The sequence below is a fragment of the Mya arenaria genome, chromosome 8, assembly GCF_026914265.1.
Source record: "Mya arenaria isolate MELC-2E11 chromosome 8, ASM2691426v1".
In the NCBI taxonomy this organism is placed as follows: Eukaryota; Metazoa; Mollusca; class Bivalvia; order Myida; family Myidae; genus Mya; species Mya arenaria.
Genome location: NC_069129.1, coordinates 64,739,305 through 64,811,393, shown reverse-complemented (window position 1 = coordinate 64,811,393; position 72,089 = coordinate 64,739,305).

Genomic DNA, 72,089 nt, shown 5'->3' with positions numbered 1-72,089 from the left:
TTCCTTAATTTATGATACATAAAACCCTATTTTAGAAGTTTTTCCGTCATAATATATATGCAAAAAGCTACAGAAACATGCTCAGTAGCAAAAAGTTTAAACATAAACCCGGTTTAGTGGCAATGGGCAACGCCAAAGACATAGAACGCAAATTCACAAACAAGAAACATAGAACAATAAGTTTACTGCGAGAGCTGAAATTTTTGACATTCGTACATATTTTAGCAAATCTTATCAACTGTGCAATAAAAACATCATATAATGGTGAACTAGGAACAGCTCCATCTAAAGTAGTGTAATTATCATTTTGAAATTCAAATCATCACGTTTATCATAAAGATTGATATCCAATTTATCTTCCTTTACTTCGAGTTGCAGACCTAAATAGGATGCTTTTAAACTTGATGTTTTAGATTTATTAAGTTGCAATTATGTAGGGTTTATCGATCTAATACTATCTGTTAATAATGGACTATCCAAGTTTAGAATATCGTCAATATATCGAGTGTTATTGGATATATCAACAACGGCAAGATCTCCTGACTTAGATATTTTCAACATATATTAACTTTCATAGCAGTTAAACAAGAGATCTGCAAGTAAAGGTGCATAGCTAGTACCCATTGGAATGCCTACTGTTTGCTTATATAAACATTTTCCGAATTTTAGAAAAGAATTATTTAGTACTAAAGTTAATACTTCAATGACATCTGTGCATGTTGAATAGATATATTGGTCTGAGCGATCATTATCTGCCATATAAGTAGTTTTCTCCCTAGCATTTAAGCATGATTCATCAATAAAAGGATTAAACTTTTTTTTAAACCCACAATACAGACAGGGTTATAATACCTATTGTGAAATGTTCTAGTGCACACAGCAAACTAATGAACCTCATTGAACTTTTATTTCCGCACTGTCTAGATAGTTTACGACTCGTTTTTATCGTTTTTAGACCATCTGCGCATGCGCGCAGGTAGTCTTAAGACTGCAAACTCAAAACAACTACTTCTTTTCATGTCGTTTTAACCCATTTTTTTTGTCTCAATGCGCTCTATGTTTAGCAGAATGACGACGAAATCATAAAAATAGATTAGTTGTATTGCGTTCCGAGTACGAGTTCTTGGTGGTTCGGCTATTACCGCGCTGTATTTCTGTATCCCGGCCTTTTATTTTTAGCAGGATATAACTATTTTTAGATCGTTATACTTATCAGATTAATTGGTCAAAATAATGGAGGCTCTGGTAGGAAGGTAACATACCGATATTCACTCTGAGTTTAGCCCAAGGTGTTCTAGAAATTTTTACCGACCGCAAGTGTCCCATCGCCTGCAGGGTTTGTTAGTATAACCTGTAGTGACCCTGAAGCACGCTTATTTGTGATGCTGTATATTTGATATTACTTTAATGAGATAAGAAACAAAAATGATTGTCTGAAAGTCAAATTAGTTGTATCTCAATTTCGCGTTGCTAATGCTTCAAATACTATGATTTGCCTGCTATACAATTACAAAATACTATTCATTCTATGATTTTTAGGCGTATACTTTGCTAATAAGATGTTTTCATTTTTTTGCGTAATAGCTTCGTTCCGGTGAATCCTTGCCATTGTTTTGGACATAAGGCTTTCAATTTATTCTAACACACATGCCTGATACGACAGTGAGTCATGCATACGCTTGATGAAGCAAAGTAGTTCGGATTTAACTTGTAAAACATCTAAAGTGTGCGAAGCCTTCATAACAGTACTTGTATTATATCTACACAGATATTTACGTAACACATAAATAACATTTATTTATCAATACAACTTGAGAATGCAAAATCATATTCCCATTCTTAGAACAGACAATTTCCGATAATCTAAAAATAGTTTCAACTACATAAACTGACTGATTTTCTAAAAATAGTTTCTACATAAATTAACTGACCACATGTTTGTCCTCACCGCGGGAAAACGACCCATCTGATAAGCTCTGCATTTTGATAGGAATTATTTCTAAAGTTGCTCGTAAAAATAAAATAATTTTCCTCAAACATTTAAAACGTGTATGTACATAAAACTTGCCTTACGTATGATATCTAATCAAAGCACCGAAAAACCTTTAGAAGCGATTGAAAGGGGCATGCATTGTAATTTTAAATACATGGAGATCATGACGTCGACTGAAGTGATACGCTGTGCATTTTGAATGGAATTATTGCTGGAGTTGTTTGTTAAGAAATTATTTTCATTTAACAAACGTGTATGTTTATAAAAGGAAATGATATATATGATGTATTATATTTTTCTATTGTATGATATCTATGCAAGGCAGCGAAAACCCTTTAGAAACGATTGAAAGGGACGTGCATTGTAACATTAAATACATGCGGAAGGGGTATTACGGCGATTGAAGTGGCATTTACATAAACAAAATGACACAAGACGCCCTGAAATAGATAAAGATATGTTTGTTTCCTCGCCCAGTGTGGGCACAAGCGGTCTTGGCCCTCGGCACATTTTTCACTTTTATCTATGTGCCCTCCACCCATTGCCATAGTTCAAATGAAATTTGCAACTTTCACATATTTTCCCGCAGATGGTCTTTCAGCGCTTTGCGCTTTGATTCTCCAGGGGGTAACTGTTTTTGTTTGATCTTGTAGCAGTAGGAAATTAGACACCATTGCTTTCAAATCGGTAAACTGAACAATAATGTGGACGAGTTGTCGGTTTAGCATACACAGAAAATCAATTTACTTCTATCGAGCAACAACAATGCAGACAGCCCGTCGCTGAGTTGGCCGCACAGCCCGCCAAGAAGCTCAAACAGGCTTCACCGGAACTCTCAAGACCGCTCTTAGGGACGTGTTTGGCTTAAAACAGGAGGTGTCAAACTCGGATCACCTATACGAGCTTAAAAGATAACTATATTATATTCTATTATGCCCCAAAATAGGCGATGGTGTAGGAGATAGAGAGCGGAAAGTAGCCTGTCAGTGAACCTTTTTGTGCTGATCTTTTCTTAAAACGAAACTTCTAGATAAGGGTAAGTAGTTACAAACCAATGTTTGTGCTTTTAACAGTGCTAGGTCCGAGTTCATTAGTTCGAGTTACTAAACTTTCATTCTCAGATGACGACGTGTAACTGTGTTCATGAATTTTTCCTGAATATTTGAATTTTATATTTTATATTCCCTCTAATAATTAACTGCTAAAATGCAGTGACTAAAGTTCAATTAAAAGTGTACATATGACTCGTATTGAGGTTTTTATTAACGTAATCATTATGTTACGTGTAAACTGTGCGGTCAAAAATACCTGTCTTTTATTGAAGCGTCCGAAGACCATTGCGCACACTTAACTATTCTCTCAAACCAATAGACGACTATGTTTAATTTGATGAACAGCAGCACAAATTGATTGAGACATACAAAGGTGACGGTAACTCAAGACCTACGCGTTATCCCACTTCAACCTTTTCGTTTACAGGAAAGTATACTTGAGATTCAGGAAATACCTTTTAATTAATTTCTAATCAACCAGTGTTTGGTTCTTAGACATTACCATTACATACTTAGCCCTTTCCAAGAATGCAGTTTGGGCTCAAATGTACGAAATATACTTTGAAATCAAATGTTAATATTAAATAGTGTTTCATGTAACATATTACTTTCAAAAGAATAGACTCAACTTTATAAAAAATACTACCAATTCTATTGCAGAAATAAGTTGGCGAGCACACATGCAAACTATACTTACAAACATGATATCAGTAACTATACAGTGGAAACTTCAACGAGTAGAGAGAGAGTATCAACAAGTAACATACATATCAAACTAACGTTATAATTAATGATGGGTTATCGTATTGGAATGGTTAGTAAAATAAGAATTCATATATGGTTAAACTGGTATAGGATTTCTAAATCTCACACGTTCTATCATTGAAAATGAATTAAGAAGAACACCATTGATTTTATAAGAACATCGGACCCAGCATCAACATGAAGGTAATCAATGAAGCCCCAAAACAGATAAACTAATTAATGCAATAAATGGAACTCTGAGTTTTATTAAATGGAATCAAAGGACGGCAATAATTGGACATTAATATATCAAAGACGTAGCCCTGAATTATCTGTTTCTAATTGTTTATAATTCAAACGTTAAAACGCATATTGCTACTACTTTTTCTATTCATGTTTGCATAACAACATACAGCAATGCATTTATCGGCGACATTGCTGCCATGATATTGATAGCAGAAATAATACTACAAATGAAAAGCAGATAAAGGGTTTAGGAATAAAACACTTTCACATAATGACTTCCAGTACTCAACAACCAGACAGAATGCTGAACTTAACCGAACTGGCTTGATTATGAAACCTTTTGTGACAGACACAATAATGTGCGTATATGACATCATAAATATGTATTGATGTGTGATTATGATTAATTATCATAATAAAACATACAATGTCTAAAGAAACCTCTTATGAACGGTACTTTATTGTAGGTATATCTGTAACATCTAAGTAAAATGCACCAGTTGAGTGTGCAACAATTATATACATTTCTTATATATAATATGTCTTATTTCACCCCGCAAAAATTTAACAATGATTTACATATATACAGGCACAGATTAGATCTTAATTTAGCATAGAGAAGGTCAGTTATGTATTCAAGCATAATTCGTAATTCGTAAGCAATAAATTAAACATAGATGTCGCCGTTACGGGCGATCGCTGGAGATGATTCTTTACATGGGAACAATTGAGTTTGAAAATTAACTTCCTGGAATCCGCAAATCTATTTAAATTCTTAAATAGAAAGAGGCTATCACCAAAATGAATCTTTATTTGCTAAATTTCACTGGACGTTGATACAAAACTGAGCAAAATGCAAATACTTAATTGAACAGAGGATATAATATTATTGTTTGCATTATGCATTTACCAAAATACATAACTTCTTAGAGAAATATTTGTATACTCACAGAGGCATTTATTTTCTACATTTTTGATATTGATTGACTTTTGAACAAAACCCAAAACTCAGGCTTCATTGTTTTCACCCCTTTTCATATTATTCAGTTTTACCTCTTGATGTGTACGAAACACTATAAACACACAATTTAAAATCTTTAACTTGACTCGTGAGCTCTCCCTGATAGATTTCTTTGTATGACTGTTTCATTTCAAAGAAGAGTTTAAACTGTTCCTTCGCCTGGTTTCATTTGCTAGTAGATGATAACTGTACCTGGTATTGGAGTACTTAAAGTGAGTTTATTATATGAATTGCTTAACTTTTGTGTCGTCTTTTAATTCATGCTTGCTCCGTTTAGGCGTATATTTTTTAGTTTGAAAGTTACGCGGAACTTTGTGACAACTGTGTAGTTCGGCCTATAAGCTGGTTTTTCTCTCCAGGGACCTCTTTGTTCATAGACGTTAAATCCAGAAATGATTTAAGGTTTTAAATGAATATGTAGTTTATCTGTGATGTAAGTGGCGTTTTGTGTCTCTCACTAAATGTACTTTAATGCAGAGTATTCGTTTAAATGCTCGTCTTCCGGGATTGTATTTTTAGTCTCCATTGTATAAATAATCCAACAAAATGACATTAAACATCAATCAACTGAAAATAAAGTCTGAAATATAATGAAATGAGGTTTCGCATTGCGGCTTCTCTGATGCAATTTGATTAAATTTAAAATTCAATTTCATGTGATATTTGTCAAGATTGAGCTAGGATTTTTTCACATTTTGCCGTAAGAAGCCCCATAATTATAATTTCTTCTGAGCACGATTTATTTTTGCATGACCAATTGGTTGTGACACTTGACTTGATAAGCATTAGTTCCGTTATTCGGAAACATAACAAGTTTTACAACATTACTGTTCAATCGCAGTTTCCATATTATTCCAATACAGTGATAAACAAAGAAAAAAACAAAATAAGAACTTTAACATGATTAAAAACCTCGTTTTTTATTATGTGATCTCCGAAGAAAATAATAGAACTTTAAATAAGACTCGAACAAAAAATGAAAGGCGTTATGGAGTGTTGAGTCACGGTAGTTCGCAGAAAGAAGGTTCACATGTCTCTCAATTGCTAAGATCATATTTCTGTTCGACTAGTATATCCTGTCATAGCTCTGTACTGTTAACCGATACCTTCTGGACGAAAACAACCATAAAAATGCAACACCGCCAACGTACGAGAGCTCCAGAATGACTGATATGTATTTAAACAAGGTTTCCGAAAGACCAAACAAATAAATAAGTACACTTTGAACGAATAATATTTAGATCATCTGTAAATTGGTTTGCTTTCCAATATTTGAGGTGTTTAAGAACTGTTAGGATTTCATGCATCTAAATATAAATATCAAAAGGAGTTGCTTGCCTAAGACTCACAATCAGCCAACCAATTTTTCCTAAATATAGAATTAATTCAGAACGGCCTTTAGCAATTGGTGGACGGGGTATTGGGCGGTATTTTTGTGGAAATTATAGCGGATGAATTAGTTCTCACTCACGTAAATGAAAATCGTGTATTTTTGAAGGCATTGATTTGTTTCACTATTTTACTCCATCTTCTTGATGGTGGCTCGAGTAGACTAATCATTTTATATTGCAATAATTGATTATGGTCGGACATATGGGAGGTTTGGTAAAAAAACTAGGTTAACCTGTCCCCCAAAGTTACCTTATTCATCTCGCACTGTTCCAACGCGGTGACCCATCTTGTTTTGATACATATTTGATGTATATTTTGTTGTCTTTGTTGTGTGTACGTTGTGGGTCTTCAAATAAGTGTATGTTATGCCCCAGTTTTGTGCCTTTATACTGGGTCTTAGAACTAAGATGTGTCTAATGTTTTATCCATGTAGTTTTCGTAATATATTTAGTTTCATGTGACGTTATTCTTCAGAAACGTACTGAAGTCAATGGTATTGACTTAAAATAAAAGAAATTTATATTTAAAGTAATCTCAATGAGAAAGCGAATGGATTTGCAAGTGGGCGTAAGACTGTGACATTTATTTCCCAGCCTATTAATGGCATACCAGATCAAACCAACAACTTAATCATTAGGCTCTGAGTTAACTTGGAATGGAAGCGAGGGGGAGTAGGTATAACAATATAACAATATGACAAACGAGTCGCTATCACGCCATACGAGGCGTCTTCAACAACGTCTTTATTATACATCTTCATGCCAGGGCGGGTTATAAGCGCGTTTATACTCGTGAGTAATCTTCAAACAATTATTTTACATCGTAACACGACTACATTACACACAATGGACTAATAGTGTATTCTTGTTTCATTTGATATATATATATATATATATATATATATATATATATATATATATATATATATATATATATATATATATATATATATATATACATATATATGAAATGTTTTCATCAGAGAATGATTTACGTACAATTATTATAACATATGTATAAACATCAATTTATTTACAGCTAAGAATACTATACAAATATATATCAAATACAAAGAAGTTGTCAATAATACGTATATTGCAACATAAATAAGAGAATGTTTTTCTTATTCAGAAATGATACCATGGAAAATACAGTTACAGGACCACAGCTAAAACAGTATGTATGCTCTTGTCTAAAGTCAGAGACGAAAATCTAACAAACACTACATTCAACAACAAGAGACACATAACGTTTTAAGACAAAAACGCAAGTTTAAACAAATAAAAATTACTATTGTTATCAGTCAATGCTGGAGTTATCGAATTGGAACAGTCAGTAAAAAACAAGAATAAAGGTTACTTATCCTGAATTGTACTCGACGATTTATTAGTGTAGCATATAAATTGCATGGGGAGCGGAATCAATTCGTAAGCAAACACATAAATCCAAAAGCAATATAAAAGCGTAAATTGTGGCATTTGAGCGAATGTGGTTGTTATTTACATTAAACTTCAATGTTATGCTTCCTATAACTTATGTTGAGGAATCTTATAAACGTCTATGCCTAATATGTACATCTTTACAAGGTTAGAAAATTAGAAAAAGCGCGACTTACTCGGGTATGCATAACAATAGTTTACACCAAGCCATTTATCGTTTACTGATATGTATTGGCATGGCGCCTTTGAACAGTTAAAGAAAGCAATCGTGCGTAAAAAGTGGATTTAAGCATTGAGCAAACAAACACTTCCATGTAATAGTTCAACAAACAGTAATCAACAGCATGACAAAATCAGCATCTATCTTTGTTTGTGGAGTTTGTGGCGGAGAATGTTTTATTTGCCTCGTTTGCCTTTTATATCTTTTTGACTCCGAAGATTTTAAATTTTCCGGTTTAAATAATAAGTAAGTCAAGCTGATAATAAATCTCATTAAACATTTCAAAGTAGACTCAGATTATCTAACATGATATCTAATCTGGTATTAAATATTTAATTCCTCAATATATCAAAATTTAGCATATGTCATAATTTGAAACTTTCAATTAAAACTGTCTGAACAAGCTACATTCTAACACTAAACAAACTTTATAAGAACTCTACATAAACGAAATTGTCAACATCTTTTATAGCAAAATAGATTCCCGCCAATTACTTCGTGATTTATGAAATATGTAAAAAACCGTGAATATAAGGAATTGCATGGAAACCAAGACCAGGTGGAGTATAAGTTTATAACAAAATACAGGAGTATTAAGAAACTACGTTTCACAGGCGTAACTGTAAAGTTGTTACAAATAATAATACCAACAAAAAACATCATAATTCACGATCTTCGCGGCAGCGTTTGTCTAATCATTACGTCATTAAGAATTATAGATAAGGCAAATGAAATTATAATTTGTTTCATAGCAAATAAATGCTAATATCTTGTGGTTTAGTTTATTTAGTGGTTTTCACCATAATGCGATATGCGGTATTTCGCACTTATCTAACGGATGTAATTTATTGTAATGGATGATTTTTTTAAAATTTTCATTTTCTTGTTCTGGCCGTTATACAGCATACTGCACACATGTTTCCGGAGTAAAAAGACAATCGTACACTTGCACGAATATATTTAGAGTAAGAAGACAATCGTACACTTGCACGAATGTATTTAGAGTAAGACGACAATCGTACACTTGCACAAATATATTTTTAGAGTAAGAAGACAATCTTACACGTGCACGAATGTATTCAGAGTTAGAAGACAATCGTACTCGTTCAAAAATGTATTCAGAGTAAGAGGACAATCGTTCACGTGCATAAAAATATTCAGAGTTAGAAGACAATCGTACACCCGTAGACATGTATTCAGAATAAGAAGACAATCGTCCACGTTTTTGAAACATCGGAAGTACATGTTCTACTTTTACTCACGCCAAATAAATTAGGCGGAGTACATCATGATATTTTATATGTATCATATGTTATATTAAGAGCTTATTGTTATGAAAACATTTGTTTAAAATGAAGAGAATAATGGTAATTGTCTGCTTCTTGAGGTGTCGTTGGCGTTTACTTTGTGCCATTAAACGTGGCATATGTTTTAACTTTTTGCTACTGAGCTTGTTTCTGTAGTTTTTCACATAAGTTTTGAGTTTGTGGTTGCTGGTTTAATCCACTGACGAGTAATATCGAAACTGAAGCTGAAATGGAACCATTAGCTTCTTTTGTTATATCTAGCGCTCGGCATTGAAAAAAAAACACACTGGAATAATATAGCAAAAATGGTGTCTGTTACACGTAAGCGATATAAACGTTTAATTTTCAATTTTGTAATCACACAGAAAAATATGATTTTGATTATATATGTATATCCTTGGCAAAACAGATTCAGTAAAAAATCCACCTAAAACCTACCATATAAAACACGTCAGATGAAAGTCATGTTTAATCACTTGACATCAATGTTGACAAATCAAACAGGGATGAAATATATCAAGCAAACGAACTTTGAATCCTGAAGATTAAAAAGAAATGCCAGAAAATGTATTTGTCTAAGTATATTTTATGGGATAAACAAATTTAATGTGAACGTTGCGTCATTAAGGAACAGATGTCGTTGAATTTGTATTCCGGCCTTTGTGCCCTTACGTTTGATTTAAACATGAACACGGGCAAAGACTATTATTATTATTATTATTATTATTATTATTATTATTATTATTATTATTATTATTATTATTATAACGAGTTTTAGGCGAACCGGAAATGGAAAATGCGGTAACTCAATTTGCATGAGGGGCGTCCCACGGGAAGTGTCGTAAATATCACTCTTTTAAAAAAAGGGAGTTATTAAGAAATAAATTTAAAAAAACCTAATAAAACTCTGATAATAAGCATAAAAGAAACAGAAAGTCGTGATCATACAAAAAAAATATATTTTCTATGACACTTGTAAAATAAATTACGATCATACGCTGAAATAAACAAATATCCTCTATATCACTATTATTATGATCATTATAATTATGATGATGATGATGATGATGATGATGATGATGATGATGATGATCATTATTATTATTATTATTATTATTATTATTATTATTATTATTTAACATTTTCTGTATAATACAGAATATATTTGTTATAATATTTATAGGTATAGAATAAAAAGGTTATTCAAAACATTCCGTGTTTACAAACGACACCATTGATCCGATAATAACAGAAACTTTATCGTAACGCTTTATCTAGAGCGCCTGTCGATTTTCATTCGAAGCCTTTTCACGGATTTCGATCTTTATCATAGGATTAACATTGGACCTGTGAGTCGAATAATACGGGAAAAAATGGGATTTTTATACGCGCGCGCGTCCCAATACGGAAATATATTGTACGGTCACGTGGTTCAAAAGAGCGTCTACGATTGGACGTATAAATTAGGTATAGAATAATATTGAATATGTATGTTTGACAGTGCTGACAAAAGTATTTACTCAGCACTTAATCTTATCAGATATAAGAAAAAGTATGATCTGAAAAAAACGCTATAAAAATATGATAACTTACGTCAATGAAAATAAAACAACTTAAACTTAAGCGATCAACTTTTAACTTACGTGTTGTGAGATACGACATATGTTAAAATTTCGACTACTGTAATTGTTTCTGTATTTTTTCATATAAATATTGTAACGTGAACCCTAACGCAGACGACTGAATTTATGCTTTCGATTTGTTGTTGACTTTACTTCATGCGTAAAGGACAGCAGATGCTCTAGTTGACATTTAAATTGACTAGATACAGGACCAACGATCGTGACATGTGTAATAACTTTTATTTACTCATCAATCAACAATCCTTGCGAACAAATAAGATATTGTAACACTTATAATATTACTTTGATTGAAGAGTATATATACTTGCAAATCTTCTTCTAATAACGTTCCTTTTATTTATAATCTAGAATGACATATAATATAATATTTACATTGCTGCAGGGTGGCTCTCTTTCTTGTAAGATAAACTTGTAGGAAAATATTTAAAAAAGTTAAGTTTTTAAAGTTTCAAATATGGCCGAAAAGTTGTGAAAGCTGGCATCTGCTGCAGTGTCTTGTATTTATACTTTCCCGCGCCTTGATACTTGGTGATGAGGTCATGACAATCATTTGCCCCAAAACCAATCAGAAACTCGGAAAATCCAAAATGGCCAATCTCATCCAATCAGGAGCCGTGCGGAAAATCTGTAGTTTGTAGTCCTTCGCCACATCAAATGTAGTGCAACGTACGGAATCCGGACAAAATCACTATGAAATGTACTCCGTTCACGTAAGCGTGATCCACCGTGACGTTAACAATTAAACGTATGGTGTAACGTCACCTTGTATGACAGAAGTATAGCATTTTCCTCTAAAGCATGTTTTACGAATAGAGATTATTTCAAGTAAAAGAGGCCGCCCCAAAACAAACTGTTTAATTTCCGTGTTTCAATTACAACGTGAAATTACCAAATGGAATGACATAATTAAGAGAAGCTAACGTAGGTACATTAAACTATAACCATGAGCAATGGTATAGCCACTGACCGGTGTATACAACACAACTTTTATTGCAGGTAGGGGTGGGGGGAGTAATGTATTTTCGCGGTCAATGAAAGTTACAGTTGACAACAAACGCAGGCAGTATTCTTATATACTAGCTTGATTAATCGTGTTGAAAATTTTAATATTTTAGAACTGTTTGGCAAATATGCATAGCCAATTACATTACAATATTGTTATTGAAATACGTTGTTTCAAGTTAATTTGATATCAGCTTCTTGAGATGTTTGTCAAAATTGAGTTGGGCATTTTGCTAAAATAATTTCACCTGGAAATGCTCCGGTACCATGTTAATTTTTTTTCAAGTAAGAGGTTGCAAAAATTGAACAAACTAAATAATTGACTTACTCAAATTACAATGTGATAGAATAAACAACAGCTATTTAGTCACGTCTGACACTGAAATAAGGGGTATACATGCAAGGATAAATCACGCAAGTCATCATAACTACAATACAATTGCAAGGAATAAGTTGTTTCAATAAACAAAAAACACAAGCAAAGAATTAAGTAAGAATGAAATGGAGCAGACATGTGTAACTAGAAGATAACCCTGACGGTGCATCATGACACACAACCTAACGAGACTAAAACTTCAACTGGATCTTATGCTAATGGATACATTTTCCCGGTGTCATCATTAAATCGACATACAACCTACAACACCTCACCAAATAGTCACTATATAAAAGTTATTCATTTTTAACTTCCAATATTAGAAGTTTCATATAATAAACAATGTACTAACTTACATTTTGGGAATTGTTTTCAGTACTTAATCCTGAAACTATGAACATCTGTTAAAGTAAACATTGTGTCTGTAAAAGGAAATGCTAAAATATGATTTCTAGTCCATTTGAAAACTTTTCCGGTGCAAATATGCTAGCAATTATCAAATGTCTTTCAATTGTCATAACTATTCGAAGGAACTTTTTGTCCTCGAAATGCGATTTTGTTTTGAATCATGCGATCTTTAAAGCTGGATATTTTCTTAGTGTAAGAGTGGTATCGCCCGCGAATACAAGGTATTTAATTCTCTATAAAAGGGTGGGTTCCAATATATTTTGTTAGCTAAATAATAGTAATAACGTCATTGACCGTCCTCTTCCAAAATATTTAACGCATGTTTCATTGATAGGGAAAGAACACAAAATAATTTTACATTAAATTCACTAACGTTATATGAAAAATGAATATAAGGAAATGCTACTTGAGGTAGACTAATAAACATAAGGGAGACGTCAGAAGGGAGCAATATAATTTTTGCACAATTCTAACCATTCGAAGGAAAATGTTGGTGTTGTAACGACCTTAAAAAGTATGTGTTTTTATCAAAACGATTGATCTTCTTCCAATACAAGGTCTGCATTGACTTCGTCAAGAAAATACATTTGATACATGGATCTTGTTACCTAACCTTTTTCAGAATTAATTTGGTCTGTTTCACGGTACTTACCAAAATGTTAACGAGTTTTATGTTTTATTTAAACTATATAACATATTGTCTATAATTAGCTACTACAGCAATGCGGCCATTTTTTTTAAATCTCCCCTTCTACTTCCGTTATTAACCCATGTTAATTTATTGACTGCTGTATCTCTTCAAAGGCCAAACTGTATCGCAAAAGTGCTGTTTACTACTGGTATAAGAAAATGTATTATTTGAATGATATCTGGCAATAACTATCATTTTTCGATTGAAAATATCGATAAATCGGCAATTTTAAAACCGCCTGCTTTCACTTCCGCATTGGCGACGGCCATTTTGACAAAAATGGGTCACGTGATTAAAATCCCGTTAATGGCGAGAATTGAGAAATTCCAGGCGTTTGGCGCGTAGAGAGTTAATGCAGACGCTCTTGTGCACCTGTGGCTCTATTTTCAAACCATTTTTGTCCTTTCTCCTGCTTATAGCCGGCTTTTTAACTATCTGGTGTGGGAAAAATACGTTTTTTACACATACTTATATAAGGTTGCACTGAGTTTAAGATAAAAACATTTTAATCAATGTTTACTCTTCAAGTCTGAATCACTCAAATGATCGCTGTGTGCTGCGCATAGCAATGTGCGGTCTTTTTTAGACGGTGGGTTTCCCCGTCCGAAATTAACTTATCCGAAATTAGAAACCGGAAGTTGTAAATGTATACATGAATGGAACGATCGGTTGTTTGTAAACAAGTAAATGTGGTTAATTCTTATCGTTTTTTGCTAATTTACCTGCTGAAATATCTGCAGATACACATTTGACAGAAACACTTTCTGAGTGACAAAAGAGTTCCAAAGTCAGTGCTATTCCTTGTGTACAAAAATCCAGTGCTTCTGCCTGTTATGTTCCACAGGCCCAGGACCTAGGCCATCCAGACTTTCAATCTGAATATTGTTCAAGTTCAACATGGTTTATCCCGCCAACAGATTTTCAAAGTAAAGAAGCATCTACCAAAAATAACTGCACGACTGCTACTTGTCATTCTGATTGTTCCGGTCCGGTTTCATGGCATACAACCCACTCTGCCATTGAAAGAATCCACTGGAGAGTCGAACCAAACCCCCACTGCAATCCGCCTGGTGGTGAAACCGACTCTGAAATTAATATAATGTCCTAAAAGCAAAATTAATTTTTATTCTATTTTGTTTAATTTTGATTTTATTTTGGTTAATTTTGTTTAAATATTTAATTTTTATGATTTTTATTCAGTTTCAGTTTCTGTTTTTTTCAGTGGGACGAAGGTGACAGTAGACTGCGCCAGTTTGGTGAAGGAATTATAATCAGTTTTAATTACTTTTCTATATTTTCAGAAAATATGGATATTACTAACAAAGTAGTGTTGGAAAAAATGAACACATGTGGTGTTCTTGAAACAGCTAAGTATTTAAATGAAAGGAACAATATGAAATCATGTGAGAAGTTATTGAAATTGTGTTGCAATTAGTCAACAAAAAATCAAATAAATTGCCTGCTGTAAGCACCATTCAGAACTGGTCATTGGAACGCGGAATTCTTGCTAGAAAGCAGTTGACACTGTGAACACAACCTTGCATACCGACGAGGCAAGTAAATATGGTTCCAAATGGGGAGCGTTTGCTACACGCGACAGTGAAGGGAATTACACTCTTCTTGGCTTAAGAGACATGGCAACTAAGTCAAGTCATGCCACATTAGAGACATTTAAAAACATTATTGACAGTGTTTGTTCAAACAATGAATCTCCTGCACAAAAATACAATGAGTGATAGAGCCTCAACCGAGACCAAGTTTAATGAACCCTTGGCTGAATACCGAACAGAAATTTTACCAAATGTTATAGAAAAATATGAGGAAATGTCAGAAAATGAAAAAGCTGCTCTTTCTAGAATGAATATCTTTTTTGTGGACTCCACACTCTGGTGCATATGGCAGATGTATCTGCTAAATCACTGTATAGGTTGAAAAGGGCCATTTCAATAATGAAATTCCTATTCATAATGTTTCGTTTAGTAGGTCTAGTCTGGCTGGTACAATTCGTACAATCTTAACGGCTTGCAAATCATTTGCCAAAAAAGGATAAAAAAAATGGTTGTCACTCCAGTTTTGTCACATTTATAACACAGTTTTTGAAAGACAATCAAATGCGTGGACTGCCACTGCAACCACTTAAAGGAAACATTTTTATTTACTTATGCTGGCCATGTGTTCTTTTTGAAATCACAGATGATTGCATACTTAGAAAGTTGTCCAGCTATGAATGGTTTACTGCAGTCAGTTGAATTTAATTTGAGGCAGCCGTTCTTCATTACTGGATGCAAATCGCTTGGCCTCATATCAAAACATATTTCAACACCACTGTGGAATATCATAGAAAATCAAGAGGTATCGATATCAGACATGAATTACAGGTATGTCAGGCTAATAAATTACATTGCTGAATGTGTTGAAAACTTGGATGACCTTATTAGGGGAAACTTGCTCCTCTATGATGATGTACCAGTCAGAAGAGACAAAATTTACGAAAAATTAATTGAGCCATCAGAAATTGACTGTCATGTTATAGTGATTCTTTCTGTGATTCTCCCTGCTTTGATTCAGCTGATACAGCGTCAGTATGGCAGCCACCTTCCTGGTGGATCCAAGGAACATATAAATGAGCATGAAACATCCTGAGCGCGTCTTCTCCTATGCAGATCATATCTTATCATCAAAGCCAAACATAAAAACGCTTGCATTGGAGGCCCATATAACATTTTCGCTGAATAAGACTCATGCATGGTTGTCACAGAGAGAGGATCGAGGAAAGTCGTAAAGAAGTAGACACTGAAAGAAAAACAATTACACTTATGGAAGGAGAAATCAGTAGGAAGAGATCTGAAAAACAGCAGGAAGAATTTCGTAAAAAATAAGATTTAGAAAGAAAGAGAGTAGAAAAATTAGAAAAAAGAGACTAATGACATGCTATTCTATGGTTTGTGGCAAACCGAAGCTCAGGTTAATACTGAATTACAAGAACTAAAGAGCAAAAAGGACAAAGAAGAAGCACTAAAAACACAGTTAATATTTTGGAAAAATGTTTTTAAACAGAAATGTGCCAATCAAAATGTTTATGCATTTTCCAAAGTTGTACAAGGCCACAGGACCCCACTAACTGTTAAAGAACTTAAGTCAAATGTGTTGCTTTTAGTTAAAGGTGCATTTGATATTCCTACACCAGATGATGATAGCCATCTTTTAGTTGGAAAACAAATAGAACATAAATGGTTGAATGAGAGTGAAGCTACATGGTACAAAGGCACTGTAATTTCTTAGGTAGATACTGCCTTTCAAATTTACATTAGTCCTTTTTCATATTTTAGTGTCTACACAGAGTAATTTCTTATGCTGATACATAATTGTAATATATCTTTCTTTACGGGTACCTGGATTTCCTGCTTGGTTTAATGTGACACATGAGGATGACATAGCTGTGTATGCAGTCGAGCTTACCAAAGACTACAAGGCTGTCAATGTGGTTATTCGTATGTAAAGGTGGCTGGTAACAATACATAACAAGAGGCAACCCCAGTTTAAGGTATGTTTACAATTATATGGCTATATCATTCATTTGTTATAAAGGCTAATATTGGACATGCAAATGTGGCGAGATGGTCACTCAAAGTTTATCAGCGTCGAGGGGTGGCCATTCTATGAGGTTACACTGTATCACAAAAATCCTTAAGCGCAATTCTCTTGTGAAGGTAGTCAGATATTTGTTTTGTCTGCAGTTTTGACCTTGTCTCTTTAAGACCTTTCATTTGATATACTACACTTACATGTTTTTTTACCTATACTGTAAACAGAAAATATTGGTGGTGCACGGAATGACAGAAAAACATTATTTTTCCATGGGCAATAACTCTTATAAGGGATGTATGATTTTGTTCTGTTGGCATTTATGACTTTGTCTTTTCAAGACCTTTAATTTGATATGCTACATGAAGGTATATGTAGAAATTTACTAGTTTTGAATATTCGCTATTAATTCGGCAGAAAAATCCGGAATTCCTTAAAATTCAAGGGGCAATAACATTTGACAGGATAGTCCGATTTTCATTTTTTTTTCATTTTTGTGATTGTTATATTATTACCTAAAATTTTGGCCTGTAGTAGCTACTGTGACTAAATTGCGATGACATTTAACAATTAAAATATATAGCAGTTTTTTTATGATTGACCAGTAAGAATTTCAGGAACGTACAACAAAAGTATGTTTAAAGCCATCACTGAACTTAATCGTATAATATGAGATGACTAAGCCTACTACTAGCTTTAAGTGCCCTAGAAGAACCAAATGACAAAGCGAAGCGAATCGCTTTCTTAAGTATCCATGTGGGGCCAGCCAAACCCTCAAGAGCCACGATTGAGCTAGTACCATCATAAAGCACTTAAATAGAGCACACTGTTGCTATGGGGAATCCAGAAATAATGTTGATCCAGATGGTGAATTCATTGGATATATATGTAATGCATGGTGTCAGTGATAATCGATTGTTTTGGCCAATAATTAATGATGTGTTGTACTATAGTATGGATGATGTTTTATCACTTATGCCAACTCTAGTGAAAGTTACTCGACATTACCGATTTGACAATTATGTTTTGCAAAACTTTAAAAACCACATGAACATTTAGTATATGTGAAGATTTTAGTCCCTTTGCATGAAGATGTATTAGTTATTCATTATCAATGACCTAGATATTGTCAAATTTAAAATATAAACATTATTTATGTTAATACAGTCTGTTCGTTTCGTGCCTAGTTTTAAAGTTTATATATGGTTTCACATGCAATGCTATTATGTGAATATTGCATTTCATTTTATGGTTTACTTTTAAATTAATACATACTCTACATTTGGGTGATTTAACAATTGAAGCATGGTTATCGAAGAAATGCATCCCGCATGTTTCCATATATCCATGACCAGGAAACAATTTCAATTTGTTTTAAAAGAAACCGTGAATTTACAAGCTAGTTATTCTTTAGTTAAGTCACGGAGTTCACATGAGTAGTTCGCATAATTGTCGATCATTGTCGTGGCTAAAAAAGATGCTCTGTCTTAAATGTTAGCAGCACATATGACATCCAGAAGTTTATTTTAAATAACAATTCATTTTTGAGCAAGCAGTAGTGCAAAATATAAGCTAGTCGTAGAATATCCAACAGTTTAGGAATTGGCATTTTGCTTTGGCTTGATTCATTCTTTTTGCTGTTGATTTCCAATTAGAACTCGAAGTTTAACTGTTTATATGGTTTGTTTGATTTGATTATTCATTGTCGCCAGGTTGATGCTGGCTTCGACTAGTCTTATATTATCCATTTTGCATTTACTAGTCAATCTTGGTACAATGGTGAAGTTGTGAAACTATCACCTTGATAAAACGCGTGTTCCAAGGCGACGGCCCTTAATTGACAGACAATTATACTTTGATGCATGTCTGAACTATATTGTTTGTTTCTGTTGCGTTTCTCTCGTACATTGTCTGATAGGCCTTAGCCTTTAATCAAAGTATTTACAAAAGGTGTGGATATTGGGTTTGACTCCGTAGTTTTTACTATATAAAGTACCTTATCTGGCCAAATGTTTATTAACTAGACTACACAATTCATCTTCGTCCTTACGTTTACTATTTATTTTGAAAAACCTTTTTATTCAGGTATTATAAGCCCTTCAACCGGTCAAATTATAAAGCGGTATATGCATTTGACGTCAATGGAGACAAAATGAAACCAAAAGGATTAAATTGACGTCAATCTAACGAAGCTCAAAATCTAAACGTATGGAATGGGATTGCATGTTTAACATATGACAGTTAAGTTAGCTGTTAAGTTTTAGTAAGGCATTCTTCGCAGTGTTCATCTTGTAGTATTCCCATAACGATAGTTTCTTTTAAGAAGACAGTCAAGGAAATTTTCTTTTTTATTATTCAAATTACAGCTACCCATTCAGATGTTGATAATGATAATGACAAATAAAGTAATTTCGTCTCAACTAACTGAATTAATGGTTGGCATACAAAGGCAATACTAACATGAATTCTGCAAAGAAATTATTTAAGGAATGAATTGCGAGATTGATGTCATTATCATTATTATTATAAGTATTATATTATAATGGGCTGATTAAAGTGTGTGGGGTCCGAAAGACTAAACGCGTACTTTTTATAAGCCCAATTGCGTTCATATCCCCGAAAATGTCATCAATTACGCAATTCTTTACTTATATTTACACCAATACGTAGTTCTTTATTCCATTACAAATACTTCATTTCATTTTTAAAAAAATACTGTAATTCTCTCTGACATTTTGTATATAAAACGACCCGACCGTAACCGTGAACAGTTTATCAAATGTCGCCACAATAACACGGGAAAAAGTCAATCGCTTCAAATCACTCTTAAATGTAATTTTGAAACACTTATGACAACAAAACATTTAACATATCATAGGTTTTCACTCTCTTACATCTTGTTTTGGGGGGCCTGTTGACGCAAGACAAACAATAACAAGATAAATAATTTTCAATTTACATAACTCACCATCCGATGTTGCGTTCATCGGATGATAATCGAAATTGCCGAAAGGCAGCTCATGCAACGAATTGTAGTTTAAGTGTAAATATTATGAAGTATCCGTTAACTGTTAAACTCGCAAAAAAACAACAACAAAGAAAATCCTCCAGAATATTAGATTACTTTATATTTGAATTAACTACAAAGTTGAAGTTTATAATCTAATAAAGCAACTTATTGGCCGTAAGTCCAGACAATTAATCACACTTGACCTAATCGTTAGAAACATCGTACCTGATTGGCAATACTCATAGAGCTAACCAATATACAAGTATTTTATATAATTATGTCAAGTGCTTTATAGATATTTTGGCCAAAATGAATTACCTGTGTTTACGGTAACCCGACTGATCCTATTGTTCCTCACCGACCCTAATCTTTTTACGACAAAAAACTTAACAAAATATATCGTCATTATTTTCGTTGTTTGTCTGTCTCTGTCCTCGGAGAATAAACGTCCATTCCTGAGTATGTATTAGATAGACGCTTTGTCAACAGGAAACCAAATTGGCGGTGTTTCGGCGCATTTTTATGATCCAAACGTGGTTGAAGACACATTTTGCTGTCTTTATAATGAAAATATTTGGGATATAGTTCGCGGTGTTATTTATCCATGTCCAAAATAAAGCTTACTTTTTTACGATTAGGCTTTGCGTATATCATGCAGGCTTCTTACGATAAGGCTTTGCGAATTCATGCAGGCTAACTGCGAGGTTCCAATACACATTTCATTAATCGTTACATAAATTTATCCGCAGTTATCAGTGGTTATTTATTTCGCCTAATTTAAGTCCCATTAACTGAAATCTAACAACAAATTTATTGGAATGTGTCGGCTATAGATCAAATGGTTCAATTTGTGACGTCAGATCACGAGCAGTGATTAGATCAAAGGCGTGTGGCTATGGTTTGTATTTAAATCGGTCAGTCGGATACCGTATGATCAGTGGCGGATCCGTGGTCTAGTGGTAACACACTTAACTATCAATCCAGGGGTCGCAGGCTCGATTCCCTGTCCCATCACTAAAAAAATACTTATCGTCTTCCGGGAGGGACGTTTAAATCGGGGTCCCGTGTAACAGTGCTATACCCTGGTGCAAGTTAAAGAACCAGGGTAGCTCTAACCAGGGGTACATTCTGTCTGTGCACTTTGCTCCAAAAGCCTAAGAAAAGACTAACAATCTTAACGGAACACTCGCCGAATGGCAAGGCCCGAGTGCGAGTATAAATAAGCTTACAAACACACATACCGCATGATCCCATTATAATTGCCAGGATTTCGTCTAGGTCAATACCATACGATCGAAAAAATAATAATCAATAATCGTCGTCTTGGAATCTTATAAAATGACCGAAATGTTTGAATTTACTACAAATATGAATGAAACTTTGATTGTACGAAAATAAGATACGTAAATTAAATCCATATCCGCGTTTACTTGTTCTATTATTATCCTACCTCCGCATAAGAGAGCTCAAAGTTCGACTCTTGAAACTGGAGTAAAATGGTTCGTCATACAACTTTAAAAACAATATATCTCGCTCAAAACAGTCTATCAGTCACAAAGGTCACACAACTGAACTCAGTAGACACTAGTCCACCTGTTAATGATAGAGATTCATTTAGCGCGTTTTCTAGACGAAATGCTAAATAAGAGTAATTACGTCTTGCAATGATGTTTGTTGAACATATTTACTGCGAATTGAGTAATGACTCACCGACGTCATAAGTGAATCACATTATTTCATTAAATTATATAGAAAGTACTTATCAAAAAACATTCATCAATAGAAAATGCCAAACAAGTGTTACAAAGCATCTCGTATTGAGAACCAAATGTAATTAGTCATGTCATAGGAGGGACGAATACCCCCTAACTCCACCCCGCCTTGACACTGGACACTGGATGGAAAACTATTTAGTTGAAAGGTGGCGATAGTCAATTACAAATTGATGCATTGTTAATAACGTCGGACTTGACCTGCAATTTATAGTGTTTCGAAAACGTATTTTAATCCATTAAACTTTTCATAAGTCCTCGTTTGAAAAACATATTTTGACAAATTCAAAAAAGAAAATGGGCAACAAATCCGTCGTAAATTGGTAATTAATAAACAAAATCAACCTTGACCTGTATTTTATGGTGTTGAACATGTATTTCATTCCGTATTTGAATCCATCGATTCTGTCATAAGTCAAAGCCGTGACAACGATTTTTGCAAATTTAAAGCTGAAAAGGGAACATAACTACGTAAATAAGTGATGGTTTGTGACTAAAACTAAACACTACCAGTATAGTATCGCTGTAACATATGTACTTTGAGTTATTTAAATTTTTATTTTACAAAAACAAATGTTTGCAGTCTACAAAAATGGTTACCGAATTCGTATTAAAGCTCCCAATGACAATCCGATCAATCAAATAGTTTATATTACAAACAATGGTCTTAAAGCAAATATCGAGTAAAAATGATTGCATAACATCTCACATTAAGGAAATAAAATGATTAAAGGTTTGCCACGGATTAACGCTCCATATTCAAAAAGCATCTACTTATTTAACAAATTGGACAGAGCGAGCGAGTTGATCAGCAATGTCGAATGGAAACACGTTATACTTGACAATAAACTGTAAAGTGTAAAATCTTAATACTAGTTCATTAAGTCAGTATTCCAATTTTGCAGGTCCAATTATATTTTCCCCAAAATCTAGAACTGGCTTGAATTTACCGACATATATGTTAAAATAAATATAATTGAATTTTAATGTTGACGCTACAAAACTCTTGTGCTAAGTGGTCGTCAGTCTTCGACGATTTATGTCATCAAAATTGATCGCGCTCCTCAAGGGGCTATTAATTATCAGTGATGCGCTTAGCTTTCTTGACAAGGAAGCGGGGGCGGGCAATACAGTTCTGACACAAGCGTCTCCAGCGCGTCGTACGATATCGATTGTTTGTTTGTTTACCAGACACTTTGCACTTTCACGACAAAACGAGTATCCAGCAGCTTATTTAGATTCGCACATCAGTATACAATACCTTCAGAACTATATGTTTTGCTATAATGCATTAACGGATCATGTTGGCTCTTAATTCCCTTTTATTTATTTCCATCGTAGCCAAACTTGTTTTGCTCTAAAGACTTCTCAAAATAAAGAAAATATTATATGCAACTAACATCGGAACTAAAATCAATGAAAGGAAACTTACATCATTTAAACGAAATCAATGTTTTATAGATTATGAAATACGTGACGCCTAGGCATTCCTTTGTTGCAAGCTAATTGCGTTTAAAATTCAGTTGATTGGGATATTTGTCATGATTCAAAAGGGCATTTTCCTGAATGGACTTTTCATCTTGCATTGGCCTCATTGGTATATCTTTTCTATTAGTTTGCATTTATACTAGAAATTTCGATTTTATCAAGCACAATTTTTCAATGAGTATCAGAAATTATTCTTTCTGACAAAAAGGTTAGATTAACATAAAAGAAAGATAACATACTAATAACACAATTAAGAAGATAAAAGAGAATACGTCGACCACCCCTGTCCTTCCTCAGAAGTCGAGAACTTTTTGAGCACTATCTGTCTGGCTTAAGATGGGCTGGATAAAGTATCGCTGTTAGCCTTGGGTCGCCATAACATGATCTCCCTAAGGAATTAAAAAAATAAAGGCGGCTTAATTTTACTTGATTTATATTAACGGACCGATATGCGCTTTTGATGTGATGATGATAGAGAAGGCAAATGTAATTTTGTTTGGAGATCTTGGTCCAGTGTAGACGATTATGTTTTTGCTACGTTTTTTAATTCAATGTGTTGATAATTTTTTTGTTAAAGACCAAAATTTTGAATCTGGCCATTGTTTGATAGATTACACTTTTTCATTTAGCAATTGTAACTCTGTTACTGTTAATGACAGCGTGTTGACGACGAAATACGAATTTTCTAACATCAATGTGTATGAGACAATGACCATAAACACACTTCTCAAGAAAACCAAGGTAGGGTTGATGGCATCTATATTTTAAATTAATGGAATGTTAGACACAGTTTTACACTTAATGATATCGATGCAAGTATTATTGAGCTGAATGATATATTAAATGGAGTTGTCTCCCCTATTTTCAAACGTTCTGTGAGAATTTATAATAATGACACTTGTGTACAGTTTTAGTTATCACATACAGAATGTTGAGTGTACTGAGAGAAAGGAAATATTTATATATGTAGAAATTAAATATGTATAGGATTATGAGTCAGTTTAAAACATTACCTTGCTATAAAGTGCAAGGTCAGATCACAAGACAAGTTTAAGGAAACAAAGGCTTCGCTTTGATTAGCTGCAAACAAAAAAAGATTGAGCAAGATGGACGTAAAAATGCCAAAACACATTGGAAAGAGGAAAAGCAGTCTGCGAGTGTTCAGCCTGCTAATATGACAAGTTATTGAAAAAAGCTATTTAAATGTTGCATACTTACAAATTACATTTTTACTTCATGATTGTTAACTTCTTAATCAATGGAAACATCTGTATTGTGTTTTGTTGACTGTACTCAATCTTTTGAGTATGTTGTTAGAGATAATCTTTGTTGCAAACTTATAAAGTAGGGACTCCGTGGACAAAAATGTGACATAATCAATTCTATGTATTCGTCGGTTAAATTGTCATGAAAAGCCGGATAGCAGTTTCAACGATAACTCTGTTTGGAGGCACATACTAACTTCTAAAACACACACACACACTAGTGAGTGACGCATAACGTTACAATAAAACAATGACATACATCGTGTTCTTTTAAATAACTTAGACAAGTGAGAAGGCCACGAACCAATCGGCTGCTACAATGTCTTTCAAGGCTGCTGCTTTAAAGGGACATGATAAAACATATACCTACCTGGCTCTACATGATATACTGGGAATGCCGAATCTTGCATTTTAAGAAACCCGTTTACGTTCCGACTTATATTAACGCTTATCAAGATCAATTTACTTCAATGTTGAACTAGAATTCTAGGTATACCACTCCAGTCGGATTGCAGTATATTTCATCTTCTGAACATTTTAAAGTTAATAAGCTTATTATGATTATGACCCGTGTTTACCGTTCTTCTCCAAAATTTTAGCTTTCTTTGTTTTTCAATTCTACCAGAAGCGAATTAGACACCATTGCTTTCGAATCACAATATCATTTGTGCTGCATTTTGATCCGACGCCGAACAACAATGTGGACGAGTTATCAGTGAGCATGCTTTCCACGATCTGCCGTCGCTGAAATGGCAAAGCTGCCCAGCAAGAAGCCAAAACGGATGGGCTTTACCGGGACAATAATGACCGCTCTTAGTGGCTTGTTTGGCTGAACACAAGAGGTATCAAACTGCGATAACCTATACCAGCTTAAAGTATAACTAGTATAAGCTCCACAATAGACAATGTTGTAGAGGAAAGAGCACAGCTAAAAGGGCAGTAGGCAAACGTTTTTGTGTTGTTAATAAACTATTCTAAATACAAAAGTTGTGAGCACTTATGGGTTAATAAGCTTATAATGGTATTTTCTATATATATATAAAAAGCATGAATAATAATAGAAAGTAAAGCACAAACTTTCTTATAAACCCACGATACAAACAGGGTTAGATACGTAATTACATATCGTGACCAATGTGATGGAACACGGTTGGTGGTAAAGCAACGTGAACAACTATTTGAATTCTAACAGTGCTACGTCCGAAATGATTAATGGTCGGAATTTTAGGCTTTCATTCTTAGAATGACGTAGACCTGTGTCCATTGATTTTTGCTGAATATTTGACTTTTATCTTAACGTTCCCTCGGGTAGTAAAACGTTATAATGCAGTGACTGAATTTCAACAAAGGTTTATACATTTCTGATTTTTTGAAGGTGACTATTATGGTTGAAACTAGATACCAGTCTTTTATTGAAGCCTTCGAAGACCACTGCGCACCACTTTTCTCTCAAACCAACAGTCGACAGTATTTAAGTTGATGAAAACAACACAAAATGATTTAAAAATACAAGGTGACAGTAACTCAAGACACACGCGTTAGTCCACTTAAACCTTGCCATTCACAGAAAAGTATAGTAGTGTTTCACGGTAAATATTTACATTGGTTTCCAATTTACTGGTTCTTTGACATTTACATAACATACTTACCTTATCAGGGAATCCAGTAATGACTCAAATAAATAAAATATACACTCAAATCAAATGTTTATATTGATATTACTTCATGTAAAATGCATTATTGAATAAATCAATTATAATCAAATGTATTAAACTTTATCATAAACTATTATCAATTCTAAAGCAGAAAGAAGTTTGCAAGCACATACAATTACAACAATACAGATAAAGATAGTGGCGTTTTGTGTCTCACACTGCTATATTTGGACCGACCGGATAAGGACAACATGAGCATGTTAAAACAAAATCGTGCTAGGATTATATGATCTCCAAAGATATTTCTGCTAAAAATACTCGGCCAGGAGACGAAAGTTGTTTTAGACAGTTGAAACATGATTCCAGGCAGTAGGCAGAGAGAATGTTCACATATCCCTCAAATGCTTATATCATATTTCATGTTCGACTAGTATATTTGGCAATAGCTCCGCTCTCCAAACAGACACATTCTGAGTGAATAAAGATCGAACTGTTAACAAGATGTGAAAACAGCAGCCTTATTTCGATTGAAACTGTTCAAAAGTTGACAACCATAAAAATGCATCGTTGCTATCGCGCAAGAGCTCCATAATGATTTATATGTCTTTGTCAAGAAGCATTATAACATATACAAGGTTTCTGAAAGACCAATTAAATAAAAAGGTAGACGTTGAACAAATATATTTAGTGCAGGTCATCTTTAGATTGATTTGCTCTCATATTATACACATTTTAGCAGATACATAAGTTGCTCAATAAGCAGTATATTTCATGTATCGTTACCACATTATCTGATACAGGCATATGTATTTGTTTGTGCTCATGCACCTGAATATAAATATAAAGACGAGTAGCTTGCCTAAGGCTGCCAAATAACGCTTAACATAGAATCAATTAAAACGGCCTTAAGTAATTGGCGGCCGGGGCATAGAGCGCTAAATTTGTAAAAAATATAGCGAATGAATTGGTACCCACTCACGTAAATGAAAATCCTGTTGCTAATAAGACGCATTTAGAAGACATTGATTTGTTTTACTTTTTCTCCATTGTCTTGATGGTGACGCGAGAAAACTTATCTATTTTATTTTGCGATAAATGATTAAGGCCGGACACGTGGAAGGTTTTGTTTAAAACATATATTAACCTAATCCAAATTTAACTATTTCATCGCTCACTGTTTAAAAGCGGTGACCCAAGCTTTTATTGATACATGTTTGATGTATATTTGGTTTGTTATTGCAAACTTTGATAAGATTTACCTTTTGCGTTTTATCTTTATTAAGAATTGTTGGGATAAGAGTGAGGTTTGTGCACATAAACTGGTTTAAACCCCCAGTAAATTTACATTTTACTGACCGTTCCAAGGCGGTTCCTAACAATTCTTGATAAACATCCCAATCATTTATTTATATATATATATATAGTATGTATTCACTGTGCTGTTTGTAGAGTTTTGTGCTGTTCTATGTTTCTTGTTTGTGAATTGTGTTCTATGTCTTTGGCGTTTGCCCATTGCCACTAAACCGGGTTTATGTTTAAACGTTTTGCTACTGAGCATGTTTCTGTAGCTTTTTGCATATATATTGTCTTTGTTGTGTGTACGTTGTGGGTCTTCAATTCAGTGTATGTTATGCCCCAGGCTTGTGCCTTTTTACAAATATAGTCTTTGTTAAAAAATGGCTATAGGACTTGTCCATGAAGTTTTCATTGTTTAATTTGTTTCATATAGCATTGTTGTTCAGAAACGTTCTCCCGAGTATCACTTTAGTATTTGTGATAAATGACTTTAAGACAACGTTTCAAAAGTTATCTTACATATGTAACATGCCGATATTTCCGGTAATCAGAAAGTTAAGCGTCGACGTGTAGGGTTCGGGTATAAATAATGTCCAGGTGGATTAAGGATTAAGTGAATAAAACACCAACTACAAGTTCCTTTCATCACATTTGTATTCCATGATACTGGTATAACAATCACAACGTGTTGTTCTATAATTTAACTGAACATACTGAAAATAGACAATGGAATAACAATTAATACATAGTTATAATTATACATTGCATGTTTATACTTTTACTATTAAACATGTTACTTCATTATAATTTTGTACACAAAGAATACTGAAGTTGTAATACGTCTAGTGGCCGTAACAAGGTATAATGCTAAAATAGTATGATATGACCTAACATAAACACAATGAAAACTTACTGGTATGTGGAACCAAATGTCCTATAAATATCTCGAAACGTCTCCTATCTCACCCCATAACCGTGTTGTCAATGTACTGTTAATCTGCAAATCAACATATTATAAACATGTGCAAAATGTGCAACGAAAGAAACATCACTGCTATCTTGAACTAGTATTTAACCAGAACCACGAAAATACATGAATTGCTCCAAAAATACAACCAAAGCATCCAATACAACTCATTGCACCAAATGCAGAATTAAACAATGAAGGGCTAATACATACCAAATATCATAATGCTAAAACTCTTAACTTTAAAAAGTACAATACAAGATGTCTCCAAAAAGTAATGTTTGAAGTGAGAACATCTCACGAAAATCTCCGTGCGTGAAAACGCTAATTTCACAACATAATATTCTATGAAGGAAATAGTAAAAACGGCAAATTAGCACCAGGTTACACATATAAAATTTAAATAAGTAGTACTAAACATGCATTCAAGTTTCTTGAGCTTGTATTGTCATATGCAGCCGCCAAGTTCAGAAATGAGGGTTTTGCCAATCGTATTATATGAAGGACCATACTAGAATTTGTTTTTTGAATATTGATAATATGTTGATTAAGATTCATCTACAACCTGAACACTTCGTAGCGTTTGAAAAAGTATATTTTTACTTTGTCCTATATTTGGACTGTGTAATAAAGTAAGCATTTGCAGTCCTTAAATAAACACAACACATTGCATTGTCAATCTTGTTAAAACACGTGGATAGTCTGAGATAAGCATGGCTTCAATTACGGCTTTGGATTCTTTATTCCGGATTGTTGCCAATGTTGGGATAAGAGTGGGGTTTTTGCACGTAAACTGGTTTAAACCACCAGTAAATTTACATATACTGACCGTTCCAAGGCGGTATCAAACAATCCTTGATAAACATACCTAGCTTTTTTATATAAAATATATGCACTGTGTTGTTTGTGGAGTTTTGTGCTGTTGTTCCATGTTTCTTGTTTGTGAGTTTTGGTTTTTGTGTTCAATGTCTTTGGCATATACCCTGTGCCATTTACCGGGGTTTACGTTTTAACTTTTGACTACTGAGCTTGTTTCTGTAATTTTTCACATAAATATATCTTTAAAATGTGTTAACAAATTGAGATGCATTGCCTTGCTGTGTAGGAAATGATTAAGGTTCAGGGACAATTTATTAGGTTTAACTATATTAATTTCGAAATAACATTTACTATTAAAGCAGTGCAACTAATCAATATAAACAAATGGTTTAAGATTATGTTGATGGAGTTCGGATTTGAGAACAGACTATATATACTATTCTTAAAATGAAAAAAAAAAAATATAAACAAAAAGATATTTTTCTGCCACATGACACACCCTGTTTTTACTGAGGTTTTTGACTCATACAATGAAATTGTGCTTAACGCTGTGTTTATATCTTGATTAGGGTTATTGTTACTATAACGTTTCTCATAGTCTCAACACAAAACAGTTTCAATGTGTATATATGCTGATAGATATGTCCTTTGAAAATAATTGAGTCAATATATTGAATATATATCAAGCTCAGAGCAGCACAGATTCGTTTAGACAAACGCTAGTACGTTAAAAACATGCATTAGTGTACGCATGGTATATATAATGCGAATATAACCAAGTGATTTCGCGACTCGTTTGTGGTCTGTATTTTATTTCTATATGAGAGAACATTTTTAATATACCTTCGTATTATGCAAAATTAGGTCATATGATCTGCAAGCGGTAACTAAAATGTTACACAGTTCTCGTATTAAAACTGTATTAAAGTTTTTATTGACTATTTAGTATTCGATATGATAAATGTATAAACTTTTTTTAACATTTATTGACAAAATACAGCAGGGACAAGCCCTGCAGCCGAAAAGTTACTCCTTTATAGACACACGAATCGAGACGAAACAGACACATAACGAGAAGTAATCCTAGTAACTATTCACTATCAGGGTTTATGCATTATCAATTATATCTTAAAAAATCCAAGATAATACTTCTTAGTTGGTATATAGCAGTTTTAATTGCAACAAAAACAAAATAGGCAATTTAAGTGACAAACAATGTAAATAAATTGGTATTCTTACCAACTGGACACTGGCCGTCTCTGTACAGCAAACTGTAACACCTGTCACTTCTTTCCCTGTGCGGAATGCTGAGAAAAGCAGATGACCTCGAGAAAGAACATTTTACTCTTGAAAAATAATAATGAACTCGGCAAACAGTATTATCAACAGTAATTGAACACATTGAAACGGACAATGAATACTGGTTCTATGCAATGGTAATGTGTTCTGTGTTGTAGCGTATACCCTTTTATTAATCAGTTTCCTAAGTTTTAAGACCTCAACACTCTTGACAACAGTATATACGTTCGAGTTCAAGGGTATTGACATTTCTTAAAAAGAGGTTTAAATTCTGAGGTAATATCAACGAGATCTCGAATGGATAAGCTAACTATGATTGGCATGTTGGTGTAAGTCTGTGCCAATTTACTTCCCGGTCTGTTAATGGCATAATACATCAAACCAACGGCTTAATAGAAGACTCTGAGTTTACTTGGGATGAAAGCGAAGGAGCGTAGGTAAAACAATTTGACAAACGAGTCTCTATTACGCAATTCGAGACTACTTCAACAACATCATGCCAGGACGGGTTTAAGCGCGTTGATATTGTTGAGTTATCTGAAAACAATTAGTTCACTATATTTATAATATTATTACACTCATATGAGTTTGATGAAATATATTGTTTTAATGCAAAGTACCAACCAAACAACCCTAAGGAAGTTAGCGCTTTACTGTGACAAGTCCTTCAATTACGTGATTCCTTCATATAGTATAAATATTTGCTATGTTTCTTTGTTATGTTGATTGTATCATAAACAGTAGTGTTTAAACTTAAATCTGTAGATCCTTAGGACATACGAGATGTACAAATATTCTTCTGATTCCAAGAAGTTGTCCATAAAACGTATATGGCAACATAAAAGAGAATGATTTACAAATTCAGAAATTATACCATGGAAATACAGCTACAGGATCAGTAGTTAAACCAGTATTTATACTCTTATCTAAAGTCACAGAGACGAAAACTTGACCAACACCCACTACGAGACACCTAACGTCACAAGACAACAAACGTAGATTATAAACATTACATATTAGTATAGTCTTTAGTACATGCTGGAGTCATCAAATTTGGACGGTCAGTAAAAACAGGAATAACGGTGGGTTTAACCGGCTTACGTTTACTTTTCCCGGCATGTATTCGACATTTTATTAGAGTATCATATATACTACATGATGGGGACCTGAATCGATTCGTTAGCAACAGTTTAAGCCAAAAAGCATATTGTAAATTGTGGCATTGAAGTTCTTAAGGGCATTGAACTGACATTCACATTTAACTTCAATGTTTTCCTTCGTCTATAACTTATTTTACGTATAACCATAAAGTAGTCTATGCCTAATATGTATACCTTTACAAAGTTAGACAATGAGAAAAACTGTGAATTACTCGGGTAAGTATGTCAAAAGGTAACACCAATGCATGTATCGTTATTGGTATGTATTGGCATGTCGCCTTTGAATAGATAAAGAAAGCAATCGTTCGTACAAAGCGGATTTAAGCATTAAGGAAACAAACACGTTCATGTGATAATTCCACACACATTTATCAACAACACGACAAAATCATCATCAATCTTTTCTCGTGTTGTATGTCTGATCGCAAGGTCATTATAATGTTAAAATAATGATAATAAAATTAAAACTTCGCTCATAACAAATATATGCTAGTATCTAGTGTTTAAGATTACTTTAGTTTTTTTTCACCATAATGAGATAAACTGTATTCCGCACGTATCTAACGAATATAACCTATTATAATGTAGTTGTTCTGACCTAAATACCGCAAACTACACAAAAGTATTAAAATTAAAAAGACAATCGTACACGTGCTCAAATGTATTCAGAGTAAGATGACAATCGTACACGTGCACTAATGTATTCAGAGTAAGAAGACAATCGTACACGTGCACAAATGTATTCAGAGTAAGAAGACAATCGTACACGTGCACAAATGTATTCAGAGTAAGAAGATAATCGAACACGTGCACTAATGTATTCAGAGTAAGAAGACAATCGCACATGTGCACTAATGTATTCAGAGTAAGAAGACAATCGTACACGTGCACTAATGTATTCAGAGTAAGATGACAATCGTACACGTGCTCAATGTATTCAGAGTAAGAAGACAATCGTACATGTGCACTAATGTATTCAGAGTAAGATGACAATCGTACACGTGTACTAATGTATTCAGAGTAAGAAGACAATCGTACACGTGCACTAATGTATTCAGAGTAAGATGACAATCGTACACGTGCACTAATGTATTCAGAGTAAGATGACAATCGTACACGTGCACTTATGTATTCAGAGTAAGAAGACAATCGTACACGTGCTCAAATGTATTCAGAGTAAGATGACAATCGTACACGTGCTCAAATGTATACAGAGTAAGATGACAATCGTACACGTGCACTAATGTATTCAGAGTAAGAAGACAATCGTAAACGTGCACTAATGTATTCAGAGTAAGATGACAATCGTACACGTGCACTAATGTATTCAGAGTAAGATGACAATCGTACACGTGCTCAAATGTATTCAGAGTAAGAAGACAATCGTACACGTGCACTAATGTATTCAGAGTAAGATGACAATCGTACACGTGCACTAATGTATTCAGAGTAAGATGACAATCGTACACGTGCACTTATGTATTCAGAGTAAGAAGACAATCGTACACGTGCTCAAATGTATTCAGAGTAAGATGACAATCGTACACGTGCACTAATGTATTCAGAGTAATATGACAATCGTACACGTGCTCAAATGTATACAGAGTAAGATGACAATCGTACACGTGCACTAATGTATTCAGAGTAAGAAGACAATCGTACACGTGCTCAAATGTAGCCAGAGTAAGATGACAATCGTACACGTGCACTAATGTATTCAGAGTAAGATGACAATCGTACACGTGCTCAAATGTATTCAGAGTAAGATGACAATCGTATACGTGCACTAATGTATTCAGAGTAAGATGACAATCGTACACGTGCTCAAATGTATTCAGAGTAAGAAGACAATCGTACACGTGCACTAATGTATTCAGAGTAAGATGACAATCGTACACGTGTACTAATGTATTCAGAGTAAGAAGACAATCGTACACGTGCACTAATGTATTCAGAGTAAGATGACAATCGTACACGTGCACTAATGTATTCAGAGTAAGATGACAATCGTACACGTGCACTTATGTATTCAGAGTAAGAAGACAATCGTACACGTGCTCAAATGTATTCAGAGTAAGATGACAATCGTACACGTGTACTAATGTATTCAGAGTAAGAAGACAATCGTACACGTGCACTAATGTATTCAGAGTAAGATGACAATCGTACACGTGCACTAATGTATTCAGAGTAAGAAGACAATCGTACACGTGCACTAATGTATTCAGAGTAAGATGACAATCGTACACGTGCACTAATGTATTTAGAGTAAGATGACAATCGTACACGTGCACTTATGTATTCAGAGTAAGAAGACAATCGTACACGTGCTCAAATGTATTCAGAGTAAGATGGCAATCGTACACGTGCTCAAATGTATACAGAGTAAGATGACAATCGTACACGTGCACTAATGTATTCAGAGTAAGAAGACAATCGTACACGTGCACTAATGTATTCAGAGTAAGATGACAATCGTACACGTGCTCAAATGTATTCAGAGTAAGAAGACAATCGTACACGTGCACTAATGTATTCAGAGTAAGATGACAATCGTACAGGTGCTCAAATGTATTCAGAGTAAGAAGACAATCGTACACGTGCACTAATGTATTCAGAGTAAGATGACAATCGTACACGTGCACTAATGTATTCAGAGTAAGATGACAATCGTACACGTGCACTTATGTATTCAGAGTAAGAAGACAATCGTACACGTGCACTAATGTATTCAGAGTAAGATGACAATCGTACACGTGCACTAATGTATTCAGAGTAATATGACAATCGTACACGTGCTCAAATGTATACAGAGTAAGATGACAATCGTACACGTGCACTAATGTATTCAGAGTAAGAAGACAATCGTACACGTGCTCAAATGTAGCCAGAGTAAGATGACAATCGTACACGTGCACTAATGTATTCAGAGTAAGATGACAATCGTACACGTGCTCAAATGTATTCAGAGTAAGATGACAATCGTATACGTGCACTAATGTATTACGAGTAAGATGAGAATCGTACACGCGCTCAAATGTATTCAGAGTAAGAAGACAATCGTACACGTGCACAAATGTATTCAGAGTAAGAAGACAATCGTACACGTGCACAAATGTATTCAGAGTAAGAAGACAATCGTACACGTGCACTAATGTATTCAGAGTAAGATGACAATCGTACACGTGTACTAATGTATTCAGAGTAAGAAGACAATCGTACACGTGCACTAATGTATTCAGAGTAAGATGACAATCGTACACGTGCACTAATGTATTCAGAGTAAGATGACAATCGTACACGTGCACTTATGTATTCAGAGTAAGAAGACAATCGTACACGTGCTCAAATGTATTCAGAGTAAGATGACAATCGTACACGTGTACTAATGTATTCAGAGTAAGAAGACAATCGTACACGTGCACTAATGTATTCAGAGTAAGATGACAATCGTACACGTGCACTAATGTATTCAGAGTAAGAAGACAATCGTACACGTGCACTAATGTATTCAGAGTAAGATGACAATCGTACACGTGCACTAATGTATTCAGAGTAAGATGACAATCGTACACGTGCACTTATGTATTCAGAGTAAGAAGACAATCGTACACGTGCTCAAATGTATTCAGAGTAAGATGGCAATCGTACACGTGCTCAAATGTATACAGAGTAAGATGACAATCGTACACGTGCACTAATGTATTCAGAGTAAGAAGACAATCGTACACGTGCACTAATGTATTCAGAGTAAGATGACAATCGTACACGTGCTCAAATGTATTCAGAGTAAGAAGACAATCGTACACGTGCACTAATGTATTCAGAGTAAGATGACAATCGTACAGGTGCTCAAATGTATTCAGAGTAAGAAGACAATCGTACACGTGCACTAATGTATTCAGAGTAAGATGACAATCGTACACGTGCACTAATGTATTCAGAGTAAGATGACAATCGTACACGTGCACTTATGTATTCAGAGTAAGAAGACAATCGTACACGTGCACTAATGTATTCAGAGTAAGATGACAATCGTACACGTGCACTAATGTATTCAGAGTAATATGACAATCGTACACGTGCTCAAATGTATACAGAGTAAGATGACAATCGTACACGTGCACTAATGTATTCAGAGTAAGAAGACAATCGTACACGTGCTCAAATGTAGCCAGAGTAAGATGACAATCGTACACGTGCACTAATGTATTCAGAGTAAGATGACAATCGTACACGTGCTCAAATGTATTCAGAGTAAGATGACAATCGTATACGTGCACTAATGTATTACGAGTAAGATGAGAATCGTACACGTGCTCAAATGTATTCAGAGTAAGAAGACAATCGTACACGTGCACAAATGTATTCAGAGTAAGAAGACAATCGTACACGTGCACAAATGTATTCAGAGTAAGAAGACAATCGCACATGTGCACTAATGTATTCAGAGTAAGAAGACAATCGCACATTTGCACTAATGTATTCAGAATAAGAAGACAATCGCACATGTGCACAAATGTATTCAGAGAAAGAAGACAATCGTACACGTGCACTAATGTATTCAGAGTAAGATGACAATCGTACACGTGCTCAAATGTATTCAGAGTAAGAAGACAATCGTACACGTGCACTAATGTATTCAGAGTAAGATGACAATCGTACACGTGCACTAATGTATTCAGAGTAAGAAGACAATCGTACACGTGCACTAATGTATTCAGAGTAAGATGACAATCGTACACGTGCACTAATGTATTCAGAGTAAGAAGACAATCGTACACGTGCTCAAATGTAGCCAGAGTAAGAAGACAATCGTACACGTGCACAAATGAAGCCAGAGTAAGAAGACAATCGTACACGTGCACAAATGTAGCCAGAGTAAGAAGACAATCGTACACGTGCAGACATGTATTCAGAGTAAGAAGACAATCGTACACGTGCACAAATGAAACCAGAATAAGAAGACAATCGTACACGTGCACAAATGTATTCAGAGTAAGATGACAATCGTACACGTGCACAAATGTAGCCAGAGTAAGAAGACAATCGTACATGTGCACAAATGTAATCAGAATAAGATGACAATCGTACACGTGCACTAATGTAATCAGAGTAAGAAGACAATCGTACACGTGCACAAATGTAGCCAGCGTAAGAAGACAATTGTACACGTGCACAAATGTAGCCAGAGTAAGAAGACAATCGTACACGTGCACAAATGTATTCAGAGTAAGAAGACAATCGTACACGTGCACAAATGTATTCAGAGTAAGAAGACAATCGTACATGTGCTCAAATGTAGCCAGAGTAAGATGACAATCGTACACGTGCACAAATGTAGCCGGAGTAAGAAGACAATCGTACACGTGCACAAACGTAGCCAGAGTAAGATGACAATCGTACACGTGCACTAATGTATTCAGAGTAAGAAGACAATCGTACACGTGCTCAAATGTAGCCAGAGTAAGAAGACAATCGTACACGTGCACAAATGTAGCCAGAGTAAGAAGACAATCGTACACGTGCACAAATGTAGCCAGAGTAAGAAGACAATCGTACACGTGCACAAATGTATTCAGAGTAAGAAGACAATCGTACACGTGCACAAATGTATTCAGAGTAAGAAGACAACCGTACACGTGCACAAATGTAGCCAGAGTAAGAAGACAATCGTACACGTGCACAAATGTATTCAGAGTAAGATGACAATCGTACACGTGCACAAATGTAATCAGAGTAAGAAGATAATCGTACACGTGCACAAATGTAGCCAGAGTAAGATGACAATCGTACACGTGCACTAATGTAATCAGAGTAAGAAGACAATCGTACACGTGCACAAATGTAGCCAGAGTAAGAAGACAATCGTACACGTGCACAAATGTATTCAGAGTAAAAAGACAATCGTACACATGCACAAATGTAGCCAGAGTAAGAAGACAATCGTACACATGCTCTAATGTAATCAGAGTAAGAAGACAGTCGTACACATGCACAAATGTAGCCAGATTAAGATGACAATCGTACACGTGCACAAATGTAGCCAGAGTAAGAAGACAATCGTACACGGGCACAAATATATTCAGAGTAAAAAGACAATCGTACACGTGCACTAATGTATTCAGAGTAAGAAGACAATCGAACACGTGCACAAATGTAACCAGAGTAAGAAGACAATCGTACACGTGCACAAATGTATTCAGAGTAAGAAGACAATCGTACACGTGCACTAATTTATTCAGAGTAAGAAGACAATCGTAAACGTGCACTAATGTTTTCAGAGTAAAAAGACAATCGTACACGTGCTCAAATGTAGCCAGAGTAAGAAGACAATCGTACATGTGCACAAATGTAGCCAGAGTAAGAACACAATCGTACATGTGCTCAAATGTAGCCAGAGTAAGATGACAGTCGTACACGTGCACTAATGTAATCAGAGTAAGAAGACAATCGTACACGTGCACAAATGTAGCCAGATTAAGAAGACAATCGTACACGTGCACTAATGTATTCAGAGTAAAAAGACAATCGTACACGTGCGTAAATGTATTCAGAGTAAGAAGACAATCGAACACATGCACAAATGTAACCAGAGTAAGAAGACAATCGTACATGTGCAGACATGTATTGAGAGTAAGAAGACAATCGTACACTTGCACAAATGTATTCAGAGTAAGAAGACATTCGTACACGTTTTTTAAAATATAGGACGTACATGTTCTTCTTTCACACACGCCAAATAAAGTACATCATTATATTTTATACGTAACATATGTTATAATTAGAACTAATTGTTATGAATCCATTTGTTTAAAATAAAGATAATAATAGTAAATATTTGCGTATGGTGTTGGTGGTTGCTTGATAAATCCACAGACGAGTAATATCGAAGAGGCTGAAATGATACCATTAGCTTCTTTAGTAATACCTCGCAGAGCAATAGCACTGGAGGAGTATGAATACCGGTAGGTAAGAATATGGTGGATGTTTCACAAAAGCGATATTAATGGTAAGATGTCAGTTTTGTGCTCACATAGAAAAAGAAATTCTAACTGAACCTATGTCTTTGGCAAAACAGATTAAATATATTTAAAGTATGAACATCTTTGATATCGCTTATGAATAACAAACAATATGAGATTCTAGTGCTTTTTTGCGATATCCACCAAACCCATCATTTTAAACCCGTCCGATGAAAGTTATAATTATTTACTTGACATCAATTGAGACAACACCAAAAAGTTTTAAATTTATATCAAGGAAACGAAATTTATGTCTAAAAATTGGTTGAAAAGGATATGTATTTGACGCATGTTAATTTCATGGGATAATATTGGGATAGATGTTTGCGCAAGGAGATGTGTCATGCGGATAGTAAATCGACAGGTACAGTAACCGTTACTATTGCCTTTTGTATCGATTGGTTTTGAGGCAAAGCATTAATAACTCTAAGGCAGAGACAAGCGCCGATGTACAGCAATCATAGCAAGCATAAACTGTTAAATGTAATGATATAAACTGCATGAACATGAAGTTGAAGAAAGATGAATATATCTTCCCCAATTCTTTAACGGAAATGTTGGTGTAAATTAAATGTGAAATGATGGCTGATCCACAGGTATCATTTAATTATATCTACAGAAAATGATATATCCGTCAACAAGATTTGCCGTTCGCTTTATTTGGATATATCTGCTAATACATAATTATGGCTGGTATCTTTACCAAAAGCGGCCATTTACAGTGGTTATGATCAATTAACTTTCTAATTAATATACATAAGTTGAATTAAAGTCCACATATCAGCCTTTCTTTTCCAATAATTGTTTTGCCTAAAGATGAAATATTCAATTAAGTGAAACAGTTAGGTTCGGCTTACAAATATGTTGTTTATTTAGGTTAAAATACTGTTGAAAGCCTCGCCTTGAAAATGAAAAATATTCATGATTTATAACGAAAACTTCCAAAAACTTTCATTGTCTATTATGGATTTGAAAACACTTTTAATCTTAACCATCTTTTTATTTTGAGGAACAAATTGGGATAACAGTTTCCTTTAGAAATTTACCTAAAGGGCTATTGTGTGATATTAATTTTTATTAATCAACGACTTAACTGGATAGATATTTTTGTCAGAGTTATGGGTAAAAACTTGCATATCCTGTTAACTTGAGAACGATTAAAAAACTGCTTGTTATGCATTATGTTGTTTAAACTGACGTCTTCGTTTTGGAAGGCTTCTGAGAAAAAAACACTTTACGCGGCACTTTATCTAGTCAGGTATAAAAAAGGTCGACACTAAAAGAACACACTTAAACTTAAGCAATCAATCAACCCAAGTCTAACGTGTTGTAAAATATGAATATTATTGAAAACTGTGTTTCAAGTTTATTCGATATCAACTTCTTGGGATATTTGTCACGATTGTGTTATTTTGCTAAAGGGTTTTCATCTGAAAAGAAGCTCAAGCAGGTTGATAAGTTCTTCTTTGCAAACAGGGTTTGCAAAACAAATGAACAAAATAAATGATTTACTTACTCAAATTACAATGTGACAGAATAAATCACAGCTATTAAGTCACGCCTGACACTGAAATAATGTACAGACATGCAAGGGTAATTCACGCAAGTCAATATAAAAACAGAACCATTGCATCTCGATTGTATAATCAAAAAGAAGAAAAAGTTGAAGGAAAATTTCTAATAGCACAAGACAAGAGTTATGTAGGAGGCATATCGGTTAACACGTCATTCAACAAATAATGAGATCCGTCGCGAGTCGACAAATTCACGGCATTATTCAACGACTTCGAATACTAATAATAAAGTTCCTTGATCACATGAAGTAAACATGTCAAACCAGGTGTTGAGCCTGACACATAACCTAACAAGACTAATACTGTTCCGGTGTCGTCGTAAAATGGACATACAACCTAAAACGCCTCACCAAATAGTCATCCTTATTACTAATTTTGAACTTCCAATATCAGAGGTTAAACATAATAATAATTACAACTTTGAGCTGGTGCGAGTAAATGCTTAAATCCTATTGGATAAGACAACCTATGTGACATACATTCATTTCCCAATGAAGCATTCGTGTAAGCAAATCAGCTTATTAAAATTTATATCCTGGCTTCTTTTTATTTACAACCTATGATGTCACGTCATAGTAGGAAATTGTTTACATGTGTATTTTCCTTCTTAAAATTTATTTAGCTTTTAAATTGACATTTGGGGTTAAATTATAGCAACAATTGAACAATACACTTTTTAAAAAATATTGATCTTGTATTATTATTTTTTATTATAAATGACAATAAATTGATTGCGGAAAAAATATTTTGAATAGTTTTGAGTTGTTTGTGTCGGAATTGAGTGAGGAAACTGATTAACATTTCATTTGATGAAGTTACAAATAAAAATAAAAGTGAAAACGAAAGTTAAGATCTAGGTCAACAGCTTAATGAAAGTTATGACATGCCGACAATAAATGAATATAAACAACAGGACAATAGGTTAAATGGTAAAAATATTGTCTTAGGCAAGGAATAAAACAAGTAGCCTTTACGTAAATATCTAACCTGAAAAGTGCTGTTAATCCGCTTCGAAATGAGAAAAAATGAGTAGTTGGCAGCCATTACTGGTCTCATTGTTACTTAATTCAGTTCCACGTGTCTCCAAGACGATGATGTATAAATACGCGTGGGAAGGCTGCATGCTTCTTGGAATTATCGGGTGATGAATTGCGGTTCTTGAATTATAGCAAAATAAGAAAGATATTTTATATTTTTAATAGTTGTAATTATAAGTTTAAACATTATTTTTCTGCATTTCATTGCTGTATGAATTGTAATTTAAAGTAGGTGTAATTTTTCCGACACTTCATACATCAATAAGAAGCAAAATTTATGTTCAATTCTTAAAGCAATGTTATAACTGAACTTATGTTTCGTAAACTTTCTTCAGCTTTATAGTTTCCATTCCTGAAAATATGAACATCTATAGAAAGTAAAATAGTGTGTCTATTTAAGGAATGATTTTGTACATTTATTTTAGCACGTGTGAAAACTGTTTCCGGTACAAATATGCTAGCAATTTTCAAAAGTCGTTTAATAGACATAACTTTTCTATTCATAGGAACATTTTGTCCTTAGTAGTATAGGGGCCCCTCCGTAGTCAAATTTGCATAATGACATCATCAGTTATAAATAGCCCTGCGTAGTCAATAGTAGGGGTCACGCCAGTCCACAATAAAGTAGGGGTCACGCCAGTCCAACTCTTTTGAGCGGATGATATTGAATAGCAGCAATGAATGAAGAATCTTTACGGGGACTGATTTAATGTATCAATAAAGTAGGGGTCGCGCAAGTCCAGCTTTTTTACTAATGTTAATCATGTGAGTTGTAACACGACAGTGATCTTGATAACATCCTCATATTTGGCGGGAACCAATGAAAATGCAATGGTCAGTTAGTCTTTTCATTAAAAAGTTTGCTATATTATTTTGCTGCTCTTCATCATGAAAGGGTGCATATCAGCTCACGTTACTCAAAAACATTTGGTTAAGAATACCGACGCCTCTGTCTTTTTGAATAAGGACATCATGATGTTTTGTATTCGACAATGTTTCAATGATCCAGATAGAGTAAAACTAACATCAAATAAATTTGGTTTCGACCTAGCGTTTTGTATAATTAAGATTTAATCTATTTACATTAATAAAGGTGAAGTAGGTGTCTCGCCAGTCCAGCTTTTTTAATAAACAGCGGATGACATGTTAATCATGTCAGTTTGATTGAATAGCAGCAACGGCTGAAGAATCACAAAGCTTGTACTTTACGGGGACGGTCCGTCTTCATTAATCAAACACTTGAACTGTCAATGATCACTTGAAAACGTTCGCATGAATTCAGCACTTATGTTAAGAGCTCCTTTATATAAAGTCTTGACCCTTCGCGCCTATCATTGTAGTGAGATCAGACACACAAAGAAGTCAACTTCAGAGGTAACTACATTTATTGTACATACCAATTTGAAAATAAATGAACAAAACCTTGTACACAATTTTCAATAATCATTTTCTCAAGGAAATTCACTAAGATGTATGTTATAAATATGAGTATGTACTTGATAGTTTAAAAAAAAACATTGATAAGAGTAATGTAAATTCATAAGTAATAATGTTGATTAATTGTTTGAAGCAATAAAACGTTATCTAGGCGACAAAAGTCTTTGTTACATTTCTACTGGTTTTATAAAACCTATTTCAAACAAAATTTCAGATAATCACTTGAAATTGTTAATCTTGGGAGTCTACACGCCATAAGAAAGAAAAAAACACAGGCACTCTACAGGCAGTTCTTTGTGTCACTACACAGGCACTATACAGACAGTTCTTTGTGTGTAACTATTTTTAATAACAGCAGATGACGGTTAGGGTCAAGTGAGTGTAAATTATAACCTCCATCGGCTGACCTTTGAATAACCTTCATCCGCTGACCTTAGATGACTGAATGTCCTTAAACGACCTATTCAGTCATTCACCTATCATAACCTAAACATTTAACCTTTAATAACATTGTACTGCTCCGCTGAAACAGCTTGACCATTCATCCGTCAACTTAATAGTGTTCTTATTAGAAAGAAAACATATTTTAATATCTGTAAACATAATATTAAGTATGGATGAGAGTGTATGATGCAAATCAGAGAATGATAAATTCTTTTTTTGATGAGAGTGGATCACAGTTACCATGGATATCTGATTGTGAAGTTTTAAGTATATATTGGTGGATGCAAACTAGCCATCGGCGTATGATAAACCTATTAAGACATTCCAACTTTCAAGCAATTGTCGATGAATACAATAGCAATGAGCCACAGTTACATGAAGAAACATATGAATTTATACCATATTTATTAACCTTCTCTCAAAGTAAAGATATTGAGGACTATATTCCTAGACAATAGTTTTAAACTGTTATATGTTACCTTGTTCAATAATTGTAAAAATCATGACACAAGCACACCTGGATGCGATCAATTTTAAAATTAATGCAGATGTTAGCATAGTGGCAGTTCATCACGAAAAAGAAAAATCAAAAATTAAATGTATTCTATCTAATGAATGTGTCTTAAAACCATGGAAAAATAGTTATGCCATCAGTGTAGAAGACGGTTGCAGACGCGAAAGACTATCTTCAAACCAATTATTTAACTTGTATGATTTGAAGGAAACATTGTTGTTTTTAACTTCAATTGTTGAAAATCAGTGAAAATGAATCAAACAGATTGTATATCTTTTCAAAGTGGTATTCCTTTTTCGGAATATACTCATCCAGTGTATTGATGAGGGTCGCCTTAGCACCTATACGTTTTGGCCGGAGCAAATAATCCCTACTAAACAAAGTTTAGCCAAAGCCGGATTTTTCTATACCAATGTGGGTGACAAGGTGACATGTTTTAGTTGTGGAAAGACATTGCTTCAGTGGAAGTCATCCCTGGGCGGAGCATAGTAAACATTCAAAAGATTGTGAATATATACAGATGGTTGGAGGAGATCCATCACATCATATTGCGTTTACCAACCACAAGAACACATCTTCAAATTCGTTTTCTCTTTGGAGTTAATGACAATGGCGTCTGTTTCAATTAATACATCAATCGAATTGTTATTTGAATCTTACTTCAAAATATTACATGTAAGGACAGTGTTGAACTCATTTTCAAAGATTGTGAAAGAACATTGTTATGGATGTCAATTTGATCGATTTAGTCAATCAGATCACACTTGTATAATGCGTACGGAGAGAGAAAATTTGGATTTGTTTTTCGACAAAACACTAGATAAACTTGACTACAATAGTCTTATGTCTGTATGGGAGACATCTGTTTATCTATCAACAGAGGAGGCTGATCTCGTACGATTAAAGTTCTCTTCACAAGGATGGAAAAATCAAATTGACTCTAATGGATGGAAAGAAGAACTGAAAAATACTGTTTTGAGAATGAAAGCAATAGATGATCGTTTACTTCCTATCAATGATGAACCTGATAGCCATTTGATTTACCCGCCTTCCAATAAACAATGTGACATGTTCCAGAACAATTGTTTTCATAAAAACCAAACAGAAATGGAGTATTGTTCATTGTGCAGTGAACAACAAATGGACGAATAAAAACAATTGACATGTTTTGAGTTCAATGATTAAATTTGACAATTGTTTATATGTATTCTTTTTATATTTTACATGTATTACTTTTATGTCCTTGAATAAATCGTATATAACCATAAATGTTTCATTTTCTGTTTATGTTTCACATGAATGTTTGTTACTTTTACCAAGTACATTTTATTTATCTTTTATAAACTATCATTAAAAATTAGTGACAGACATTCAAGTGATTCATATTGTTCAATATAAAAAAAAATAAAAAATAAATAAAAAAAAAAAATAAAAAAAAAATGAAATGCTGAACATGATAACTTGTCAACATTAGATTCAGATTGTTTTGTAAGACAGATGACAAGTATTCAAGTTCACCATTCAAGATGAATACACAACAAAAAGAAGACATATTAAAAAACTATTATTTTAATAGTTCAAATATAGCATCATTCAAAGGATCACAAATATTATATGCAATATTGAATAAAAAATATCCAGGACTATTCACAAAACAGTTCATTCGTCAATGGTTGGATAAACAAACTAGTTATGCTACTTCCAAACAGGTTCGTCGAAAGTTTAGAATGGCCCAAGTACGAGTGTCTTTTATTGATGAACAGTTTGATGCTGATCTCGTGTCTGTAGGCAATCTGTCAAAAGAAAATGATGGATTTTTTTGATAGTTATGGACATTCACCAGGATATAACAATGATTTCTTTATCACATTTATTAAACAATTCAAAACTGTAGACTATTCTGACAAACATCTTCAAAGCAATTATTCAAATATTTGTGGACTGTATTGTTTATTTTATTTTATGTTAAGATTAAAAAATATATCACTAGTAGATATTGTAAATATGTTTCTTCTAACTTTTCTAGAAATGATGTTTTTGTTTATGATGTTATGTCCAACATATTTTGTTATTGTATAAAACATGTAAAAATAATAATCAAAGTAGCAAATCTAGAATTAAAAACATATAAAATTAATATATTCGTTGTTTCTTATCATTTTGAGTTTATATCTTAGCAAAGGAATATATCTCAACTTTCATCACAATAAAACAAGATGGATGAAGCGACTATTAAATTTGAATGTCCCAGCATATGTATTATTGCTGGAAGTACTGGGAGTGGAAAATCAACATTTACATATGAATTGCTGAAAGTGGCAGATAAAATATTTACCATACCAACAAAAAGAATATTTTATTGTTATGGTATATACCAGAACTTGTATGATAACATGAAAGCTACCATTTCAAATATTGAGTTTTTTAATGGTCTCCCAATGAGGGAAGATTTAGAAACATGGGCCACTGATTCATCCCACAAAGTAATACTATTGGATGATTTAATGAATAAAGCTGCAGAAAGTAGTGAAATCTCCAATTTCTTTACTCAATATAGTCATCATTTAAATTTCAGTGTAATTTTTTATGTCAAAATGCTTTCACTGCAGGAAAACAATTTCGCACAATCAGTTTAAGCACACACTACTTTTTACTATTTAAAAATCAGAGAGATAAACTGCAAATACAAATGTTGGGTAGACAGATGTTTCCAGGACAATTACCCTTTTTTATGGACGCCTACACCAGGGCTACAGATACAAAATATGGATACTTACTTGTGGATATTTCACCACACAGCAACCCTAGTTATAAGTTGCGCACAGACATCCTCCCACATCAGACTACCATCGTCTTCGCACCTATAAACAACAAAACATGCGTAACACTGTAAAAAAAAGAACGCCTTTTCATTCCGTTTATCATTCAAGTAGATTTTAGATTAGATTCGTTTTGTTTTTACAAGTTTTACTATTAGACTCAATCATTTTATGTATACTATGATTAAGTAGATTATAGATTAGTATTTATATTTTATAAGTTTATACCGTTGATGTTAGTTTCACTAATTCATGTACCCTGTTATTATGTAGTGATGATTAATAAACATTAAAATTAATGCTTGTGTTATAGTTAGTCTCTATATTGATACAGTTGTGTACAAAGAAAGTTGATTTCCCGTTGAAATATTGCATTACTTAGATATAGATGATTCAACCCCATACATTATTTGAAAACCTAGTTTGTATGTCAACGGATAAGTCACTTTGTCTTTTAAATGAAACGAAAAAGACCTATCATCAAGGTTTTAATCCAATATTTCACCACCAAGAGCTTCACGTGTGGTTCGGATGATGTGCGGTGGATCGAACAAACTTACCATCTTTATATACACGGTGGAACATATTTAACTTGACACAATCCCGAGCATGTGTAGATGTGACCTACATCAATTTAGACATTGACACGAGCGCGAGCATGCGCAGTGCAGACCTGGTAATGATGACCATGGTGGGTGGTTAAAGTGATCAAGGTTATAGACATGCGCAATCGTATCCAAAGATAGTTTGACCTAGGGGAAGAACAAGAACACTGACCTGGATTTGGGACTGGCTCCTCCGTCTCCTCATCCACCACGAAGCCTCATTTGCTACTACTTTCAACCGTCTTCTGGTTCCATGGGAATGAAAATACTTTTTCGTCACGGACGGTGTATAACAACATTTTACTTCTGTATTTATACATTGCCTGTCTGTGCTCTTACTATGAGAAGAAGTTTATTGATGTGAATCTCGCATTGATGTGAATTCAACATTGTTCATTATCACACTAACATGTACACTTGTTATCGTTGTAAGTATTGACAATAAAGATTACTGTTCAAAATCAATGACAAATCAATGTATCTCGCATTATTGTCCGTTTGTCTCAGTAGCTCAGGGAATTGATATTTAATTTTGAAAATAAGGTTACTTCCCCATAAGGCAAACCATACATTTCCTGTGTTCCATGCAATGTTTTACAGCGATGATGGCGGACATGTCTACCCGGAATGCTGAATGACAATAAAAACAGCAACCATTTATGAATAGAAGGAAAGAAACCGTGGCATCATCACCATTTCTAGTGAGTGCCCCACTCCCCAAGCAAGGAATATTGCACTCAATGTGTAGGCACATGGTCGCGACTTTAAAACCAGTCAGTTATGATTTACATTAAGTGAGGTTTTACGATGACATACTCTAGAGTCAAGTCCAAGCGACTTTCATCTTCAGTTGAAATGATAAATGCGATAATTATTTAGCGCTCTCTGACGTCACGTTTTTCCCATACTTCTTAGGTAATAGGTGGCGCTGTTTATTAGCACCAATTTCATTGTTTAGCGTGCCACCAGCCGAGCGGTTTTCGTTTATAGTTTAAATTTAATAATTTATTTAATAGTGCATTTACTGAATGTCAAAACACTTTGTCTATAGCTAATTTCAAGTATGGTATTATATCAAAGCGGTGTGCTAAAGTTATGAGTTACTACGTAGGGCTTGGGTGGTATTTAAATTCATAATCAGCTAATGTTTACATTCAATACTGGATTGAATCACTTTACGTAATTCTGATCGTTGTGCAATCGTAACCAATACCAGGTTAAACCAGTGGGCTATTTTAAGCAATCATAGCATTCGGTTGATCCCTTGTTATTGTCAGAGACATATGTATTTTATTGGTACCCCTGACGGTCTTTTATGGTCTGTATATGGGAGGACGGTTAATTATTAATATTCGTATACTTAATTATACATCGTTTTTACTAAAAGTTCATACTGAAATGTTTTGAAAACATGGCAAGAACATTGTGTCTGTTATTATGTATAAATCCACCATCTTGTTGAAATAACCGCTCGGGCGTTACTAATATATATATATATATATACGGTTTGACAGAACCACTGTAGCTTAATAGCTGTGTTAGTAACGTAACTACCTCTTAAGGATACACAGGTGTTTATTTTGTTAATTCATATTACAAAATAATTATACATAAGATATAACAAGATTAAATAGTTTATATTGATTTATTAATGCAAATACATATGCATCTGGGCACAGCCTCAATATAGCAGACGATCCTTCGCTCACCTTGGTTTGACTCGTATACTCATTTATAATACTATGCATTCAAATTTTAGTTTTTAAACCTAAATAAGCGATCACGAAAGGACTGATTAGAGAAGCAGTCCATAGTTACATTGGCGTTTGACTTGAATTGACAATTTCCTACTGAGTGCAGAGAAAATCTGTGACACCGCGTAAGACAACTAACTTGAATTGAGCATATTATCGGTTTATTAGTGATAAATAAATATGTTGCGTGTATTAATATAATATTGTATTTAAGTTTTACGAAATAACTTTTTACATTTAATAAATGTATCAGAAAATTTAAACTTCAAACTGACTGTTTCTGTGATTTTCAATTAATCTTAATAACCAAATCACTTTGCAGTTTTAGCTCTTGTCCTTTTACTTATAGGTTCTTGTTCTTTTTCAGAGTCTTCTTCCACCCTATCAATATGTACCTCAAATACAACAGGAGACAGGAGGGATTGACGAGGGCATAAGAGGCAGGGATGAGTGACGAGGAGGCTTTAATGAGATTCTAGTAGTGTTTTCCAAGCATTTGAGAAACGTGGGGGTTGCATTGTGCACATTTCTTTAACAAATATACTTGTGTGTCGAATTAAAGTCAGTGTCCGGCGAAGTACCGTTGACAGATCTGCATTTATAATGGAACGAAACGAGAACGAAATTCGTCTATATTCGTGCGTCAAATGTAGGTACTTTTTCTTTTCCTGGAGGAATTTGTTGCACCATTTACGAGTATGGCATACCTGCGCGTATTATTCCTACACATGTATATGCTGCGAGCAAACGTTTCAGGATCGGAAAACATTTTTGTTGCATTTGAAGAAAAGACTTGGTACAAACCCGCGCGGTTAATGATGCTACTATAAAATCAAGTGTCATGAAGTTTTCAACCTCAGTGAGTGTTTGGATGACAAGTAGCCAAGTCGTACATTAGTGGAAAAATGGATCTATTGGATACACGAAAATATAAGATGAGGAGAAAATTGAAAAGCAGTGCCTCTCGAAACAGACATGAGCCTCAAAATGTATATACGGATGAGACAGAAAACGCCGAGACAAACTTCAGAAAAGTCCGAAAACATCGTTACCATCGGGCATGTATAAAGCTGAATGTTTCACTCACTCCTACTTATTAGCGCTTAAGGAATTTGTTGTGATGCACCAGTGTGATATTTGTTTAAAAAGTTTAGGAAGACGCGATAATATGTTGCGACATAAAAGGTCTGCGCATTCAAACGAAGATTCGGATGAAGACGCTATGTCTTACGTTAGAGATCAAGAAGATATTTTTGGATCTGTTGATGAAAACGAGTCTGATAACAGCGACGACGACATGTCTGTAACCTCGGAGAACTCTTCGGGTATTGATCCTTGGCAAGAGGTTGTCGATGGGGCTTTTTAAGAGTGTCAATCGCAGTATGAGGAGGAAGTGCGTGAACTTATGCAGGATGATACCGACCTTAGTGAAAACCAAGCCAAAAAGGATGTCGTTGAGGAAATGCGAGGTACTTACAAAAAGGCCCTGATGAATAGTTTGGGGGGCAAAGCTGGTGTGGTTTGACTCTATCAAGCGAGATACCATCTATAAGACCATAAAGAAAACAGTTAATCAACTTAAAGACACAGAGGACTACGACGAACAGGAAGCCGTAAAGTACGCCATCCTTGAGCGGAGATTTCTGTTCGATAAGGTATTGGACAGTAACGACGTTCCTCAGTTGGATGCAGAGCAAGAGGAAGAAACAAATCAGTAAAAATCATTCAAAGATACTTTAATTCGTTCGTACAAGAGTGCTTTGGGAATTTATTTGCTTTCAATCCGTACACAATGCAGAATACAGACGCCATTTAATTCCATAACACAATTGTATCTGATAGCTTTGCAACACGTACTTGTTTTTAAGTAAAATAAATGTCTTTAATGATGTGAAATAAAATGTCTTATAATACGAAACGGAGTTGTTGTTGTGTGTTTTAGTTGTAGTTTTATTTATGTTTTAAGCGTTTTCCATATAGAAACAAGACAAATGTTGATGCTGGTTATCAAAGACGCCGCCAGATCAGTTAAAAAATAATAATGATTGCATTAAAATATTATGTTAATATAGTATTCAGTCATACCTCTTAGTTTGTAAAAAGGTGTGCTTAAAATTAAACATCTGAACTCTCCAAATAATGAACTCATTTCATTGTACTGAGCATTAGGTTTAAAACTACAATTACTACAAAATTTAATCAGGTAAGTTTTATATCTGGTTACAATTCATACATACTACATAAGTAATATTCTCGGTGACATTTTATTACCCAGCTTGTATGTCTTCAGGTAATGTTTTATTTTTATATCTCTATGTTATATACGTTTACTTACACATTCATTGTGTATGTCATCTGCAACAGTGCAAATCCTTCTTCGCCTTTGATATCTGCAACACTATATCTATAATATGCGTTAAAGTCTGCGCCCGTAACCAGACTGCTGTAAATGTGCCTTTTCGACTGGTGTTTCGAGTTATTTTTCAATCCTAGTTTGACTATTGTTATCAAATAAAACAAACAATTTCAAACAACTAGAATCAAGTTATACAATTTCTGTTTCCTCTTCACTGACGTCATTATCAGATTCCTTCTCTTCACTATTTTTATCGTCGGTAAGGGAACATGGAAAGCATATCTTGTTCAGAATGTGGACGTACGTTTTGTAGCAGGTATAATATGTTAAGACACAAAAGAAAGCAGCACCCAGAGATAATACACACATTTAATCAGACCAAAGTGTATGAAAGGTATGCTTACACTTTAGATTGTCCATTATTGTGATTAATGATTAAGTAAGAATGTTTAAATGTTATATATTACTTATGCGACACAGTCATTGTTGACAACTGCTACACAAACATTTTATTTTCAGGTCAGGAATTTAAGGCCAGGACAGTCCAAGAGCTCATGAACAAAGAAGAAATCCATTATTTTAACCATCAAGACACGTCTCATGCGCTATTGTTCATACAAGGAAACGGCAACTTTTCTACCCGTGTTGCAGGATATCGGTGACAATTATAACATTACCTATAATAGAGCAATTGGAATGCGACCTGCTGATATTAAAGACATAAATCAGGAAGAGGTGTGATTAGAAACATACTTTGCACAGAATCCAAAAAAAAACGATCACAAAACGTGAAACTGAAACTGTTCAAACTAAAAGTGGGTGATTATGTCCGCATCAGTCATCTGAAAACTGTGTTTACTCGGCCGTATGACCAAACATACTCCGGTGAAGTGTTTAGAGTCCAAAGACGTTATTACAGGGGTACTCTCCCTCTTTATCGATTACGCGATTTACAAAATGAAGATATTAAAGGAACATTTTATCAAAGTGAATACAATCCAAAAAGTGCATTCAAAATTGAGAGGATATTGAAAACAAAAGGCAAAGGAGCCAATAAACAGTATTTTGTGAAATGGAAATATTATCCAAAAGAAGTTTAAAAGTTGGATAAACGCTGGTGATTTTGACTGATTTCATGTAAATATGGTGTTATCTCATTGTATGTTGTAAATGTGTATGTACCATTGTATAAATAACTGTCATATTTGTAATGTAACGCTATATATTGTAAATAAATGTCTATAAGTTAGCTTTTGTTAATTGATATACAATGTCAACCAAAACTACACTCGTTGGTTCAGTCTGATGAATGTTTATTTACATTCCTGGGTGACAGACCAGACCGTTCACCTCACCTGACCTCGTCAGTGGTTAAACATTATCAATGAATGCATAGTATTATAAATGAGTATACGAGTTAAACCAAGGTGAGCGAAGGATCGTCTGCTATATTGAGGCTGTGCCCAGATGCATATGTATTTGCATTAATAAATCAATATAAACTATTTAATCTTGTTATATCTTATGTATAATTATTTTGTAATATGAATTAACAAAATAAACACCTGTGTATCCTTAAGAGGTAGTTACGTTACTAACACAGCTATTAAGCTACAGTGGTTCTGTCAAACCGTATATATATATATATATATTAGTAACGCCCGAGCGGTTATTTCAACAAGATGGTGGATTTATACATAATAACAGACACAATGTTCTTGCCATGTTTTCAAAACATTTCAGTATGAACTTTTAGTAAAAACGATGTATAATTAAGTATACGAATATTAATAATTAACCGTCCTCCCATATACAGACCATAAAAGACCGTCAGGGGTACCAATAAAATACATATGTCTCTGACAATAACAAGGGATCAACCGAATGCTATGATTGCTTAAAATAGCCCACTGGTTTAACCTGGTATTGGTTACGATTGCACAACGATCAGAATTACGTAAAGTGATTCAATCCAGTATTGAATGTAAACATTAGCTGATTATAAATTTAAATACCACCCAAGCCCTCCGTAGTAACTCATAACTTTAGCACACCGCTTTGATATAATACCATACTTGAAATTAGCTATAGACAAAGTGTTTTGACATTCAGTAAATGCACTATTAAATAAATTATTAAATTTAAACTATGAACGAAAACCGCTCGGCTGGTGGCACGCTAAACAATGAAATTGGTGCTAATAAACAGCGCCACCTATTACCTAAGAAGTATGGGAAAAACGTGACGTCAGAGAGCGCTAAATAATTATCGCATTTATCATTTCAACTGAAGATGAAAGTCGCTTGGACTTGACTCTAGAGTATGTCATCGTAAAACCTCACTTAATGTAAATCATAACTGACTGGTTTTAAAGTCGCGACCATGTGCCTACACATTGAGTGCAATATTCCTTGCTTGGGGAGTGGGGCACTCACTAGAAATGGTGATGATGCCACGGTTTCTTTCCTTCTATTCATAAATGGTTGCTGTTTTTATTGTCATTCAGCAAGAGGCATAACTCGAACATTATTAACGCCGATGTTATGGGCCCTGCTACATCTTGTCTCTGGCAATAAGTACCAAGTTTTAAGTGAATGTCTTCAACAGTTTTGGGCTAACGGTAAAGTTTTTGCACAAGGTTTAAGTCATATACGTTACCAGGTTATCGAAAAAACTCGATTTATTTTCTTTATCAGCTAATAAATGAATACAGCGCGCGTCCCTGATAAAACCACGGTGACAAGCGGCGATGGTGTGGTTATCTCACTATATGATGATGAAACGCTTCCAAGTACTCTATAAGGATATGGGGTTTACTACAAAGCTGGTCTAGATGATGTCCTGCATCAGTAACCGGATGTAAAAAGCATTTCCGGGTAGACATGTCCGCCATCATCGCTGTAAAACATTGCATGGAACACAGGAAATGTATGGTTTGCCTTATGGGGAAGTAACCTTATTTTCAAAATTAAATATCAATTCCCTGAGCTACTGAGACAAACGGACAATAATGCGAGATACATTGATTTGTCATTGATTTTGAACAGTAATCTTTATTGTCAATACTTACAACGATAACAAGTGTACATGTTAGTGTGATAATGAACAATGTTGAATTCACATCAATGCGAGATTCACATCAATAAACTTCTTCTCATAGTAAGAGCACAGACAGGCAATGTATAAATACAGAAGTAAAATGTTGTTATACACCGTCCGTGACGAAAAAGTATTTTCATTCCCATGGAACCAGAAGACGGTTGAAAGTAGTAGCAAATGAGGCTTCGTGGTGGATGAGGAGACGGAGGAGCCAGTCCCAAATCCAGGTCAGTGTTCTTGTTCTTCCCCTAGGTCAAACTATCTTTGGCTACGATTGCGCATGTCTATAACCTTGATCACTTTAACCACCCACCATGGTCATCATTACCAGGTCTGCACTGCGCATGCTCGCGCTCGTGTCAATGTCTAAATTGATGTAGGTCACATCTACACATGCTCGGGATTGTGTCAAGTTAAATATGTTCCACCGTGTATATAAAGATGGTAAGTTTGTTCGATCCACCGCACATCATCCGAACCACACGTGAAGCTCTTGGTGGTGAAATATTGGATTAAAACCTTGATGATAGGTCTTTTTCGTTTCATTTAAAAGACAAAGTGACTTATCCGTTGACATACAAACTAGGTTTTCAAATAATGTATGGGGTTGAATCATCTATATCTAAGTAATGCAATATTTCAACGGGAAATCAACTTTCTTTGTACACAACTGTATTAATATAGAGACTAACTATAACACAAGCATTAATTTTAATGTTTATTAATCATCACTACATAATAACAGGGTACATGAATTAGTGAAACTAACATCAACGGTATAAACTTATAAAATATAAATACTAATCTATAATCTACTTAATCATAGCATACATAAAATGATTGAGTCTAATAGTAAAACTTGTAAAAACAAAACGAATCTAATCTAAAATCTACTTGAATGATAAACGGAATGAAAAGGCGTTCTTTTTTTTACAGTGTTACGCATGTTTTGTTGTTTATAGGTGCGAAGACGATGGTAGTCTGATGTGGGAGTATGTCTGTGCGCAACTTATAACTAGGGTTGCTGTGTGGTGAAATATCCACAAGTAAGTATCCATATTTTGTATCTGTAGCCCTGGTGTAGGCGTCCATAAAAAAGGGTAATTGTCCTGGAAACATCTGTCTACCCAACATTTGTATTTGCAGTTTATCTCTCTGATTTTTAAATAGTAAAAAGTAGTGTGTGCTTAAACTGATTGTGCGAAATTGTTTTCCTGCAGTGAAAGCATTTTGACATAAAAAATTACACTGAAATTTAAATGATGACTATATTGAGTAAAGAAATTGGAGATTTCACTACTTTCTGCAGCTTTATTCATTAAATCATCCAATAGTATTACTTTGTGGGATGAATCAGTGGCCCATGTTTCTAAATCTTCCCTCATTGGGAGACCATTAAAAAACTCAATATTTGAAATGGTAGCTTTCATGTTATCATACAAGTTCTGGTATATACCATAACAATAAAATATTCTTTTTGGTGGTATGGTAAATATTTTATCTGCCACTTTCAGCAATTCATATGTAAATGTTGATTTTCCACTCCCAGTACTTCCAGCAATAATACATGTGCTGGGACATTCAAATTTAATAGTCGCTTCATCCATCTTGTTTTATTGTGATGAAAGTTGAGATGTATTCCTTTGCTAAGATATAAACTCAAAATGATAAGAAACAACGAATACATTAATTTTATATGTTTTTAATTCTAGATTTGCTACTTTGATTATTATTTTTACATGTTTTATACAATAACAAAATATGTTGGACATAACATCATAAACAAAAACATCATTTCTAGAAAAGTTAGAAGAAACATATTTACAATATCTACTAGTGATATATTTTTTAATCTTAACATAAAATAAAATAAACAATACAGTCCACAAATATTTGAATAATTGCTTTGAAGATGTTTGTCAGAATAGTCTACAGTTTTCAATTGTTTAATAAATGTGATAAAGAAATCAGTGTTATATCCTGGTGAATGTCCATAACTATCAAAAAAATCCATCATTTTCTTTTGACAGATTGCCTACAGACACGAGATCAGCATCAAACTGTTCATCAATAAAAGACACTCGTACTTGGGCCATTCTAAACTTTCGACGAACCTGTTTGGAAGTAGCATAACTAGTTTGTTTATCCAACCATTGACGAATGAACTGTTTTGTGAATAGTCCTGGATATTTTTTATTCAATATTGCATATAATATTTGTGATCCTCTGAATGATGCTATATTTGAACTATTAAAATAATAGTTTTTTAATATGTCTTCTTTTTGTTGTGTATTCATCTTGAATGGTGAACTTGAATACTTGTCATCTGTCTTATAAAACAATCTGAATCTAATGTTGACAAGTTATCATGTTCAGCATTTCATTTTTTTTATTTTTTTTTTTATTTTTTTTTTTTTTTTTTTTATATTGAACAATATGAATCACTTGAATGTCTGTCACTAATTTTTAATGATAGTTTATAAAAGATAAATAAAATGTACTTGGTAAAAGTAACAAACATTCATGTGAAACATAAACAGAAAATGAAACATTTATGGTTATATACGATTTATTCAAGGACATAAAAGTAATACATGTAAAATATAAAAAGAATACATATAAACAATTGTCAAATTTAATCATTGAACTCAAAACATGTCAATTGTTTTTATTCGTCCATTTGTTGTTCACTGCACAATGAACAATACTCCATTTCTGTTTGGTTTTGATGAAAACAATTGTTCTGGAACATGTCACATTGTTTATTGGAAGGCGGGTAAATCAAATGGCTATCAGGTTCATCATTGATAGGAAGTAAACGATCATCTATTGCTTTCATTCTCAAAACAGTATTTTTCAGTTCTTCTTTCCATCCATTAGAGTCAATTTGATTTTTCCATCCTTGTGAAGAGAACTTTAATCGTACGAGATCAGCCTCCTCTGTTGATAGATAAACAGATGTCTCCCATACAGACATAAGACTATTGTAGTCAAGTTTATCTAGTGTTTTGTCGAAAAACAAATCCAAATTTTCTCTCTCCGTACGCATTATACAAGTGTGATCTGATTGACTAAATCGATCAAATTGACATCCATAACAATGTTCTTTCACAATCTTTGGAAATGAGTTCAACACTGTCCTTGCATGTAATATTTTGAAGTAAGATTCAAATAACAATTCGATTGATGTATTAATTGAAACAGACGCCATTGGCATTAACTCCAAAGAGAAAACGAATTTGAAGATGTGTTCTTGTGGTTGGTAAACGCAATATGATGTGATGGATCTCCTCCAACCATCTTTATATATTCACAATCTTTTGAATGTTTACTATGCTCCGCCCAGGGATGACTTCCACTGAAGCAATGTCTTTCCACAACTAAAACATGTCACCTTGTCACCCACATTGGTATAGAAAAATCCGGCTTTGGCTAAACTTTGTTTAGTAGGGATTATTTGCTCCGGCCAAAACGTATAGGTGCTAAGGCGACCCTCATCAATACACTGGATGAGTATATTCCGAAAAAGGAATACCACTTTGAAAAGAAATACAATCTGTTTGATTCATTTTCACTGATTTTCAACAATTGAAGTTAAAAACAACAATGTTTCCTTCAAATCATACAAGTTAAATAATTGGTTTGAAGATAGTCTTTCGCGTCTGCAACCGTCTTCTACACTGATGGCATAACTATTTTTCCATGGTTTTAAGACACATTCATTAGATAGAATACATTTAATTTTTGATTTTTCTTTTTCGTGATGAACTGCCACTATGCTAACATCTGCATTAATTTTAAAATTGATCGCATCCAGGTGTGCTTGTGTCATGATTTTTACAATTATTGAACAAGGTAACATATAACAGTTTAAAACTATTGTCTAGGAATATAGTCCTCAATATCTTTACTTTGAGAGAAGGTTAATAAATATGGTATAAATTCATATGTTTCTTCATGTAACTGTGGCTCATTGCTATTGTATTCATCGACAATTGCTTGAAAGTTGGAATGTCTTAATAGGTTTATCATACGCCGATGGCTAGTTTGCATCCACCAATATATACTTAAAACTTCACAATCAGATATCCATGGTAACTGTGATCCACTCTCATCAAAAAAAGAATTTATCATTCTCTGATTTGCATCATACACTCTCATCCATACTTAATATTATGTTTACAGATATTAAAATATGTTTTCTTTCTAATAAGAACACTATGATTAAGTTGACGGATGAATGGTCAAGCTGTTTCAGCGGAGCAGTACAATGTTATTAAAGGTTAAATGTTTAGGTTATGATAGGTGAATGACTGAATAGGTCGTTTAAGGACATTCAGTCATCTAAGGTCAGCGGATGAAGGTTATTCAAAGGTCAGCCGATGGAGGTTATAATTTACACTCACTTGACCCTAACCGTCATCTGCTGTTATTAAAAATAGTTACACACAAAGAACTGTCTGTATAGTGCCTGTGTAGTGACACAAAGAACTGCCTGTAGAGTGCCTGTGTTTTTTTCTTTCTTATGGCGTGTAGACTCCCAAGATTAACAATTTCAAGTGATTATCTGAAATTTTGTTTGAAATAGGTTTTATAAAACCAGTAGAAATGTAACAAAGACTTTTGTCGCCTAGATAACGTTTTATTGCTTCAAACATTTAACCAACATTATTACTTATGAATTTACATTACTCTTATCAATGTTTTTTTTAAAACTATCAAGTACATACTCATATTTATAACATACATCTTAGTGAATTTCCTTGAGAAAATGATTATTGAAAATTGTGTACAAGGTTTTGTTCATTTATTTTCAAATTGGTATGTACAATAAATGTAGTTACCTCTGAAGTTGACTTCTTTGTGTGTCTGATCTCACTACAATGATAGGCGCGAAGGGTCAAGACTTTATATAAAGGAGCTCTTAACATAAGTGCTGAATTCATGCGAACGTTTTCAAGTGATCATTGACAGTTCAAGTGTTTGATTAATGAAGACGGACCGTCCCCGTAAAGTACAAGCTTTGTGATTCTTCAGCCGTTGCTGCTATTCAATCAAACTGACATGATTAACATGTCATCCGCTGTTTATTAAAAAAGCTGGACTGGCGAGACACCTACTTCACCTTTATTAATGTAAATAGATTAAATCTTAATTATACAAAACGCTAGGTCGAAACCAAATTTATTTGATGTTAGTTTTACTCTATCTGGATCATTGAAACATTGTCGAATACAAAACATCATGATGTCCTTATTCAAAAAGACAGAGGCGTCGGTATTCTTAACCAAATGTTTTTGAGTAACGTGAGCTGATATGCACCCTTTCATGATGAAGAGCAGCAAAATAATATAGCAAACTTTTTAATGAAAAGACTAACTGACCATTGCATTTTCATTGGTTCCCGCCAAATATGAGGATGTTATCAAGATCACTGTCGTGTTACAACTCACATGATTAACATTAGTAAAAAAGCTGGACTTGCGCGACCCCTACTTTATTGATACATTAAATCATTCCCCGTAAAGATTCTTCATTCATTGCTGCTATTCAATATCATCCGCTCAAAAGAGTTGGACTGGCGTGACCCCTACTTTATTGTGGACTGGCGTGACCCCTACTATTGACTACGCAGGGCTATTTATAACTGATGATGTCATTATGCAAATTTGACTACGGAGGGGCCCCTATACTACTGTCCTTGGAATGCAATTTTGTTTTATATCACGCGATCTTAGCTGGAAATAATTCTTAATGTAGGAGCGGTATAGTTGACTACTTTCAGAGGATATTCTGTTCACGTACCAGCTCTATAAATGGCCCTAGCAGCTGTTGTGATTTCACCTAAAGATGTTCTTTTCTTTCCTGCATGTCGAGTTCTAGGTATTGTTAGGTCATTAGATGTTCTGTGATTGAAATGATAAATTTAATAACTCATTTTATCTGTAAGCAATCGAATTTATATATTGTCCTGATGCAGAGTGTCTTACAGCTCCTGACGATGTGGCGCAACATTACCCCGCCTCAGGTCTCGTGCAAATGTACAAATATATATAAATTTAATTGTTGTATGAATAACAACGTACTTAAAACTGCTGACAAACGTTTTATACGCATCAAACACATGTATGGTTTTGTTCCTACTCAAAAAAGCTTATATTCGTATCTTAAAGCTGCACTCTCAAGGATACAATTAATTATTTTTTATAAAAGGGATAACAATTTCACTATATTTTGTAAGCTGTACTAGAGTTACAACGTCATTGACTTTTGTCTTTCGCACACATTTTACGGATGTTTCATTGATAGTGAAAGAACACAAAATATATTTAACATCAAAGTACAATATCAATGGTTGTTGCAGGAAATGCTACTAGAGAGAACGTTTGCGAGTTGTTAAAAGGAACCAACATTGTCCTTTGCAATAGGCTTTCCATGCAAAGGACAATGTTGGTGGTGTAACAACTTCAAATAGAATGTGCTTTCATCAAAGCGATTGATCTTCTTCAGGTACAAAGTCTACATTGACTTCGTAAAGGAAATACATTTGAATGGGTCGTGTTATCTGAATTGCGATGACAGTTGGTACTTTTCTGCTTCGTTTATATACATTATCATTATGGGATGTGTAAATTGCGTTCATATTGTCCTACCCGGTTAATATATTGGTAATATTTGTGTTGCATACGAATATTCTTTACCAAAACATGATAAAATGTTGTTTTGAAACCAAGGAAGACAACACATTTTCTATGAGTTTATATCACAATTAACAGTACACACTTAACAAAAAGGTCACAAGCCAACGATCGACAGTTTGCAATTTGATTGATATCGACACAAATACAACTACACAGTATTAATAGTGTGATGCGAATGTCCTGTTTCATTCATCCATTATCGTTAACACAGAATAAAAAAATCAGTGCAACTTTTATACATTGTAATTATTAGATAGTAAAACGGTTATAATATATTGCAGATTTGTAAAACTGACCACTGTTTGCTTCTTAGTCGTTTATATTTTTTAACTTCTTCTTAAAAGTGTCAGCTTACTCGTATCGCAAAAGTATGTTAAAAGCTATCACTGAAAGTGCATCTATAACATCAGTTTACCAAGCTGAAAACACACTCAGATGCCAAGTGTGCGTCAGGATATGTCCGTCAGCCACTTAATTATTAATGTTTCCGTTAAATGTAAAAGGGGGACTGCGCCATACAATCTTTTTATCCAAAAGTATTAGACTATTCAAAACTGATCGCCATTCGAGAGCGAGTCTCCAGCGTATATAAACTGTGAAGTAATTCGCCAACAAATTAACATTTTAAAACGACTTAACGTAATATCTTTTCAGTGCAGCCTGCATTATTAATAATATGCCATGCTTTACAACGCATCCGCCCACCTACCACTGAAGTCCACTGTTAACATAATGTTTTGTTTACAAGGATCACTCTTCATGAGAGAATTAAACATATTATACACATTTCACAAACACGCTCAGCTTCTCTTTACATCTTTATGTCCGATGTTTGGTACATAAAAGATTGTATGGGCAAAATATATGAGGTTTTCGAATCAAATATTATAATTTCGACATATCATAGCATATTCACAAATGGACAGTAAAGGAAACCACCGTGTTAAAAAACGCCGAGTTCAAAACAACGTATCACTTCTAAAGCGTAATACTTACCACATCAAGCAGAAAATTAAAGAATACAGGAACCACCACGGTGAATTTATTTTTGTATTCATGTAAGATAATCACAGATGATTCTTTAAACCCAAAACAATAGATAAATAAGAGAGACCCTTTTTAACATTACAATTGATGACTAAATCATTGCTTAATTAAAAAGAAAATAGCAAAAAAGGCGACATAAATAATAGACGTTTTGAAATGTTCAACTTCTTACTAGATAGATAGATGGATGGATGGACGGACGGACGGACGGACGGACGAACGGACGGACGGACGGACAGACAGACAGACAGATATATAGATTCATTTAAGTATTATATGTACATATTTCATAAATAAAATATTTATAAAACACACATGAGTTGATACAACCATGCCACACACATCCATACCAAGGATTACACTTGTTGTCCTTGTTATGGATGATGTGACATAGAAAAGCCCGAAGCTTTCTATTACAGACAAAAATATTAAAGACAAACAAATTGAAAGACTATCATGTTTCACTAATTGAAATACTCATTCATTCATTTTATTTCAATATATCCTTCGCAAGGGGGGATTTGAACACAATATAATATTTATGAGTATCTTTAAATATGTAAGAAGAAAAAGTTATTTTAAGCATAAAGTAGCATGAGAATAATACATACACGTATACAATGGATTCGCGTCAAACGCAATATTATTGACAACCTAACAGCAACTGTATGTCTTTATAATATAAACATAATCATCTAACGCAATACACGCACAGATGCCAGTGTTTCAGTATTATTTAAACACTAGCGAATGTATTGTATATATTGAATGCATCTTGCACATAATTAAAACTGAGCTTGCATAACAGCGATCGATTACAGTCTTCATTTTGAATTTGCTCAGAACAAAATCTCTGAAAATATATCGTCCGAACACCATGTCAACAATCGAACAGCATGTCAACAATTGGTAGTTTAAAAACAAAGGCCTGTCATACGTTGACGCCTGTTATACATTACCTGTATGATTTGGTTTTAGCATGTGACGTAAATATTATTTAAAAGTCTCGTTTACAAAAAATGTCACCAATCTTGTTTTGAAGCTGTCGACAACAGATTCTGTGGATCAAAGGTTTATATATTTCAGAAGGTGGACCTTTAGCAAGTAACTGCATTAAAAAAATGACGCTCTATATTACATTTGTAGTTTTCCGTTCGGGCAACAGTTAATCCAGTATTTTCAAACATGTACTTATTTTACATATTGGACAGTGCGAGCGAGTTGATCTGCAGTATAGAATGGAAATACGTTAAGTTTTATAATGAACTGTTAAATGTATAATCTTAAATTATAAAAGTCAGTAATCCGATTTTGTAGTATAAGGTCAATTTATATTTTTCAAAAACTCTATACCTTGCTTTAATTTACAGACATGTAAATACATATCAATAATATTGAATTGTAATGTTGACGCTTACAAACTCCAGTGCAAAGTGGTCGTCAGTCAGTATTTGTCCCGACAATTGATGGCGTTCCTTAAGGTACTATTAATTATCAGTGTTGGTGTTAGCTTTCTTAACACGGAAGCGGAGGCGGGCATTACAGTTCTGATAAACGTGGCTCTAGCGCGCCGTAAGATATCAATTGTTAGCTTGTACACCAAACACTTTGCACAAAACTGATTTGTGAATTTCGAACGGGAGATATGATGATAATAATGAAGGCAAATGTACTTTTGTTGGGAAATCTTGGTCCAGTTAAGTCGATTATGTTATTGCTACGTCGAATATATTAAAATGTGTTAATAAATTTGTTGTAGGAGACTCATATTTTATACCTGACCTATGTTTAATATATTTCTCTTTTTCATTTAGCAATTGTTTTTCTGTTACTGTTAATGACAGCGTGTTTGACGACGAAAAACGAATGTTTACAATGAATATGTAAGGGACCATGACCATAACCACACTTTTAAAGAAAATCTATGTAGGAAGGATTTCATCAATAGTTTAAACGCATGGAATAAAGATGTCAGACACAGTTTTACACCAGATATCGATGCTAGAACTGTACAACTAAATGATATATTAGATGGAGTGTCTCCCCTCTATGAAAAAATGTGAGAATTTATAGTAATGACACTAGTGTTCAGTGTAAGTTTGCACATAAAGATTGGTTTAATGCTGAGAATGCTGAGAAAAGATATATTTTTTATAAAAATACATGGGTTAGGGTTAGTGTTATATATATTTATTTGACCTTGTAGTAATATTCTGTCGTATATATATATATATATCTTGAGGAATGATACTTCGGTTGAAAACAAGATATTACTGCAAGGTCAGATTACAATAAATGTTAAAGAAATCGTAGACTTGACATTGATTAGTTACAAAAAAAAACACTTGAGCAAGATAGATTTAAAAATGTCAAAATGCATTATGTGCTTACTTCATCGATTGTTAACATGTTCAAGGGAAGAGCATGTATTGTGTTTTTGTTGACTTGCCTAATGCTTTTGAGTATGTAGTTAGAGATAATCTTTGGTGTTTACTAAAATTAGGAGGACTTTGTTGAAAGGTTGTGAAAGGTTCAAAATAAGACAAGTTGGTGTTCATTTCAACGAAACTTATTGAAGGCACTCGTATTTAATGATGCATGCTGCTTTTTCCAGGATGTAGGATGCATGGGTATGCATTTACCGGAGAGAAATACAATTACATGTTTTATATATCAAACAGACCTGTTTTTGTAGAACAGATACTGAATATATAAAAATTTGATGAATATATAAAATATATTCTGACCAAACATTTAAATAACACATACCATAATAAAAAGTTTATTTTTCTCATTTTTAAATCGGTCTATTTTTAAAAAACATCCGCTTCATGTGTGACTCAGTTCACTGAGAATCTCACGTCGGAGCGTTTGGTAGAGAATGGCTACCGAATCACCACAATCCGGCCTCTGGAGGTCATCTTCATCCATAATCATGGTGCAAATTTCAAAAACGGTTGCCTCACAAGCAACGTTGCTTTAAAGCACTCATCAAAACATGAATCAACATGTGCTCGAGGTACGGTGCACGGGTAATCTTGAGCGCCGTATAATTCTAGACAAATGTACATTGTAACCGGGTGGCCACTTGGGCTGATCTCGTTGCGAACAGGTTTAATGCGATGACAGTTCCAGAGTTGACGAATTTAATCAAGTTCTTCCTGGAAATAGACAAATCATTAAGTTAAACTCACAGAACATCTAATAACAGGGACATTATGCACATTTACTGATCTTAACTGGATACTGAACACCAGAAAACAAGAAAAATGTCAAATTTTCCAATAATTAGGCACATCGGTATAGTTTAGAGACCTGAAACTCTAATTCAGCAAATACTTTATTCATTTTCATTTGCCAAGGTTTACCACGTTTACCGACGTTGTATCTATATATGCTCTCAATAAACGGTCTACTTCATCAATTAATGCCAATATACGCTAAACTTTAATTAAAGTGACGCACGATAGTTCAGTGTTAAACGCGTCGGTGTGTATGTTTGTTTATATGGGGGTAAACGCCTTATCAACACCTTTTAAGCAATTTCAAAAGCGGTTATGTCTTCATGGTTGCGATAACCAGTACTTTAATTTGATCTTCGCAAGCGACTGACAGCTTTCCATTTGCGTCAGAGGTGGGAGGCAAGAGACCTATGGACACGCCTTTGGTCAACACAAGTCCGGTGTCGGCCGTCTTGGCGATCGAACCCACGCTTACCGACTGCGCTTACCAGGCCGGCGAAAACGTGTCGGACAACGTTTTATCTCACGGTAAAGAGTTTGTGGGTTAGACTCCCGCCGGAGAAAAAAATATTTTATATTTTAAATTTAAACCTTAAACATCGTCATATTGCCCAAATGAAGGGGAAAAAAGAGGAAATCATAGGAACCTGAAAAGGTCTTAAGTCACCAAATTTTCTGTTCATATATATTCTCGTGTTATTGACACATTGAGAACAATTCGATCTGGATATATGCACACGAAGGCTTTGAATGCATAACCATATACGCAGATATTGTATTCGATATATATAATTCATCGATGCAAATTTAGCAAAAACTCATATCATTCTAACTATTATGTCTGCGTTAATAGGAAAATTGTCACCTACATTAGAAGTGCATTTTAAATAAAATTTGTTCTAAATAACATTGAGCTATTACCTGTTTAACATCCATGAAGCAGAACTGCAACAATGCGCCCTCCCCCCCCCCCCCCGCTTAAACCGACTAGATAGAATATTTGTACATCATGATCTTCTGTAATACTTCTTAGATACATGTGTATGTCTCTCAAATAGCAGTTTTCTGTAACCAAGTACACCCTTACTCTTAATGGGCGACCGGTTATAATATGTACCTTCTCTGTGTAGTATCCAACTTAGGATCGTTGTTGGTTTTATAGGCTTCCAACCACAAAACATATCTCGAAAAACCATCAATAGCAACACGTAAGCAAGTACGGAATGGTTTAAATTTATCGTAACCACCAATATGCCACAGGTTATTTGGAGTTCAAATATACTCTTCTCTGCAGACGACTTTGCTGTCAATGTTAAATGCCATCGGAATAAAAAATGTGCAAAAAGTTTTCTGACTTTCTCTTGCGTAACACTGTTACCATTTTACCGACCGGCTGCTATAATGATTGTCAAGGTTGCTACTTTAAAGGGACCAGATAAAACATATAACGGACTGGCTATACATGATATGTTTGGATATTCCGAATCTTTCACTTTAAGAAACTCGTTTATGTACCCGACTTATTTAAAAAATAATATCAACATCAATTAACTTAAATGTTAAACTAGAACTCCAGATCAACTACTCTAGTAAAATTGCAATATATTTGAATTCTATAGCAGAAAGAAGTTCGCGAGCACATATGCCAAGAATACAAACAAACATAGTGGCTTTTGTGTCTCTAACTAAGCGTGTGTTTGACCTTGACCATGTACTTTTAACAATAATATTCGTTTAAATGCTCGACCTCTGGGATTATGTTTGTAGTTTCCGTTGTATACATACTCCAACAAAATGACATGAAACATCAATCAACTGAAAATAGAGTCTTAAATATAATGAAATAAGGTTTCGCATATCTGCTTCTCTGTTGCAATTTGATTAAATTTGAAGTTCAAATCCATGTAGTATTTGTCAAGATCGAGCTAGGGTTTTAAATAAAACAAAACTTGTATTTATATATTGCTGTTAGAAGCCCCGTAATTGGAATTTCTTCTGAGAACAGCACAAATATATGACTTATTGGTTGTGAAACAAAGACAAGATTAACATTAATTGCGCTATTCGGAAACATAACACGTTTAGCAACATTGCAGTTTCATCGCAGATTTCATACACTATTAAAAAATAGAGTAAAGAACAAAAGGAGGCCAAACACAAACGAGAAACATACAGACTAATTGATGGAGCAAGAAGAGGAAGTAGGACACATTCACGTCCCTTGTCAATTAACAGCGGCCATGAACCGTTGCCTTAAAGATGCACTCTTACTCCCAAACAAGATTTACCACAATTAATAATATTGTTTTAATATTCCAAAAAGGATGAATATATGTCAAAAACAATGGTTCTTATTAAGAATATCGAGTTAAATTTGAAAGAAATGAGCATAAAACACAGTATTTCTACCCAATGAGTCTATAGTAGACCACAGTAAATCTTTTAGCATTCACCAATCATTAAATATTTTTGCGCTTTCTGCTATTAAATACACGGTTACAATCTCGTTATTAGTAGTTAATATTTTCCATAAATGCATTATTTAGTAAGTAGTTTAAGGTTAATCAGTTAAAATTTATGTTTGTTAAACATGTTTATGTATTGATTTTGAATAAGAGTGTCACTTTAAGACATTGCTGCTATAAATGGATCGACAGGATAAAGACAACATAAAAAATGATAAAATAACTCTTCGTTAAGATTATATGATCTCCAAGGATACATCTGCTAATAAGACTAGTCCAGGAAAGGAAAGTTGTTTACATGATTCCAGATAGTAAGCAGAGAAAAAGTTCCCATGTCTCTCAAATGTTCATATCTTATTTCATGTTTGACTAGTATATATTATAATAGCTCAGAGCTGTAAACGGATACCTTCTGGACGAAAATATCAAACTATTAACAAGGTGTGAAAACAGCAGTCTTAATTTGATGAAACAGTTCATTGAAAACCATAAAAATGCAACATTGCCAACATGCGAAAGTTCATAATGAATGTTATGTCTTTGTTCATAAGAATTAAGACATATGCAAGGTTTCTGGAAGACCAAATAAATAAAAAGTACACTTTGTCAAATATATATAGTCCGGGCCATCTATAAATAGATGTGCTCTCCAATAATGAATGTGTTTAAGTACTGTTCCGGTTTTCAAAAACATAAAATACACATTTTAGCAGATACATAAATTGCTCGCTGCGCAGTTTATTTCATGTTTCGTTAAAACATAATCAGATCCAGGAATACGTATTTTTCTGTGCTTGTGCATCTAAATGAAAATATAATTATGAATTGCTTGCCTAAGGTTGACAATCAGTCAACCAATTAACGCTAAACATAGAAGCAATTTAAAACGGCCTTAAGTTATTGGCAAACGGGGCAAAGAGCGTTAAATTTGTGGGAATTATTACGGATGAAATGGTACTCACTCACGTAAATTAAAATCCTTTTGCCGATTAGACGCATTTGAAAAGCATTGGTTTGTTTTACTTTATTTGATGGTGGCTCGAGAAGACTTACCTATTTTGTTTTGCGATAATTGATGTATGCCGGGAACATGGAAAGTTTTGTTAAAAAACTACATTAACCTGTCCCCCAAAGTTAACTTATTCATCTTTCACTGTTCCAACGCGGTGACCCATCCTTTTTTATACACATGTTGATGTATTGGTTTGTCTTTGTTGTGTGTACGTTGTCGGTCTTCAATTCAGTGTATGTTATGCCCCAGGCTTGTGCCTTTTTACACATAAAGTATTTGTTAAGATATGGCTATAGGGCTTGTCAATGAAGGTTTTATTGTATAATTTATTTCATAAAATATTGTTTTCAGAGTAGTTCTCCCCAGAATCAGTTATAATAAGTAATTGTGATAAATGGTTTTAAGACAAGGCTAAAAGGGTATTCTAATACATAAAAAGAGACATAATTTTAAAAAACTTGTAATTCATAGGCGTTCAGGTTCCTTGAGCTTGTGTTGTCATATGCAGCCGTCCAGTTCAGACATTAGGGTTTTGGAGATCGTTATCGACGAAGAACCATACTTGTGTAGTTTTAGACACATACAATGAGATTGTGCTTTTTCTTGATGAAGGTTATTGTAACTCTTACGTTCCTCATAGTCTCAATTCAAAATAGTTTCGAAGTGAATATATTCTGATAGATGTGTCCTTTGAAGGAAAGTGTGTCAGTATATTAAAGGTATACCAAGGTTTGAGCACAGACGCATTTAGACAACCACAAGCGGGAAAAATGGATAATAACTAAGTGATTTCGTGAATCATTTGTGGTCTGTTATTTATTATTATATGAAAGAACAGTAGTTTTAATACCTTCGTATTATTTAAAAAATATGTTACATAATTTGCAAGCGGTAACTAGGATGTTTCACAGTTATCGAATCAAAACTGTACTAAGGTTATTATTAACTATTTAGAATTCGATATGATAAATGTATAAACTTTTTAAACATACGATGACAAATTACAATAGGGACAAGCCCTGCAGCCGAAAATTTAACGTTGACCATGTTTAAAGACACACGAATCAAGGTGAAACAGACACACGCCGAGAAGCAATCCACGTAGCCAGACATTTAAAAAGTCCTTGTAACATCAATTATGACTTAACAAATCCAAGAAAAGACATTTTGGTTGGTCTAAAGCAGTTTTAATTGCAACATAAATACTTAAATGGTAAAATGAATGACAGACAATGTAAATCAATTGATATGTTACCAACTTCATTGGCTGTCTACATCGCATTAAACACCGATGCCAATCCTATTATATGTTAAGGCCATCGTGTTGCGGCGGCCAGCACAAACTACTGGGGATAAATAAGTTATATCTGTGATAGCACAGCGTATTGAGCCAATCCGATATGAGATATCATTAAGAAAACACATTTTAACCAGGTTTTCACAAAGTGAAACCTGGTTATTAGAATGACGAACGTTCTTGTTCGGGCGGGCGGGCTTCAGGGCGGGCGGGCGGCCGGGCGGCGTCAAACTCATCTATGAAACTGAATAATTTCAGTAATGGTTGACACATCTTGACCAAACTTGGTCTATAGGAAGAGTTTATGAATACCTTTCATGGGATTGCGTTTGGGGTTTCTAGGGTCAAGATCACCGTGAAAAACGGTTGAAACTGAATAACTTTAGTTAGGGTTGGCACATCTTTACCAAACTTGGTCTATAGGAAGAGTTTATCGATAGCTTTCATGGGATTGCGTTTTGGGTCCCTAGGAACAAGGTCAAGGTCACTGTTACTAAACATAGATCATGATCATGACTTTTGGTTAATTATTGTCCAAGTGGAGAGTATAATTGCCCGAGTGTGACAATATTCAAGCGGAAGCCATGGTCAACCATGTCTAATCCTGTAATATACATATGTTTCGTAATTTGCAATAATTTGAACTGATTTTGAAAATGAAATTATTGAACAACATATGATTTTATAAGCAGAGTCTGAAAGGTAAAAAATGAAACATAACAATTTTTTTTTGAGTAACTTAAGCTTTGAAACGAGTCATTTGAAATTAAAAAGGCAAACCTTTTATCACGTGTTTTCGGAATTTGATTGCAATATTTCATTTTTCAAGTTTTCCTTGTTTTTACTTTGGCTGATAATAACGTTACATATATATTAACACAGCTTGTGTCGATCAAGGCTAGGAGCAGTTTCATCACGAGACTCTGGACTTGAATGACCCTAGCCATTTCGCTGGAATAATTAACATTTCTAAGCAGAAAAAAAACAATAAAACTGCGTTGACTTTCACAGAAGGTAAACATCTGGTATTGTTCCCGTCAGTACTCGTTACTGAAACATTGAAGGTGTCATAAACGGTAAAACTTATTTCACTTTCCTTGCACCGATAGTTTCGTTTGAATTCCATTAAAAGACTTGCTTCTGTAACTTTTTGCCTACCAGGTAGCTGTCGGTCATATCTCTATCGTGTAAATGACGTCGTGGTGCACGTTTTCGATTCCGTCGGGCAATTATGCCATAATCATCCTCGAGTGCTGTGATACTCTCACGCGTGGAAACGATAATCAATTTTTGCAGGAACATATAAGAATTGTTACCATAATTATATACATATATTTACATTAAAAAAACCCCCATAAAACATAAACCCCATTTAATGGCACAAGGTCAACACCAAAGACATCGAACACCAAAGCAAACAAACACAAACCAGAAAAATGGAACAACCACACAAAACTCCACATACAACATACTACATATATATGTAGGGGTGTTTATCAATGCTTGTTAGGTAACGCCTTGGAACTGTCAGTAAAATGTAAATTTACTGGGGGGTTAAACCAGTTTAAGCGCACAAACCTCACTCTTATCCCAACAGTCCTAAATAAAGAAAAAAACGCAAAAGGTAAATCTTATCAAAGTATGCATTAACTTGAGGAAACTTAACAATAAAACAAATAAAAATAAACTTAAAGGTAAACCCTGAGTACTTTAATGATAAGAGATCCCAACTCTATCTGCAGACGGAGGAATACAATTCAGACCACCTAATGCAAAAAAAATTAAAGATACGATGCAGTCATTGTTTGCAA